This window comes from Panthera tigris, chromosome X, assembly GCF_018350195.1.
Source record: "Panthera tigris isolate Pti1 chromosome X, P.tigris_Pti1_mat1.1, whole genome shotgun sequence".
NCBI lineage: Eukaryota > Metazoa > Chordata > Mammalia > Carnivora > Felidae > Panthera > Panthera tigris.
This window is the reverse complement of record NC_056677.1, coordinates 46,930,203-47,002,291: the sequence shown is the minus strand read 5'-3', so window position 1 is coordinate 47,002,291 and position 72,089 is coordinate 46,930,203. Positions and strand designations below refer to the sequence as shown.

The 72,089-nt window shown below is 39.9% G+C and overlaps 1 protein-coding gene across 7 annotated transcripts; it reads right to left on the bottom strand.

Moving 5' to 3' along the window:
- Positions 1 to 25,179: 25,179 nt before the first annotated feature.
- GNL3L (G protein nucleolar 3 like) lies at positions 25,180 to 51,300 on the bottom strand. Of its 7 annotated transcripts, none has more exons than XM_042974586.1 (18): positions 51,248 to 51,299; positions 50,972 to 51,167; positions 48,671 to 48,736; positions 42,631 to 42,720; positions 42,038 to 42,078; positions 41,049 to 41,156; positions 40,173 to 40,289; positions 39,316 to 39,399; positions 39,013 to 39,148; positions 38,068 to 38,171; positions 36,182 to 36,326; positions 33,927 to 34,014; positions 33,343 to 33,421; positions 33,018 to 33,160; positions 32,576 to 32,712; positions 30,634 to 30,761; positions 27,062 to 27,281; positions 25,180 to 25,511 (listed from the first exon to the last, which is right to left on the bottom strand). In XM_042974586.1, exons 3-18 carry the CDS (start codon positions 48,687 to 48,689, stop codon positions 25,429 to 25,431), a joined length of 1,722 nt encoding a protein of 573 aa, XP_042830520.1. In that variant the 5' UTR covers positions 48,690 to 48,736; positions 50,972 to 51,167; positions 51,248 to 51,299; the 3' UTR covers positions 25,180 to 25,428. The 7 variants fall into 7 exon arrangements, with proteins under 7 accessions (XP_042830520.1, XP_042830519.1, XP_042830524.1 ...); XM_042974585.1 differs by having other exon boundaries at positions 33,247 to 33,421; positions 51,248 to 51,296; XM_042974590.1 differs by lacking the exon at positions 27,062 to 27,281 and having other exon boundaries at positions 33,247 to 33,421; positions 51,248 to 51,300.
- Between the last annotated feature and the right edge of the window lie 20,789 nt (positions 51,301 to 72,089).

The following is a 72,089-nucleotide window of genomic DNA, read 5'->3' as shown; positions in this document are numbered from 1 at the left end:
AAAAAATTAAAAAACACAAAACACGCTATAACAAAATTGCTCAAAAATAATAAAGAGAAAATCTAAAAATAACCAGATAAAAGCATTATGGTTAGAAGGAGGAAAATAAGGATGACATCAGATTTCTTATTGGAAACAATACACATCAGAAGGCAGTGAAACATTTTTATAGTACTGAAAGGCAAAACCTATTTACTTGAATTCTATACTGGGGAAAATTATCTTTCAAAGGCATAATAAAGAGTATTTGGACAAAGAAAAGCTGAATGAATTCACTTCCCAACAGACTTACAATATAAGAAATGTTAAAGGAAGTTCTTCAGACAGAAAGAAAATGATATCTTAAAAAAATATGTAGCTACAGAAATGAAAAACACTGAAAATGGTAACTGCATGAGTAAGTATATAATCATATTTTATTATTTAAATTTCTTTAAAAGAGAATTTAAAACATAAAAATAACAATATGTAGGGTTTATAACATCTGTAAGAGTAAAACATGAGAATAGCATAAAAGGCAGGAGTGGTGAAATGGAAGTATGCTGATTTTACATTTTGTATTACATGTAAAATGACAAGAAATCACTTGCAGATACATTGGGATGAATTAAAGATATATACTATAAACTCTATGGCAACCACTAAAATAACAAAATAATTCATTACAACTAATAAACCAAGGAAGAAGAACAAATGGAATCATAGAAATAGCAATCTAAAAGGAAGACGGGGGGGAAGTGGAACAAAGTATGCAAGGGACAAATAAAAAACAAATAGCTAGATGGTGGACTCAAACCTAAACATACCAACAACAATATTAAATGTAAATGGTCAAAACAATACCTAAAAGGTAGAAATCATCATATTGAATTTTAAAAACAAGAACCAATTATGTGCTGCCTATGAGAAGTGCACTTTTAATATAAACACACAAATAAGCAGAAAAGTAAAAGTATGAAAAAGATATACTATTCCAAAACTAGTCAAAAGAAGCTCAGTGGTTATATTTATATCAGACAAAATACATTTCAAGACAAAAAATATAAAGAAGTTTATTTCATAATGATAACGGGGTTAATTAGTCTAGAGGACATGACACTTTTAAATATTTATGCATTTAAAATAAGAGGTTCAACTGGGGCGCCTATATGGCTCAGTCAGTTGAGCATCCGACTTTGGCTCAGGTCATGATCTCATGGTTCATGGGTTCGAGCCCCACATCAGGCTCTGTGCTTTCAGCCTGCTTTAGATTCTGTGTCTCCTTCTCTCTCTGCCACTCGCTTGCTCACACTGTCTGTCTCTCTCTCTCAAAAATAAATAAACATTTAAAAAATTGTAATAAAATAACAGGTTCAAAATACATGAAGCAAAAACTGATTGAACTGCAAGGAGTAACAGACAAGATCATATTTATGGCTAGAGACTTAAATACTCCCCTGGTAATAACTGACAAAACAAGCAGGCATAAAATCAGCATGTACAGTAGACATAAGCAACACTATCAACCAACTTGACATGTTTTACATTTATAGAACACTCCATCCAACAGCAGAAAAATACATATTCTTCTTAAATACATACGAAACATTTTAGACATATAGACCATATTCTGGGACGTAAAACAACTTTTGACATGTTTTATAGTATTCAATCCATAGACTTTATGTTTCCTTATCATAATGAAATAAATTGAAATCAAGAACAGAAAGATCTCTGGAATCTGTCCAAATCTTTGGAAACTAAATAACATGCTTCTAAATAACTGAAAAATCATAAAAGAAATCAAAAGGGAAATTAGAGAGTATTTTTAGCTTAATGAAAATGAAAACAGAACATATCAGAATTTGTGGGATGCTGCTAAGGAAATATTTAGGAGAAAGTTTATAACACTAAATGTCTACATTAGAAAAGAATAAAGGTCTCAAATCGATAACCTCAGCTTCTTTCTTAATAAATTAGAAAACGAAGATCAAATTAAATCCAATGTAACCAAAACAAACAATACAGATTAAAGCAGAAACAAATGAACTAGAAAACAGAAAAACAATAAAGAAAATCAATTAAGCCAAAATATGGTTCTTTGAGATGATCAATAAAATTGATAAACTTTAGTCATCTGGGTGGCTCAGTCAGTTAAGCATCTAACTCTTGGTTTAGGCTCAGGTCATGATCTCAGGGTCATGAGATCAAGCCCTGCATCAGGATCTGCACTGGGCATGGAGCCTGTTTAAGATTCTCTCTCTCTCTCTACTTATCATGCTTTCTCTATCCCTCTCTCCCTAAAAAAAATTGATAAACTTTTAGCCAGCCTGATCCATAAAAAAAAGATACAAATTACCAATATCAGGAATGAGAAAGATGACATATTGTTAGTCCTTTGCTACTTTTTAGAATTGTTTTGGCAATATTCTAAGTTCCATTTCTGTATGAATTTTAGGATCAGCTTGACAATTTATATAAAAAGGATAATAAGAGACTGTTATTAACCAGGTCATGACAATAAATTTAACAAATAACATGAAATGAAGAAATTTCTTGAAAACAAGAAATTCAATCCTCATATAAGTATAACCAGAATAGCCTTATATCTATTTTTAAAATTTTAAATTGTATTCTTAAACATTCTACAAAGAAGACTCCAAGACCAGACAGCATCACTGATCACTTCTAACAAACATTTAAAGAAGGAACGAAACCAATTGTACAAAAAATATTCTCAAAAAATTAAGATGAGGAAACACTTTCCAATTCATTCTATGAGGCCAGCATTGTCCTGACACCAAAGACAAAGACATTAAGCAAAAGAACCCTTCAGACCAATATCTGTTATAAACATAGATACAAAAATTCTAACCAAAAATTTATCAAATTTCATCTGTGGCAGGCTGAATGATGCTCCCAACCCCCAAAGATATACAAGTACTAATTCCCAGAACCTTTGTACATGTTACTTTACATGGTGAGAAAGACTTCACATATGTCACAAAGTTAAGAATTTTGAGATGTGGAGATTATCCTAGGTTATCCTAATGCACTCAGTATAATCACAAGAGTGATTTATAAGTGGAAAACAAGAGGATCAGAGTCAGAGAGAGAAAATGTAAGGATGGAGGCAGAGGTCATAGAGGAGAGAAGGTACTATATTGCTGCTTTGAAGATGGGGGAAGGGGCAATGACCTGAGAATCTAAGAAGCCTTTAGAAGCTGGAAAGGCAAGAAAATGGATTTTCCACTAGAGTTAGGAGGGAGTGTGGCCCTACTCACATTTTCATTTTGGCCCAATCAAAGCCACTTGGGACTTCCAACATTCATAGTTGCAAGTCACTAAGTCTGTAGTCATTTGTTACAAGAGAATTAGGAAACTAATAAATCACCCAGAAATATATTAAAAGGATAATACATCATGATAAAGTGGAATTTACTCACAGGAATGCAGAGTTGGTTTCCCATTAGAAAATTAACCAATGTAACTCATTATAAAAAGAAAACGAAAAAAGAAAAAACATGTGATTATCTCAGTAGATGTAGAAACACAGTCTGATAAAATCCAACTTCCATTCCTGAAAAAAAAATTTGGCACCTCATGCTGCTAAAGGGTAATTTTAAAAAGCTACAGCTAACATACATAATGGTTAAGGGCAAAATGCTTCTCCTGTAATATTAGGAAAAATCCTGGGAAACCTACACTCACCCTTCTTATTCAACATAGAACTGGAAGTTCTACCCACCACAATAAGTCAAGAAAAGGAAACAGAGTTGTACAAATTAGAAATGAAGAAGTCAAATTGTCTTTATTCACAGTTGACATGATTGTTTATGTAGAAAGTCCAGGGGCACTGTGTGGCTCATTCGGTAGAGTGCATGACTCTTTTTTTTTTTTTTTTTTTTTTTTTTTTTTTTTTTAATTTATTTTTGGGACAGAGAGAGACAGAGCATGAACGGGGGAGGGGCAGAGAGAGAGGGAGACACAGAATCGGAAACAGGCTCCAGGCTCCGAGCCATCAGCCCAGAGCCTGACGCGGGGCTCGAACTCACGGACCGCGAGATCGTGACCTGGCTGAAGTCGGACGCTTAACCGACTGCGCCACCCAGGCGCCCCTACATGACTCTTGATTTCAGCTCAGGTCATGATCCCAGGGTGGTGGGATCAAGCCCTGTGCACAGCTCGGTCTTGAGCATGGACCTTGTGTGAGATCCTCTCTTCATCTCTCTAACTTTTATTTCTTTCTCTTTCTCTCTCTCTCCCTCTGCCCATCTCCCCTGCTCATGTGTTCACTCTTTCTATCTCTACAAAAAAATACTATGGGGTGCCCAGGTGGCTGAGTAAGTTGAGTGTCCAACTCTCGATTTCAGCTCAGGTCATGATTCCAGGGTGATAGGATTGAGCCCCACACTAGATTCCATGCTCAGCACAAAGTATGCTTAAGGTTCTCTCTCCCTCTCCCCCCTTCCACTCCTTCAATTGCTCTCTCTCTTTCTCTCTCTAAAAAATAAAAAATAAATTGAAAAAGAAAGTCCAATAAAATCTACAAAAAGTTACTAGAACTAAGATTAGCACTGTTTCAAGATATAATATCTATATACAGAAATTAATTGTATTTATATGTACTACCAGTAAATGACTGAAAATTGAAATTTTTAAAATACCATTTATAATAAGCTTCAAAAATATGAAATATATTCAACAAAAAAAATGTGATTAAAGTCTAGGCATTTTTGTGTCTTGCATCCACGAAATACAGCCAGATCAACACTAAACCTTCCTGCACACCTAGAAAACTGATTTGAGGATTAACACAACAATCTGCACAACCTGAACCACAGAACTCAACAAGTATGTGGCACAGAAAGGTGAACTGAGGGAGAGAAGCTGCAGAGGGCAGGGAGCTGTTTTTGTATTTGGAGAGATGGAGATGGGGGAGAATACAGGAAAAGCACTCCCCCAAAAGCAGCTTGAGAGAAAGTGGAAAAGTGGAAACATCCACAGGGACTGAACTAAAAAGGGAGAAAGGAAAAAGGAAAGGGTTTAAATTCCATTAAGACTCTATAAACAGGGGGAGCACAGAATCTGAAACTCCACAGTTCAATACCTGGTGGCACTCTGGTAGGAAGGGAGAAGCCCCAGGAGCAGAGTGAATTCCAGGGGTCTTCGGGCCACATGGGGAGAGGCGGTTCTGCTGCTGTGAGGACATCTGGTAGAGGCTGCATGGCTTCCCCAAAGGCAAAGGCCCCAATGGAAAACAACCACATTCCCTGGTGCTGGAACAAGGTCATTGGGGGTGGAGCCGGCTGCCAGATGCATGTTGAGATTTGCCATTATCCCTGAAACACTGCTTCTACACAATCGCATGAACATTTTCTGGGGCAGGTTGGCACCCAGCCACAGTCTCTGGGTATTGGCAGCAGCACGGTCACAAATGTTCCTGGGTGTGGCCAGCACCTGGCCATTGTACAGTGAGACCCTCCTGCAAAGGGGCAGAATGGGACAAAGCAGCAGTCCCTCAGAAGTAAGGGATCAGAAAACACAGCCACTTCTGAGATATCACTCAGGAGGGAGGTGCTGCCTGAGGTTTGGTCACAGACAGTGTAAAAGCAAGGACTGGACAGAAGCCAGAGACAAAGGACAGGTGCATGATTGCTGATCGGGGAGTACAGAGTTCCGATACTAGAGACTGGGTAGCTGGGTGATGCCATTTTCACCGCTCCTGCGCATGCGCATACACACCTACAAATGCCACAACAATCCACCCCAGTAACCTAAGCAGCTCCATCTAGTGGAGAACGGAGCCATTACACTAAGTCCCACCCAACTGGACCAACCTTGCTCTTCAGGAACATAAGTCTCTCCGCCTGCTTAGTTTACAGACTATAAAGCCCTTCATAGTTTGACTTCTAGGTGAAATAGAAGTAATTTCAATCATATTTCAGTCTGTTCGCTGGTCCATCAATTCAATTTTCTTTTTTTTTCTCACGTTTATGTTTCTTTCATTTTTATTGAATACAGAAAGAGAAAAAATTCACTTTTATTTTCAATTTATATTAAAAATATTTTTAATTTTTTTCTACTATATTTTTTACTTGTGTGTAAATTTTTTCAAATTCTATTTTACTTCCATCATTTCATTTTATTCTATTTCAGTGTATGCATTTTTTCAAATTTCAAATGATTCCTTTTTTTGTTCTTTCACCTTCTTTAATCTATGAAGCCCATTTCAACACCAAGAACAAAACACACCTAGGATCTACCATCATTTATTTGATTATTTTGTGTGTGTTTGTTGTTTTTAACTTTTTAACTTATTTTTTACTTTAATTTTTTAAATTTATTTTAACCTCATTAATCCCTTTTCTCCCTTCAAAATGATGAAACAAAGGTACTCAACCCAAAAGAAAAAGCAGGAAGAAGTGACAGCCAGGGACTTCAATAACACAGATACAAGCAAGATATCTGAACCAGAATTTAGAATCATGATAATAAAAATACTAGCTGGAGTCAAAAATAGATAAGAATCCCTTTCTGCAGAGATAAAAGAAGTAAGAGCTAGCCTGGATGAAATAAAAAATGCTATAACTGAGCTGCAATCTCTAATGGATGCCACAGTGGCAAGGATGGATGAGGCAGAACAGAGAATCCGCGATATAGAGGACTAAATTATGGAGCATTATGAAGCAGAAAAAATGAGGGGGACTAAGGCAAAAGAGCACAATTTAAGAATTAGAGAAATCAGTGACTCATTAAAAAGGAACATCAGAATCACGGGGGTCCCAAGATGAAGAGAGAGAAAAGTGGGTAGAAGTGTTATGTGAGCAAATCATAGCAGAACCCTTTCCTAAACAGGGTAAAGACAGACATTAAAATCCAGGAAGCACAGAGGACTCCCATTAGATTCAAAAAAACCGACCATCAACAAGGCATATCATAGTCAAATTCACAAAATACTGAGGCAAAGCAAGAATCCTGAAAGCAGCAAGGGAAAAAAGTCTTTAACCTACAAGGGTAGGTAGATAAGGTTTGCAGCGGACCTATCCACAGAAACTTGGCAGGCCAGAAAAGAGTGGCAGGATCTCTTCAACGTGCTTAATCGGAGAAATATGCAGCCAAGAATTCTTTACCCGGCAAGGCTGTCATTTAAAATAGAAGGAGAGATTAAAAGTTTCCCAGACAAAAATTAAAGGAGTTAGTGACCACTAAACTAGCCCTGCAAGAAATTTTAAGAGGGACTCTCTGAGGGGAAAAAAGTTGAATAAATAAATACCAAAAGCAGCAAAGACTAAAAAGGACCAAAGAATACCATCAGAAACTCCAACTCCACAAGCAACATAATGCCAATAAATTCATATCTTTCAGTACTCACTCTAAACGTCAATGGACTAATGCTAAACTCAAAAGACATAGGGTAACAGAGTGAATAAAAAACAAGATCCATCTATATGCTGTTTACACAAGACACACTATAGACCTAAAGACACCTTCAGACTGAAAGTAAGGGGATGGAGAACCATCTATCATGCTAATGGTCAACAAAAGAAAGCTGGAGTAGCCATACTTATATCAGACAATCTAGACTTTAAAATAAAGACTATAAGAAGACATGAAGGGACTTATATCATAATCAAGGGATCTATCCACGAAGACCTAACAATTATAAACATTTATGTTCCAAATGTGTAAGAACCCAAATATATAAATCAATTAATCACAAACATAAAGAAACTCATTGATAATAATACCATAATAGTAGAGGACTTCAACACCCCACTTACAACAATGAACAGATCATCTAATCAGAAAATCAACAAGGAAACAATGGCTTTGAATGACACACTGGACCAGATGGACTTAACAGATATATTCAGAACATTTCATCCTAAAGCAGCAGAATATACATTCTTCTCCAGTTCACATGGAACATTCTCCAGAATAGACCACATACTGGTACACAAGTCAACTCTCAACAAGTACAAAAAGATCGAGGTCATACTGTGCATATTTTCAGACCACAATGCTATGAAACTCGAAACCAACCACAAGAAAAAATTTGGAAAGGTAACAAATACTTGGAGACTAACTAACATACTAAGAATGAATGGGCTAACCAAGAAGTTAAAGAGTAAATTAAATTAAAAATACACGGAAGCCGATGAAAATGATAACACCACAACCCAAAACCTCTGGGATGCAGCAAAGGTGGTCATAAGAGGGAAGTATACAGCAATCCAGGCCTTCCTAAAGAAGGAAGAAAGGTCTCAGGCACACAACTTAACCTTACACCTTAAAGATCTGGAAAAAGAACAGCAAATAAAACCCAAAACCAGCAGAAGACAGGAAATGATAAAGATTATACCAGAAATTAATACTATTGAAACCAAAACCAGTAAAACAGATTAATGAAACCAGAAACCGGGTCTTTGAAAGAATTAACAAAATTAATAAACCTCTAACCAATGTGATCAAAAAGAAAAAGGAAAGTAACCAAATAAAATCAAGAATGAAATAGGAGAGATCACAACCAACACAACAGAAATACAAACAATAATAAAAGAATATTATGAGCAATTATACACCAATAAAGTGGGCAATCTGGAAGAAATGGACAAATTCCTAGAAACATATCCACTACCAAAAATGAAACAGGAAGAAATAGAAAATTTGAACAGACCCATAACCTGTAAAAAAATTGAATTAGTAATCAAAAATCTCCCAAAAAACAAGTCCAGGGCCAGATGGCTTTCCAAGGGAATTCTACCAAACATTTAAGGAAAAGTTAATACTTATTATCTTGAAGCTGTTCTGAAAAATAGAAATGGAACAAAACCTTCCAAACTCTTTCTATGAGGCCAGCATTACCTTGATTCCAAAACCAGACAGAGACCCCACTAAAAAGGAGAACTATAGACCAATTTCCCTGGTGAACATGGATGCAAAAATCCTCAACAAGATACTAGCCAACCGGCTCCATCAATACATTAAAAAAATTATTCACCACGACCAAGTGGGATTTATACCTGTAATGCAAGGCTGGTTCAGTATCCGCAAAGCAATCAATGTGATTCATTACATTAATAAAAGAAAGAACAAGAACCATATGATACTCTCAATAGAAGCAGAGAAAGCACTTGACAAAATAGAACATCGTTTCTTGATAAAAACCCTAAGAAAGTAGGGATAGAAGGATCATAACTCGAGATCATAAAAGCCATACACAAAAGACCCAATGCTAATATCATCCTCAATGGGGGAAAACTGAAATCTTTCTCCCCAAGGTCAGGAATAAGACAGGGAGGTCCACTCTTGCCACTGTTATTCAACATAGTATTGTAAGACTTAGCCTCAGCAATCAGACAACACAAAGAACTAAAAGGCATCCAAATCAGACAGGAGAATGTCAAATTTTCACTCTTCGCATATGACATGATACTCTATATGGAACACCCAAAAGATTCTACCAAAAAACTGCTAGAACTGATTCACAAATTCAGCAAAGTGGCAGGATATAAAATCAATGCACAAATTTGGTTGCATTCCTATACACCAACAATGAAGCAACAGAAAAAGAAATCAAGGAATCAATCCCATTTACAGTTGCACAAAAAAACCATAAAATACCTAGGAATAAATCTAACCAAAGAGGTGAAAAAAACTATAGAAAGCTAATGAAAGAAATTGAAGAAGACACACAAAAAAAAAAAAATGGAAAAAGATTGCATGCTCCTGGATAGGAAGAACAAATATTGTTAAAATGTCAATACCACCCAAAGCAATCTACATATTCAATGCAATCCCTATCAAAGTAACAACAGCATTCTTCACAGAGCTAGAACAAACAATCCTAAAATTTGTATGGAAACGGAAAAGACCCTGAATAGCCTAGTAATCTTCAAAAAGAAAACCAAAGCAGGAGGCATCACAGTCCTGGACTTCAAGCTGTATTACAAACTGTAATCACCAAGACACTATGGTACTAGCACAATAACAGACACTCAGATCAATGGAACAGATCTGAGAACCCATAAATGGACCCACAAATGTATGGCCAACTAATCTTTGACAAAGCAGGAAAGAATATTCAATGGAATAAAGACAAACTCTTCAGCAAATGGTGCTGGGAAAACTGGACAGCGACATGCAGAAAAATGAACCTGGACCACTTTCTTACACCATACACAAAAATAAACTCAAAATGGATGAAAGACCTCAATGTAAGACAGGAAGCCAGCAAAATCCTCGAGGAGAAAGCAGGCAAAAACCACTTTGACCTTGGACACAGCAACTTCTTACTCAACATATCTCCAGAGGCTAGGGAAACAAAAGCAAAAATAAACTATTGTGACCTTATCAAAATAAAAAACTTCTGCACAGCGAAGGAAACAATCAGCAAAACTAAAAGGCAACCAATGGAATGGGAGAAAATATTTGCAGACAACATATAAGATAAAGGGTTAGTATCCAAAATCTATAAAGAACTTCTCAAACTCAACACCCAAAAAACAAATAATCCAGTGAAGAAATGGGCAAAAGACATGAATAGACACTTCTCCAAAGGAAGACATCCAGATGGCCTACCGACACATGAAAAAATGCTCAACATCACTCATCACCAGGGAAATACAAATCAAAACCACAATGAAATACCACCTCATATCTGACAGAATGGCTAACATTAACAACTCAGGCAACAACAGATGTTGGCGACGATGTGGAGAAAGAGGATCTCTTTTGCACTGCTGGTGGGAATGCAAATCGGTGCAGCCATTCTGGAAAACAGTATGGGGGTTCCTCAAAAAATTAAAAATAGAACTACCCTACAACCCAGCAATTGCACTACTAGGTATTTATCCAAGGGATACAGGTATGCTGTTTTGAAGGGGCATATGCACACCAATGTTTATAGCAGCACTATCAATAATAGCCAAAGTATGGAAAGGACCCAAATGTCCATCGATGGATGAATGGATAAAGAAGTTGTGGTATATGTATACAATGGAGTATTACTCAGCAATCAAAAAGAATGAAATCTTGCCATTTGCAACTACATGAATGGAACTAGAAGGTATTATGCTAAGTGGATTAGTCATTCAGAGAAAGACAAATATCAAATGACTTCACTCATGAGGACTTTAAGACACAACAGATGAACACAAGGGAAGCAAAGCAAAAATAATATAAAAGCAGGGAGGGAGACAAAACATAAGAGACTCTTAAATACGGAAAACAAACAGAGGTTTACTAGAGGGGTTTTGGGAGAGGGGATAGGCTAAATGGGTAAGGGGCATGAAGGAATCTACCCCAGAAATCATTGTTCAACTATATTCTAACTAACTTGGATGTAAATTTTTAAAAAATAAAATTAATTACTTAATTGATTAATTAATTAATAATAAATAAAAAATTCTAGGCAGAGGATCTCAATAGACATTTCTCCAAAGAAGACATACAGATGGCCATAAATCACATGAAAAGATGCTCAACGTCACTAATCATCAGAGAAATGCAAATCAAAGACACTGAGATATCACATCTCACATCTGTCATAATGGCTAGTATCAAGACAAGAAATGACAATAAAGTTATTCAAGAAATGTGGAGAAAAGCCAAGAATGTAGAGAAAAGGAAATCCTCACACACTGTTAGTAGGTTTATAAATTGGTGCAACCACTGTGGAAAACAGTAAGGTGGTTCCACAAAAATCAAAAATAGAAATATCACCCAATGCTTCCCAGTTCTAAACATAGAGCAGCAAATTCCCAGGCACATTCTATGTATTGAGAATTTTGAGGTCTATTTGCCCAAGGCATTGGCCAACTTGATAAAATATCAAAAAACATGGCAGAGAATTAAGGGAATCCAAAGTTCCCTCTTCTGTCAAACAAAGAAATGTTGAAGCCAAAGGACTTTGAACCCCAAGAGTCCAGGAGGAAAAGAGACAGAGTCACTTCCAGGGACCCACCAGGACAACCAGATGGGCCATAGGTGAATGATTGCAATCTGGGAGAGATAAAACGAATGGAGAGGAAGGATCCCCTTTTGCAGAGGGGAGGGCTTGCCTTCTACAGAGAGACAAAGGGAAGAGAAAGAGAGACTGAGGAAGCATAGGATTGTATCTGGACAAGAGAAAAACCTCAGACTGGGACAGAGAAAGATCCAATCTCTGAGGGGCTTTCTCCAGACTGGGGGCAGCTGCCCTGATCATGCACCTGGGGAGGAAGGGAGCCAGCCCCGGGCTGGGTGAGTAGGAGAGGGGCACAGTCCACAGTAGGGGAAAGCATTCCCCTCCCTGGAGTTCTGTGGGACAGGACAAAGCCCACATGCATCCACCATCCAGAGACCACATATTGGGCTACGTGGAGTGGTGCTTACCCAGTACCGGGGTGTGCAGAGTGAGAGTTTGAATCCCAGCCAAGTACTAAGGCATGGGAGTCAGTGGAGTGGGAAAAACTGCCTCATTTGCACTCACGGCACAGTGAGGACAGCTCGAACAGTGTGGTTTGGGACACCAGGTCCGTAGAGGAGAGACTGGGGTGCTGCCATTTTCCTCCCCACCACCACCATGGTGGGGCCTTAGGGATCAGACAACGGGGCCCACAGTGAAGGCGGGACCCTCTTACCCCAAACCACACCCCTCCACGCCTGGTAACTGATATCTACTGGAGCGGGATTGAGGCTGAAGACCAAACGGCCCCTCCCTTAGACCAGTGCTGTTGCATTGCCTGGTTTAATTCTCAGACAATTCTTATTATATAGATATACTCTTCCTTCCTTTTCTCCTTCTTATCTCTTCCTTTCTCTAGTCTAGTTACTCTGGTTGTTGGCTGCTTAAGCAGACATATTTAATCCATGCTCTTTATACATGTTCTACACTTCCTTATTTATTTTCCTTTCTCTCTCTCTGGAATAATTAAGCTGTACAGTTTCTCTGTCTGGGCAACTTTGTCTTCTTTTCATTCCCCCCCCCCCACACACTCCTTCTTTATTTTCCTTTCTCACTCTCTAGATTGAGCTGTATAGTTTCTCTGCCTGGTCAATGTTTATTTTTTCCTTTTCCCCGCCCATGTCATTTCTGCCTTTGTATGGGATAAGGCCTGATCCATCAGCACCACCTCCACACTGTTGCTTACTTGTAGTTGGTGTTTCTGGTTTTTTGTTTTTGTTTTTAATTCGTGTGTTTGTGTGTTTTTGTTTTCTGTTTGTTTGTCTGTTTGTTTTCTTTTCCAGGACTACTTCAATGAACAAATCAAAGCATACCTGGTGCAGGGTACAAAACATCACTACAAGTAGGGAGATAAAATAACCAAAGTCACAACAGAGAGCAACTAACAGTCTCCAAAAAACACCTCCTGAAGAGCCATCCCTGGACAATGTATGACCCCTTTTTAATATAGGAGTGCTCGCAGGTTCAGGGCACATAACAAGCTTTTAAAACACATAAGGGACAGAAAACTAGCCAAAATGACAAAATGGAAGAATTCTCCTGAAAATAAATTCTAGGAAGAAATGACAGCTACAGAACTTATCAAAACAGATATAAACAATATAACTGAACAAGAATTCAGAATAATAGTCATAATATTAGTCACTGGGCTTGAAAAAAGCATAGAAGACAGCAGAGAATCTACTGCTACAGAGATCAAGGAACTAAAAAGTAGTCATGATGAATTGAAAAATGTTGTAAATGAGCTGCAAAACAAACTGGATGCAGTGACATCAAGGATTGAAGAGGCAGAGGGGAGAATAAGTGAAATACAAGATAAAATAATGGAAAAAGATAAAGTTGAGAAAAAGAGAGATAAAAAAATTCTGGAACATGAGGGGAGAATTAGAGAACTAAGTGATTAAATAAAATGTAATAATATCCATATCATAGGCATTCCTGAGGAAGAAGAGAGAGAGAACTGGGTGGAAGGTGTACTTGAACAAATCATAGCTGAGAACTTCCCCATTCTGGGGAATGAAACATACATTGAAATCCAGGAGGAACAGAGAAAACCCTTCAGACATAACAGGAATCAACCTTCTGCACAACATATCATAGGGAAACTGGCAAAATACGAAGAGAATTCTGAAAGCAGCTAGGGACAAATGGGTCTTAAGCTACAAGGGTAGACACATAAGAGTAGTAGCAGGCCTATCTACTGAAACTTGGCAGGCCAGAAAGGAGTGGCAGGAAATTTTCAATGAGCTGAATAGGAAAAAGATGCATCCAAGAATCCTTTATCCAGCAAGCCTGTCATTCAGAATAGAAGGAGAGATAAATGTTTTCCCAAACAAAAGTTGAAGGAGTTCATCACCACTAAACCAGCCCTACAAGAGACACTAAGGGGTAATCTGTGAGTGGAATGTTGCAAAGATTACGAAGGACCAGAGACATCATTACAAGCATGAAACCTACAGATAACACAATGACACTAAATCCATATCTTTCAATAATAACACTGAATGTAAATGGGCTAAATGCTACGATCAAAGACATAGGGTATCAGAATGGATAAAAAATAAGACCCATCTATATGCTGTCTACAAGAGACCCATTTTAGACCTGAGGACACCTTCAGATTGAAAGTGAGGGGATGGAGAATCATCTACCATGCTACTGGAAGTCAAAAGAAAGCTGGAGTAACCATTCTTATATCAGAAAAACTAGATTTTAAACTAAAGCCTGTAACAAGAGATGAAGAAGGGCATTATATCATAATTACGGGGTCTATTCATCTATTTTATTATACATTTTTTTAATTTTTAAACTTCTTTTTACCTTTTTTTCTGTTATTTCTATTCTTTCCCTTTTTTCTCTATTCTATAAAGCTTCTTTCAACAAGCAGACCAAAACACACCTAAGATCTAGCTCCCTTTATTTGATTTTTTTTTATTTTTTATTTTTTTATTTTATTAATTACTTTCTTCCTCCAAAACAACAAAATTAAGAAATTCACTCCAAATAACAGGAAGAAATGACAGCCAGGGCTTAATCAACTCAGATATAAGCAAGATGTCTGAACTAAAATTTAGAACCATGATAATAAGAATCCTAGGTGGGGTTGAAAACAGCATAGAATCCCTTGTTTTCGAGATAAAAGAAATAAAGTCTAGTCAGCACAAAATTAAAAATGCTCTAACCAAGACACAATCTTGAATGGCTGCCATGATGGCAACGATGGATGAAGGAGAGCAGAGAATCAGAGATATAAAGTCAAAATTATAGAGAATAATGAAGCAGAAAAAAAGAGGGAGACTAAGGCAAAAGAGCACAACACAAGACTTAGAGAACTCAGTGACTTATTAAAAACAAATATCATCTGAATCATAGGAGTCCCAGAAGATGAAGAGAGAGAAAAGGGAGTAGAAGATTTATGTGAGCAAATTATAGTGGTAAACTTTCCTAATCTGGGGAAGAACATGAACATCAAAATCCAAGAAACACAGACAACTCCCATTAGATTCAACAAAAACTGACCATCACCAAAACATATCATAGACAAATTCACAAAATACACAGACAAGGAAAGAATTATGAAAGCAGCAAGGGAAAAAAAATCCCTAAATTATAAGGGAAGACACATCAGGTTTGCAGTAGACCTATCCGCAAAAACTTGGCAGGCCAGAAAGGAGTGGCAGGATATACCCAACGTGCTGAATCAGAGAAATATGCAGCCAAGAATTCTTTATCCTGCAAGGCTGTCAGTCATAATAGAAGGAAGGATAAAGAGTTTCCCAGGCAAACAAAAACTAAAGGAGTTCACAACCACGAAACCAGCCTTACAAGAAATTTTAAGGGGGACTCCTTGAGTGGAGAAAAGACAAAACAAAACAAAAAAGACCAAAAACAACAAAGACTAGAAAGGACTAGAGAACTCCACCAGAAATACGAACTCTACAGACGACACAATGGCAATAAATTCATATCTTTCAGTAATCACTCTAAATGTCAACGGACTAAATGCTCCAATCAAAAGACATAGGGTGGGGCGCCTGGGATACTGAGTCAGTTGAGCATCCAACTTCGGCTCAGGTCATGATCCCACGGTTTGTGGGCTCAAGCCCCACGTTGGGCTCTATTCTGACAGCTCAGAGCCTGGAGCCTGTTTCAGGTTCTGTGTCTCCCTCTCTCTCTGCCCCTCCCCCACTCACACTCTCTCTCTGTCTCGAAAGCAAATAAACATTAAAAAAACAAGACATAGGGTATCAGAATGGGTAAGAAAACAAGACCCATCCATATGCTACTTACAAAGGACTCATTTTGGACCTAGAGACACCTTCAGATTGAAAGTAAGAGAACCATCTATCATGCAAATGGCCGTCAAAAGAAAGCTGGAGTAGCCATACTTATATCAGACAAATAAGATTTTCAAATAAACACTGTAACAAGAGGGGCACCTGGACGACTCAGTCAGTTAAGCATCCAACATCAGCCCAGTTCATGATCTTACAATTCGTGAGTTTGAGCCCTGCATCGGGCTACATGCTGTTAGCACAGAGCCTACTTAGGATCCTCTGTCCCCCTCTCTCTCTGCCCCTCACCCATTTGTGCGCTCTGTCTCAAAAATGAAGAAACATTAAATAAGAAAATACATACATACATATATACATAAATGTAATTCCTTTAAAAAAGACTGTAAAAAGAGATGAATAAGGATTATATCACAATGAAGGGGTGTATCCACCAAAAAGATCAAACAATTATAAATATTTATGCCCCCAACATGAAATAACCAAATATATAAGTCAGTGAATCACAAACTAAAAGACAACCATTGATAATAATACCATAATAGTAGGGGACTTCAACACCCAACTTAGAGCAACTGACAGATTATCTAAGCAGGAAATCAATAAGGAAACAATGGCTTTGAATGACACACTTGACTAGATGAACTTAACAGAAATATTCAGAACAGTTCATCCTAAAGCATCAGAATACATATTCTTCTCAAGTGTAGATGGAACATTCTCCAGAATAGATCACATACTGGGACACAAATCAGCCCTCAACAAGTACAAAATGATCAAGATCATACCTTGCATATTTTCAGATCACAATGCTATGAAACTCAATATCAACCACAAGAAAAATTTTGGAAAGACCATTAATCTTGGAGATTAAAGAACATCCTACCAAAGAATGAACGGGTAACCAAGAAATTAAAGAGGAAATTAAAAAGTACATGGAAGCCAATTAAAATGAAAACACGACAGCCCAAAACCTCTGGGATGCAAAGAGGCAGTCATAAGAGGGAAGTATATAGCAATCCAAGCCTTCCTAAAAAAGGAAGAAAGGTCTCAAGTACACAACCTAACCTTACACCTTAAAGAGGTGGGAAAAGAACAGCAAATAAAACCCCAAGCCAGCAGAAGAAGGGAAGTAATAAAGTTTAGAGCAGAAATCAATGACATTGAGATTTAAGAAAAAAAAAGTAGAAAAAAATCAAGGAAACCAGGAGCTAGCTGGTTCTTCGAAAGAATTAACAAAATTGATAAACCCCTAACCAGTTTGATCAAAAAGGAAAAGGAAAGGACCAAATAAATGAAATCACAAATGAAAGAGGAGAGATCACAACCAACACCATAGAAATACAAACAATAATAACAGAATATTATGAGCAATTATATGCCAATAAAGTGGGCAATCTGGAAGAAATGAAAAAAATCCCTAGAAACATATAAACTACCAAAACTGAAACAAGGAGAAATAGAAAATTTGAACAGATCCATAGCCAGTAAGTAAATTGAATCAATAATCAAAAATGTCCCAACAAGAGTCCTGGGCTGGATGGTTTTCTAGGAGAATTCTACCAAACATTTAAAGAAGGGTTACCACCTATTCTTTTGAAGCTGTTGAAAAGACAGGAATGAAAGGAAAACTTCCAAACTCATTCTATGAGGCCAGCATTATTTTGATTCCAACACCAGAGAAAGGCCCAACTTAAAAAGGAGAACTACAGACTAATTTCCCTGATGAATGAACATGGATGAAAAAATTCTCAACAAGATACTAGCCACCAGGATCCAAAAATACATTAAAAGAATTATTCACCACGATCAAATGAGATTTATTCCTGGGATGCAGGGCTGGTTCAATATCCACAAACCAATCAATGAGATACATCACATTAATAAAAGAAAGAATAAGAACCACATGATCCTCTCAATAGATGCAGAAAAAGCATTTGACGATATAAAGCATCTCTTCTTGATAAACACCCTCAAGAAAGTAGGGATAGAGGGATCATACCTCAAGATCTTAAAAGCCATATACAAAAGACCCACCACTAATATCATCCCCAATGCAGAAAAACTGAAAGCTTTCCCTCTAAGGTAAGGAACACAATAGGTATGTCCACTCTCACCACTGTTATTCAATATACTGTTGGAAGTCCTTGCCTCAGCAATCAGACAACACAAAGAACTAAAAGGCATCCAAATCGGCAAGGGGGAAGTCAAATTTTTCTCTTCGCAGATGACATGATACTCTATGTGGGAAACCCAAAAGACTCCACCAAAAAACTGCTCCAACTGATCCATGAAGTCAGCAATGTGGCAGGATATAAAATCAATGTACAGAAATTGGTTGCATTTCTATACACCAATAATGAAGCAACAGAAAGAAAAATCAAGGAATTGATCCCATTTACAACTGCACCAAGAAAACATAAAATACCTAAGAATAAACCTAACCAAAGAGGTGAAAAATCTATACACTGACAACTATAGAAAGCTTATGAAAGAAATTGAAGAAGACACAAAAAATGGAAAAACATTCCATGTTCATGGATTGGAAGAACAAATATTGTTAAAATGTCAATATTACCCAAGCAATCTACATATTCAATGCAATCCCTGTCAAAATAACACCAGCATTCTTCACAGAGCTAGAAAAATCAATCCTAAAATTTCTATGGAGCCATAAAAGACCCTGAATAGCCAAAGCAATCCTGAAAAAGAAAACCAAAGCTAAGGCGTCACAATCCTGGAATTGAAGCTGCATTACAAAGTTGTAATCAGCAAGACAGTATGGTACTGGCACAAGAACAGACACTCAGATGAATGGAACAGAACAGAGAACCCAGAATGGACCCACAAACATATGGCCAACTCATCTTTGACAAAGCAGGAAAGAGTATCTAAAGGAATAAAGACAGTCTCTTCAGCAAATGGCGCAGGGAAAACTGGACAGTGGCATGCAGAAAAATGAACCTGGACCACTTTCCTACACCATACCCAAAAATGAACTCAAAATGAATGAAAGACCTAAATATAAGGCAGGAAGCCATCAAATTCCTAGAGGAGAAAACAGGCAACAACCTCTTTGACCTTGGACACAGCAACTTCTTACCTGACATGTCTCCAGGGCAAGAGACACAAAAGCAAAAAGGAACTATTGGGACCTCACCAAAATAAAAAGCTTCTGCACAGCATAGGATACAACCAGCAAAACTAAAAGGCAACCAACAGAATGGGAGAAGATATTTGCAAATGACACATCAAATAAAGGGTTAGTATCCAAAATCTACAAAGAACTTATCAAACTCAGCACCCAAAAAACAAATAATCCAGTGAAGAAATGGGGAAAAGACATGAATACACACTTCTCCAAAGAAGACATCCAGATGGCTAACAGACACATGAAAAAAAGCTCAACATCACTCATCATCAGGGAAATACAAATCAAAACCACAATGAGAAACCACCTCACATCTGTCAGAATGGCTAACATTAACAACGCAGGAAACAAAAGATGTTGACGAGGCTGCGGATAAAGAGAAACCCTTTTGCACTGCTGGTGGGAATGCAAATTGGTGCAGCCACTCTGGAGAACAGTATGGAGGTTCCTCAAAAAATTAAAAATAGAACTTACCCTACAACCCAACAATTGCACTATTAGGTATTTATCCAATACAAAAATGCTGATTCGAAGGGGCACATGAACCCCAATGTTTGTAGCAGCACTATCAATAATAGCCTAAGTATGAGACAGCCCAAATGTCCATTGACTGATGAATGGATAAAGAAATGGTATATATATATATACAATGGAATATTACTCGACAATCAAAAAGAATGAAATCATGCCATTTGTAACAACGTGGATGAAACTAGAATGTATTATGCTAAGCGAAATAAGTCAGTCAGGGAAAGACAAATATCATATGATTTCACTCATATGTGGAATTTAAGATACAAAACAATGAACATAAGGGAAGGGAAACAAAAATAAGATAAAAACAGGAAAAAAAACCAAAACAGACTCTTAAATCAGAGAACAAACTGAGGGTTGCTGGAGGGATGTTGGGTTGGGGGGATGAGCTAAGTGGGCAAGGGGCATTAAGGAGGACAATTGTTGGGATGAGCACTGGATTCATATGTAAATGATGAGTCACTAAATTCTATTCCCGAAATTATTATTACACTATATGTTAACTAGCTTGGATTTAAATTTAAAAAGAAGAAAGAAAGAAAGAAAGAAAGAAAGAAAGAAAGAAAGAAAGAAAGAAAGAAAGAAAGAAAGAAAGAAAGAAAGAAAGAGGGAGGAAGGAAGGAAGGAAGGAAGGAAGGAAGGAAGGAAGGAAGGGGACAACATAGAGGGTTTCTAAGGAATTGCTGTAATCATTTGTGAATGCTCAATAAATCTTTGTGGTTTTCTATATTTCTGTTAAACTCAGCTATAGTTAAATGCCTGAATCTCCTCAGCAAATTTATGGATTAAATCTAGTGAAAAAAAAAATGTATGTCCTGGGGAGACTGGGAGATGGGAAGAGTGATAGATGATTCACTTAACTTATTGAAAATATGTACAGTGTTGTAAATATTAGCAAATAGTAGTTGAGGTCATTTACATGGTTTGATTATTCAGCTTAAATTTGAACTGTGGCTTATTTATACATGTTGTTGATGTACATTGTTTCATATGGTTTAAAAATTCTTCCTTTAAAAGAATTTCAGAGGGGAGCCTGAGTGGCTCAGTTGGTTCAACATCTGACATTGGCTTAGGTCATGATCTCAGTTTGTGAGTTCAAGCCCCACATTAGGCTTGCTGCTGTCAGTGTAGAGCCCGCTTCAGATCTTCTGTTGCCCTCTCTCTGTCCCTCCCCTGCTCACACTGTCACTCTCAAAAATAAATAAAACAGTAAAAAAAAAATTAAAAAGAAGAAATTCAGAAAATTTGCTTGACATATATCTTGACCTCCTGAGAAATTCATATTTGTATCAGTATTGAATTTTGTGCTCCAACATAAGGAAGTTACTGTTTTTAAATAAAGCAAACTTATTTCATTGGAAAAAAGTGGCTAAGGTGGTAAATTTTATGTTACATGTATTTTACCACAATTTTTAAAAATAAAAAAAAATCTGTTAAAAGAGTTTTGGGGGGCGCCTGGGTGGCTCAGTCAGTTGGGTGTCCAACTTCGGCTCAGGTCATGATCTCAGGTCCATGAGTTCAAGCCCCGCGTCTGGCTCTGTGCTGTCAGTTCGGAGCCTGGAGCCTGCTTCTGATTCTGTGTCTCCCTCTCTCTCTGCCCCTCTCCCACTCACACTCTGTCTCTCTCTCTCTATCAAAAAATGAACAAACGTTTAGAAAAAATTTTTTAAGAGTTTTGGAATGGAAAAAATTTTTGGAGAATGAAAAGCAGAACCACAAGCTGGGTAAAAATGTTACAAAGCATATATGATAAAGAAATAGCACTATATATATATATATATATATATATATATATATATATATATGCAAGAGGTTTGAACACTTTGCCAAAGAACATATATGGATGACAAATAAGCACATGAAAATATTCTCAACTCACTAGTCAGTAAAGAAATGCAAATCAAAATCATTAGATACCACTACATCCTACTACAATAACTAACGTCAAAAAACTGACAATGCCAAGTGCTGGAAAGGATGTAAAACAACTTAAACTTTCACACACTAATGGGAATGAAAAATGGTACAGCTACTTTGAGAAACAGAGTAGCAGTTTCTGAGAATGTTAAACACATACTTCCCACATATGCCAGCAATCCAGCTCTTAAGTATTCTCTCAAGAAATGAAAACACAAAAAATTGCATACAAATGTTTATGGCAACTTTATTTGTGATCACCCAAAACTGGAAACCCAATATCCCTTCAACTTGGGAATAAACAAATCGTGGTACATCCATACAATGGAGTATGACTCAGACATAAGGAACTACTGATAAACCCTACAACATGGATGAATCTCGAGTGTATTGTGCTTATTGAAAGAAACCAGTCTCAAAAGGTTACATACTATAGGAGCACCTGGATGACACAGTTGGTTAAGCATTGGATTCTTGGTTTCAGCTCAGGTCATGATCTCACAGCTTCATGGTTTTGAGACCCGCATCAGTCTCTGTGCCGACAGCATGGAGCCTACTTGAGATTCTCTCTCACTCTCCTACCCCTCCCCCACTCGTGCTGTCTCTCTCAAAACTAAACTTTAAGAAAGGCTACATATAGTATAATTCAACTTGTATGACATTCTCCGAAGGATAAAACTATAAGGATAAACAAATCAAGGTTGCCAGGAGTTAGGGGTAGAGAGGTTTTTACTATAAGTAGCAGGAATGACTTTGTTGGTGGAGGGCAGGAAATAATGGAACTGTTCTGTACCTTGATTGTGTTGTTTACACAACTCTGCGTTTGTCAAAGCTTATAGAAATGTACACCAAGAGGAATTTTATTCTATCTTTTTTTTAATGTTTATTTATTTTTGAGACAGAGAGAGACAGAGCATGAACGAGGGAGGGTCAGCGAGAGGGAGACACAGAATCTGAAGCAGGCTCCAGGCTCTGAGCTGTCAGCACAGAGCCCGACGCGGGGCTCGAACTCACGGACTGTGAGATCATGACCTGAGCCAAAGTCGGCCACTCAACCGACTGAGCCACCCAGGCGCCCCTCTATGTAACTTTTTAAATACAATTTAAAAAATCTATAGGCATAAAATAAGCCTACATGTTGTAGGATTCTTTTCACATGACATTCACATGAAAGCAAAACTATAGAGACAGAAAACATTATCAGTGGTTCCCAGAAACTGAAGGTAGGAATAAAAGGGTTAACTACAAAAGGCCCTAGTGTTTCAGGGATGATAGAACTATTCCATGTCATGATTGTATTAGTAGTTCACTACTGTATACATTTGTCCAAAGTGAAATAACTTACACTATAAAGGGTGAACTTTATTGTATATACATCAAATCTTAATATTTTTTTAAATGAGGTAAATGACTCAAGAAAGAACTTTTTTAAGTTGTGATACATTGTAGAGAATCTGGAGTCCCAAATTCTTATCCCGACATGACTACTTTAGTTCTTCTGTTTGATTTAGGCCAAATCACATCCCCATGCTTTTTTTTTAATTAAGCTCTGCACCCAACATGGGGCTTGAACTCCCCAAGATCAAGTCGCATGCCTTACCAACTGAGGCAGCCAGGTGCTCCTCCCATGCTCCTTCTTACTCATTGAGATACCTCGTATGTCCAATGCTTAGTTTCCAGTATCTTAGGAGTACTAGAAAACATTTTCATTTTTTTTTAATTTTAGAAAGAGACTGTGAATGGGAGAGAGGGGTGAATAGGAGAAGGGAGAGAATCTCAAGCAGGCTCCACGCTCAGTGCAGAGCCTGACACAGCTCAATCCCATGACCCTGGGATCATGACCTGAGCCAAAATCAAGAGTCAGATGCTCAACCAACTGAGCCACCCAGACACCTCTAGAAAACACAAAGTTCAATGAAATGCCATATAAGTTTTAAAATGGCCTTAGCTATCCTGGGATCCAATTTTTCATTGTAACATTATTTACCTGCCAGGAGAGTTTGATAAGATACTGTGAAATAAGTTGTACTCCATGCAAAGGGACTTGGAAGTAGAATTTTAGTAAGACTCTTATTTTACTGAAAAAAGCATGTATCTAAAGCTGGCACACGCATAAGCATTTAATCAATGTTAAGGAGGCAGCACAATGCAGAGGAAAGAACCTACATGCGTTTTTTATCATATCTGGTTTCCAATCCTGGCACTGTCTTGGGTACATCCTAACAACTCCCTTAGCCTATCTTTCATATGGGGAGACTAACCCCTTACTGGAATAGCTGTACTGAGGATTAAAGGAGTTAAGAGGTTTCCAGGGTTTGGTGCAGTGTGTGCTCAAGTAGTATTTAATTCTCTTTTTTGGCTGCCCCAGAATGCAGGAGTGGTCTGCACTTCCCCACCAATCAGCCTGCAGCCAAGGGCTCGCCAGTCTATCATGTGATTCTGCTCTTAGGATTTGAATAGGCAAATTAGGGGTGACAGCATGAGGCAAGACTAAGATGTGGCTGTGGGTCCAAAGATGATGTGGAAGTTTGGAGTGGAGGACAAAGACTGAAGTGATATAACAGCCAATCCTTTCAAATCTGTTCCCAGTAGATTGCTGGGACAGAGGTCATGTACACAGCCCAAACTCTGGTAAAGTAAGATTGTTTTATCTGCTGCCATCTACTCCAGTCCCTTTCTGAGGGCCCCTTGACACTATCTTTGTCTGATGGGGTAGGCTCTCCCAGAGCAGGTGGCTAATTATATTTTAATGGGGTATAGTGACTTCAACCAATGAACCCCTAAAACAGCAGCTAATGGCACCAGATCCCTTTGAATGACGGAATTCGGAATTCAAAGCTGGTGCCGGATGAGAAATGATCATGCAAGGGTTGGGCCCAGCCAGAGTGTCTCACTTCAAGGGATTCCTCCAACCCAATCTGCCTAGAAATGCCCGAATGTGTGACTTGCCCCCCACCCCCCTGCCATGTAGCCATGCTACCAACAAGCATCCTATATTTTCCCTTCATGTAAACAAGGTAGTGTTTACCACAGCCAGGCTTGTGTTCTCTTCTTCTCTCTATCCTATCCCCAGACCCTTCCACAGACAAGGATCATCACTTCTCCCCCTACTGTCACTGCCACACAGAAGAGGATCTGCAGACTTGGTGGGAGGAAGATGCATAGCCCACCACAGGAATGGCTTGCCACTGAAATATGTTGCCGACTGATAAAGAAATCATCACCTTCCCAGGGACCACCAGGTTACCAAAAGCCTCACCTCTAGTTGCACATTTAGCTATTCAAGAGGGTTTTGTGAGGGCCAGTCTTCTAACCATCCTAACCTACAGGGTGGGGATAAACTGTTAGTATCAGGGATCTGCTGATAATTTTATTTCCCTTGAAAAACAGAGTAGGGGTTAAATAAAGAGTATTAGGTTTGCCAGCTCCAGCAACTTGGGACTCTTTTGTCTTGAAAAATGGAGGGAACAGTGAGAAGGGGACATGGTGGGGGAGGAGTTCTTTTAATATGCAGGTGCTTCAGGGAGAAGCACACCATTTCATCTGTATTCCATCAACCCACTGGAACTGGTGCTTGGAGGGGAAAGGGTGGTGAGATTAGTCGATCAGTCACCAGCACTGTCATCAGCGTTGCCAGAGAGGTCGAGGACAGACATCATGGAATCAGACAACTTGCTGGCGAGTTTATCTGCAGAAGGGAGAAATACAAGCAGTCACTTAATGGGTGGCTTGCCAGCAGGAGGGCCTGCCAGAGCTGGCCTATATCTATCTTGATCTATATCAAACTCCCAAACTGGCTCACTTACCCCCACCACTATACAAAACAACTGGGCGGTGGGGGGGGGGGTGGTGGCAGTCAATGCACAAGCTCACAGGTAGACTCATTTATCTTCTTGTGAAATGGATCACCCCAACATAGGGTCTATCTCAGAGTGTCAGACTCACTGGGCTCCAGGTATTTTTTTTTCCTTTCTAGTATCAAAACAGCAATTTTCTTTTACTGTGTTGAGCTTAGCACTCTGCTACTACCGTTAAAGCTCTCACAGCAAAGGGGTAGCATAAAGTAGGGTCTTTGAGCCTGAATGCTCACCTCCCATCCTCCAGCCTGTTCTTCAAGATTCCCCTCAGATAACATCTCCTCCAGGAAGCCTTCTCTGATCATCCCTACCCCACCACCATCTGGGTTAGGTTCACCAGGCTGGGTTAGGTTTCCCCACTCTTCTTTCTCTGTCTGTGACCAATGTCTGTTTTCTTATCTCTTCCTCACTCCCTTATAATAAGACCAGGAGTTCAAGGGTATTTCATCTCCAGATTCCCAGGACTCAGTGTGAAACCAGGCCAAGAGCAAAGAACTGGGCTTATGGGGTCAATAAATCCTAGGTTTACATCTTGGCTCCATCAAATGCTAGTTGTTTTACGTTGAGTATATCATTTAATGTCTCTGGGCCTGTTTCCTCACTTACCAAATCGGGATAAGGTTTGCAATGAGTTAGTGAAGATTAGTACAGCATGAAGACCTAAATTGGCCAACCACACAACAGACCACCATTAAAATGGAGGAAGTTCTTTTATGAATTTACATTACATATTAAATGGAAACATGATATGGCAAAACTGTGTGATCAGTTGACTAGCATCTGCATAGAAAAAGAGAATAAAAAATATATAGCTATTTGCCTGTGTACCTATCTCAGGAATGAGAAGAAATTAACTGGTCACCTCTGTGAGAAGCCCTAGATGACTAGGAGATTGGGAGGAGAGAAACATTTCACTGTATATCCTTTTGTACCTTTCAGATTTTGAGTACATTGCCTACTGATACAGTAAACATTATATATAATCTCTAAGTTCCGTAGAAAGCAACTAATACATAAATGGTAGCTATTTGATACACAGACTAGGTTCTCCAAGTGTGGTTCCCAGAGGCACAACATCAGCATCCACCAGGAACCAGTTAGCAACACAAATTCTCAAGTGCTATGGCCAATATACTCAATCAGAAACTCTGGGGGTGGGTTCCAGTAATCTGTGTTTTAACAAGCCTTCCAGGTGATTCTAATAATAAGCTATAAAGTTTGAGAACCACTGTGCTAATAGGTGAGCCTCCAAACCTATGCCCCCTAACCAGGGTTAGCCTTGCGCTGGACACATGTAAATGTTCGCTCAAGAGCCCCTAATCAAGGCCTAAGTGGGCATTTTTGGAGCATGGGTAAGAGGGGTATGGTCAGGTGCCCCCACCAGTACGCTTCTGCATCTTCTTCTTATTCTTCAGGGCAAATGCCAGAGCCTGGCCCTGCTGCAGGGGGTCTGTCTCCATGATCCTCTGCAGCATTGGACGGCGGTCCACAGGGCAGATGTCCACAGTGCTATTATTCCTGAGGCGGTGGTCCACATTGCGTTTAGCCCACCCCATCTGATGACGGTTTGGATTGGTGCAATACCCAGTAAGATCTCCAATCTGGAGAGAGAGAGGGACAACAGTGAGGTCTGGGTCCTCCAAAGACTTCTGCAGAGGAGGCAGGGACAGATTTGCTTAAGAATAGGAATCCTGGGGTACCTGGGTGGCTCAGCGGGTTAAACATCTGACTCTTGATTTCGGTTCAGGTCAAGATCTCACGGTTTGTGAGTTTGGGCCCCATGTTGGGTTCTGCACTGAGAGTGCAGAGCCTGCTTAGGATTCTCTCTCTCCCTCTCTCTCTGTTCCTTCCTGCTTGTGTTCTCTCTCTCAAAATACATAAACTTAAAAAAGAACAGGTAGAACTAAGCTCCAAGTCTGGCTCTATCACAAACTAGAAGGTGCTTCAGTTAATCTCTCAGCTGCAGTTTGATCATCTGTCAAATGGGATAGACAATGGGTAGCTTGCATGGCTTTTACAAGAATAAAATTTAAAAAATGAGTTACTTGATTAATGACAATTGGTATTATGATGATTCCTTTTTTTTTAACTCAAGTTAATTAACATACAGTGTAGTCGTGGTTTAAGGAATAGAATCCAGCGGTTCATCTTATATGACACCCAGTGCTCATCTCCACAAGTGCCCTCCTTAATGCCCATCACCCCTTTAACCTATCCCCCACCCACCTCCCTTCCAGCAATCCTCAGTTTGTTCACTCTGTATTTGAGTCACCTGTGGTTTGCCTCCCTCTGCTTTTATCTTTTCTTCTCTTTCCCTATGTTCACCTGTTGTTTCTTAAATTCCACATGACTGAAATCATATTTGTCTTTCTCTGATTGACTTATTTTGCTTAACATAATACCCTCTAGTTCCATCCATGTTGTTGCAAATGGCAAGATTTCATTCTTTTCCTTTGCCAAGTAGTACTTCATTGTATCGGCTTTATCTATTCACCAGTTGATGAAAATTTGGGTTCTTTCCATAATTTGGCTATTGTCAATAGTGCTGCTATAAACATTAGGGTACATGTGTCCCTTCAAATCAGCATTTTTGTATCCTTTGGATAAATACCTAGCAGTGCAATTGCTGGGTCATAGGGTAGTTCTATTGTTAATTTTTTGAGGAATCTCCATACTGTTTTCCAGAGTGGCTGCACCAGTTTGCATTCGCACCTGTAGTGCAAAAGGGTTCCCCCTTTTTCCACATCCTTGCCAACATCTGTTGTTCCCTGAGTTGTTAATTTTAGCCACTCTGCCAGATGTGAGGTGGTATCTCATTATGGTTTTTATTTGTACTTCCCTATGATGAGTGATATTGAACATCTTTTCATGTGTGTAGATATATACACACACATATACGTATTAACTCATTTAATCCTTGTAACAATGCTATGACAAACAAGGCACCTAAGGTCACACAACTAGTAAATAGTGGAATAAATACGAACCCTAGCAGTCACGCTTATATGTATGTATGACTACCCACCACCCTATAGTGGAGAAAAGGCAAGACTACCAAACTACACAATTCTGGGGTTGCAGCCGGGGGCACCATTCACAATATAGCACATCTAAATGGTATCTCCCAGAGTTGTACAATGAAGTGGTCCTACTCAGGTTCCCTGAACCTGAGTCTGAAACCTGTAGCATAGAGTGGGGAACTACTATAGGTCCCTGAGGAAAAATGGTATGTCCTGGGGCTTATGGGCTCATTAAGAAGTATTACCAGAGGATGGCCTTAAACATACAACTTTACACTGGTTTTCCTGTAAGCACCAGGGGAATGTTTAAAATTGTGTGAGGATGAGAATGGCGTGATTCCTGCCACTACCTCAGTGCAGGCCTCATCATCTCTTATAGAATACAGATGACAGTTTCCTTCCTTGAACCCCTGCCTCCACCCTGCTCCCTCTCTTTCTAACCTGATTTTTACTCCGGCCACCAGAGTGATACCTATAGTACACAAACCTAACCACGTCACTTCTTTGCTTAAGAAACCCTTCCAAATGGTATGTAGCCATCAAAAAGAAAGGACAGCTCTTTAAGTAATCACGTGAAACAATCTACAAGATGATTTTGTAAGTGACATAAGCAAAATACGGAATAATATAAATACTATGCTATTATTTGAACTAAAACAGATCTCTGTATCTCCTTACACATATATATGTGTGTGCATAAAGATGGAATAGCTATGAAAGGACATTCAAGTCTGTCACCAAGGAGGGGACAAGGTGGCTGGGAGACAGATGCCAGAGAAACTTTTCATTGCATACCCTTTAGTACCTTTTAAATTTTATGCCATGTACACATATTACCTAGTCGAAATATAAATGTAAAGATATTTTAAATAAAATCAGAAAAAAAGGAAAATGCTTTGACAGAAAAAAATAACCAACTTTCAGTGTTTTCCTAATACCCATGGCTTAAAGTCAAACTCAAGGACTGCTGTAATCTGATTCCAGATTCATCTTTCCTTGCCTCCATTCTCATTCCAACTACTCTGCACCACAAACGATTTCCCTAAAACACCACACTATCTCCTTTTTGGGCCTCGGCATAAGCACTGGCTGAGCTCCTAGCCATCGGCTGCTGCCCCCCACCCCCTGCAACTTGCCCAGAGAATTCCTCAGCCTCCAAGAGGTGACGCAAGCATCAAGGCCTCCAGCAAGACTTCCTTGATTCACAAGTAGCATAGTTACAGCCCTCAGATCCATGCTTTCCCAACCTCTGCTCCCACCTCTAGTCTGTGTGTCTCCCATAACAGTACAGATGTCTGTATCTAAAACCCATTAAACTGCAACCTCTCAAAGGGCAGAGATAGGAGGACTAGCAGAAGAAGCTGAAAAGAGCCTCCAGGAATCATAGCATGGCATATTGAGTTGATCATGTAGGTGCTGGGGAGCCGTAACAGGGGAGGTGACATGGTCAGACTGGGCCATTAGAAACCATGGGACATATGTCCAAGTGAGAAAAGGTTAGAAGCTTAGACTAGGGTTATAGAAAGGGTAGGGATCAAAAGAAGCGGATAGTTTCTCAAGAGACTTAGGAGAGAGAGGCCATAGGACTTACTGACTGACTGTATGGGACACTGGATGCTAGTTGGAAAGAAGAGTCAAGGATAACCAGGTTTTCAACTTGAACAACTGGGTGGCCAAATGGGGATACTTATTCTCTAGGCTGGAGCCAGGCAGGCAAAGCTCCTTGAGAGAGTATGCCTCTTCCTTGGACCTGCCATTGCCTGGCAAAGGATACACACCACCTGACACCCAGGGAGCCCACAGAAAGTGAATGAATGACCTACATCTCCCCACCATTATAGGCAAACCTTGTGGTAGCCAGGCAGAAGGGACCAACCACTTCCCAGAGCCCTGGGTAGAGGAGAGGGTTGCTATGAATAAAGAGGATGGGTACCTTATACACGGTGGTTTTATTTTCCATGGCATCTGCTATTTTCATCATCGGAGAATGGAGCCACTTGATCTCCATTTCAAGCGGGTCCACATCACCCAACAGTTCATCTGATTCTCCAGTGGCCAAGCCTTTAACACAACCAAAACCACTGTCAGGGCCCTAGCTCCTTCCTGTGGCCAGGCCCCTGATCCCCACTCATCAGGCCTCAGTGGAAAGGATATGTGGACACTGCCCAAGGGAGCTGGAAAGGAAGACTCTTTCATTCCTGCTGGGAGGACACATGTCAAAGGATTAAAGGCATGTGAGGATTAAATTCACCTGCTGGGAGCTGTTCTTGGAGCCTTACCTTCCTCATCTGGAAAATGAGAATACCACAAGTCTATGACATAAGGCTGCCGTCACAGCAGAGGATGCCTGAAATGCACTGGTCTGAGACACTGCTCAGTAAATGGCAGCCACTGGGTTTCCCTCCCTAAGACCAGGCCTCTCTCCCCCTCGCTCTGGCCCCTTGCCTGGAGTTGGTCTCCACTGCAAACCATTAATGTAACCCATTGCCCTGGGCCCACATTATCCCACCTACTTCTAAACTTTGTCCCTATCCCTTTCCTCTAATCCCTACTCACTCTTCAAGATACAACACTAGGACCAACTCTTCTAGGAAACTCTCACCATTAATTTCTCCCTCTCCTCAATTTCCCAGACCTCAATATTTTGCCAAAGCACATTCTCAGTGATGGAGCCCCTTTTGCCCTCACATGCAGCCAGGGTCAAGCATCATCATAAGAACGTGAGCTCTAATTCTCCCCAACTGCCCACTTGGTAGAAGAGGGAAGTAAAGTTCTGAAAGGCAATGGACATGCCTAAAGCCACATGGAGAATAAACTCTAGAGAAAGCAAGTCTCCTTGCCCTCATCTAAACTCCAAGGCCTTTTAGGCCCAGAGAAGGAAAGCAAGTGGCCCTCAAGAGAAACAAAGAAACCAGAAGGCAGGCCAGCTAGGGCTTTTTCCACTACCCCAGACAGGTCCAGAGAACACTGGGCACCTTTCCTAGGTGAGATAGAGATGGGGGGGGAGGAGCCATAAGCCAAGTTTGCAGATAGTAGTATCTGAAAAGAACAAACTTCCTACAGAAATTTCTGAAAGCCACACCTCTGAACCCCAGCAAATGATCATCTTAATAACACCTAATACTCACCAAGCATGTACTATAAGCCAGGCACTGCTCCAAGTGTTTTTACATATTAAGTAAGTCTTCACGAACAACTTATCGGGTGAGTGCCACTGTCCCCATTTTATAGATGATGTCATTGAGACATGGAAAAATTAAGTAACTTATGCAGCATCACACAGCTAGCAAGAAACAAAACTTGGATTTGAATCCAGGCAATCCATTTTTTAACCACTTAGCTACACTGGGCTAGGACTGTCTTAGACCACAGGGCAGAAGAGCTACTTTAAATGCCACCTCTGCCTGCCACTGACCAGGCACCATTCAGCAAGTATCACCTTTCTGTGACTCAGATGTCTCCCTGCCAATGGGGGTAAGAATGAAAATCTAGGAATGGACATGCAATGGTTGAGGCAAAGCCTAGGGCAACAAGAGAGAAGGGGTTTTGCATAGGAGTGTCTTAGTCCATTCCAGGTCCCAAGAGATGGGGAAAGGACCCTCATATTTCCTGAGCACCCCACTGTGTACATAGTACTTTGATGACTTTTTTCCTATCTACCAAAAGACCACAACCACCCCCATGGTCCAGATTAGAATTCTCCACCTTGTGGGAGAAAACATTAAGCTTAGAGTTGGTTAAACAATTTTCTCAAAGCCAGAGTAGGGCCAGGGCAGGGGCGGGGATCAAACATGGGATTTGTTGTTGGGTCTGTGTGGCTCCCACCCAGGGCAAGACAAAGTGCTGGGCAGGCCATTCCACTTGCCCCCACTTACATTCCATGGTATCTTCATTGGCCTGCTCGGTATCCTCAATGTCAAAGACTTCAGTCATCTCCTTAATGATCTCAGCACTGAGATGAGCAGGCAAAGTGTGGGTGGCAGGTGGGAGTGTATAGAAGCTGATCTTCCCACTGCATTGGGAGGTGGGAGGAAATTGGTGATATCATTAAGAGAACAAATGACCAAAGAGAGGATGAGTTCCCAAGTCAGAAACAATGAGGAACAACAAGAAAACCCACAGTAGCTTCAGAACAACAAGTTGAGTTTCTGGATAACCACTGGCCATAAATTCCTGATCAGAACATGACCTGGTGCCTCAGCCTTCCCCTGCCCTAGGACCCAGGATGTCAGGCTGTCCATCACTAAACACAGATGCACCCCTTTGTGGAGCATGACTCTCAGCAGGTCTCACCCTGACTCCTAGCCCCGTCCTCACCTCACCCAGTCAGCCAAAACAGCTTTGGCTGCCTGTTCCTGACTGTATACGCCTCCCTTCTTCTTCTTCCCCAGGCGGTGAGCCACCGCAGTCAGAAAGTGCTCAGTGGTCTGGAACCCAGAGATCCCATAATAGCTGGAAATCTGGTGAAGAAAGAAGGAAGAGAAACAATGAGGAAAATTGAGGGGCCCTTGGAGTGAGGCAGGATATGAGCTAGAGCCTTCTGTACCTCCTCCATGTTACAGCGCTGCAGGATGGTCTCTACTGGGGTCACAGGGTCTGCCAACTTCTGTACATGGATACAGTTGCGCAGGATGGTGCCCACCTCTGAGTTTGGTCCTGGGACAATGCCTGGGGCATCCAGCAGCCTGATGAACTTGTCCAGATAGACCTCCTGCATGAACCTAGGACAGAAAAGAGGAGATAAGAGAGAACACAAGACACTGATGAGCCGGGATGTGTCTGGTATCCTCTAGGCCCCAGGCACACAGCTGGGAGAGGGGTGAGGGGAAGATAGCATACAGATTAAGATGAAGAGATGTGGGGCTGGGGCTCTGCGGCCTACAAACCTGGGACTAATTCTAGTCTAGTCCCTGGCAGTGAGGACTAAGCTGTAAGACCATGGACAAGCTTCTGACTCTCTGAGTCTCTGCTGCTTCATCAAAGAAATAGAGTTGCTTATCTGTAGCCCAATCTTGCATGGCTGCTAAGAGACCTCAAGGAGCTAAGGGGGAAAGCACCCAGCTCAGTACCTGGCCCACACCAAGGGCTGTTAGTGAGACTCCCATGCCCAGAGGAAGAATCAGAGACTGGGCCAAGATAAGGAAAGGGGCAGGGGCTGAAGTCATGGGAGATGGAGGAATGGTAGGGTAAAGGAGCTGTGGAGTCAGGGAACAGGCAGGTGCTTACTTGGTGACCCCAGGAACAGCTCCCACACTGCATGCACGGCTGCGTTTCAGGCTATTGATCAGGCTGCTCTTCCCAACATTGGGAAGGCCTATAAAGGAACAACAGATGGCTCAGGGCAGGAAAGGCCCTCAGGAACACTTGGGCCAGCCTGTGTCCAGGCAGGAACAATGACCAAGCCATGGGGAAGCCAAAAACAGGGCGTGGCCTCCTACCTTCCCATCCCAGGCCCTGGCCAAGCCCCAACATGGCCTTCCTAACCCTTTCCTCCATTTGTGACCATACTGGGTAAACATGTCACTCTCTAGATGTGACACTCACCTCCCACCTACAACCAGCTTGGGAAAGGTGCTCAATGCAAGGCCTCCATAACATGATCCAACAGAAGGTAGATATCAGGACGTGTCCGTGAAACAAAGAACCATCCGTCCTGGTGTAAAATTCACCTGGTGGGGAATGGGAGGGCCCTCTCCAGATGTCAGTCTCTCAGTGCAACTGTCTGCCTGTGGTGCATGTTTTTCTGTTCAAGCATCTGTGAGCACCTTTAGGCCTGTGGATGTCTTTGTGTGCTACTCCCTCACCAGGTCTCTCATTCTCACCATTATCTTTCTCTGTGTGCTAGAATTTATACACAGACCACTCTCTCACGGATGTGCCTATGTGTATGTACTCCTCATACGTAGAAGTCTGTACGTCAATGTGTGTGTGTGCGCGCGCGCATCACAGGCGTGCGCGCGCGCGCGCACACACACACACACACACACACACACACACATGCATATCTCGGTTGTCCTCATTCTAAATGTTACTATTTACTTTTCCATTTTTACTTTCTCCCACTCAGTCTTTTTCTCTATCATATATGTCTTTCTTTGTGTATCTCTATCTAAACACCTATTTCTCTGCTGATTTGTCTCCTTATCTCTCATTCTAGCCATTGTCCTTTCTGGTTGTCCTCACCCCACCAATTCTGCCTCTTTTTAATTCCCTCTATGCCAACTTCTCCCAGTCTCTTTTGGTGTTCCTTCTCTCCATGGGCTTGTCTCTGTGTATGCCTCTGTACGTGTTTCACTATGTCTTCTTCTGTCTCCCTGTCTACATCCCTAACCCCTCTCTCTATCTTTATTTCTCTATGAATATACATCTATCTCATCATAGACACGTTTGTATATTTGTCTCCTTCTATGACTGGGTATGTGACTGTGTCTGAGGGTTAAGCGTACCTGGGCACGTGTCTCTCTGTGCCTCTATTTGTTTTGCAGGGAGCAAAGTTGGGATGAGTGTGTAGGAAGAACTTGGTTTGCATATATTTTGCCTCTGGGTCTGGATATGTTTGCACAAGTATAGATCTGTACATGTATTTGTGGACCTGCATGTGTTCACAGGTGTGTGTGTGTGTGTGTGTGTGTGTGTGTGTCCACTTCTTTGTTCCTGGCTCTTTCCATGTGTACCTCCCTCTCAATCTCTATCCCTGTGTCTGACTTTCTCATTCTTTCTTTGGTATGGAGTTCTGTCTCTCTAGATGCATGGAGTGTCTAGCCCTCTTATGTGTCTTTCTGCAGGTCTCTGTGCACATGTCTGTCTCTATGTTGCTTCTGGTATCTTTTTGTTTTCATTATCTCCCTCTCTCTACATGCCTCTGTCATTTAAATCCATCTTTCCTTTCTACTCCCCACCAATCCCACCATTTCCCAGTTCTTTTTCTAGGTCTATTCAGGTGTGTATATCTATACCTTTTTCTCAGTGTCCAACTCTCTCCAATGTCTTTCTCTCTTGGCTTTACTTCCTCTCCCTGACAGTCTATCTCTTTTTCTCTCAATTTCCCTATTCTCTCCCCATCATCCTTCCTTTAGTGCCCTGGGTTCCATACAGGCCCAAGTTTGAGCATCAGCTCTACCTTGCCTCACACAGCGTTGATCCCCCCACAAGTCCCTTTCCCTTATCTGGGCCTCAGTGTTCTTATCTGTAAAAGAGATATGTTCACCCCTCCCTCCCCCAACAGTTCTGGTAGGATGAGATGGCACCAACACCAAGCATAGCCCTGTGTATTTGGTCCATAGCTCTAATACTCAATGCATGGTGGTGATTCTGAGTATGCCTTCCTACATTCACCAATACATATCACAAATCACAAAACCCTTCCTGAACTGCTCCTCTCTTCCCCAGAAGGGTAACGTGAAGCTCCCAGAGTCCTTCACCCAGCAAAACCCCTGCCCAAGGAAGGAGCCTGAGACCCATGACCTCCCTCTAGGCCTTACCCACAACACCCACACGAATATGGGTGCGCACTTCACCAAGGCGGCAATAATTCCCCAAAACCCTCATGAGGTTTTCAGCTCCAAAGCAGGCTTTGCTTTTCAGCAGTGACTCAGAGGCTTGATCCACTGGCACAGTGCAACGATTCTGGAAAATGAGGGGTTATTACAGAAGAGGCATCAGGTGGGAAATGTGGTCTGAGTCCAGATTTCCAGCTTCAGTGAAACTTTCAGGGCCACCTCCCTGTGATCACCAAGATCCCCAAGGCTGAAACTGAGGGCTTCTCACACAGGTCCTGAATACCTGCCATTTCCCTGCTTGCACAAGGCCTCTTTCTCCACTGTCACTGCATCTTCAGTCTTCTCTGTCCTTCCCTCTCTCTAGACACACAGATCTCTTGCCTCCTTCAGCAGGGGAAAGACAGCATCCTGGCCTCTAGTCAAGCCACGTTTGAATTCCAGCTCTGCCTCTCACAGGTGTGTGTGCATCAAATCCTGTTCCCCTTCTCTGGGCCTCAGTGCCCTCATCCGCAAAACAGGTACACTACCTTCCCTGCCTGTGTTGGCAATATAGTGCCTGGCCCATAGCCTACTTTCCCTTGATCCCTCACATAGGACAAAGCCACTCCAGCCTCCAACTCCTTACTCCTGATGCCCTTCCATCTCTTCCTCTTTCCTTACTCACCCAACACAGCAATGCAAAATAGGAATTAAGCTAAATATCCATCAGTAAGAAATAGGTTAAGGAAATATATCCTTAAAGTGGAATACAAATGAAAGAGAGATGTCAGAAGAGGATGCTCACCACGTTTTTTTTGCCATAAAGAAGGCCAAAAATTATAAATGAGATATCAGGTTTCTCCCAAATGAGTAAAGATTAAAAGCTTTAATGATATCAAATGTTGGAAAGGATGTAGGGAAATAAGCCCTCACACATTCATCTACCCCAGTGGTAGGTAGATAAATTGGTATAGCCACTAGAAGAGAGGCAATTTGTCAGTGTCTGGGAAACTGTAAAATACATAAAGTATATGACCTAGCCATTCCACCTCTTAGTACCCAACCTATACAAACACTCACCCACCAGCCAAGATAACATGTGCAAGGGTGTGTGTTAAAGTACTGCTTAGAATGATTAAAAATTAGAAACTAACTTTATTTAGCATAAGAAAAGTACACCTCTACAAAAAATTTGCCACAAAAAAAAGCAAGCCCCAGGATGACACATATGAATGACACTTCCAAACACTTCCTTCTCTATTTCTCTCTATATATACATCTACATACATATAAAACAAAGAAAAACATCTGAAAAAACAGCCACCAAGCTAACAATGGTGGTTACCTGTGGGTATGGATAAAGGAAATTGGAATTAAGGATACTGGTGAAAAGTCACTTAAGCTGTCTATAATTGCTTTTATTTTTTCTACTTTAGGAAATTCTACACCTTAGTGCAAAACTGAAAACATGTCCTGCGACACTCAGTTTCTCTCCTCAGAAGCAACCATGTTACTATAATACTTTAACATTTTACAACAAAACTGTGTTTCTGTGTTAATGATATAATTAGAAAGTAGTGTGATTTGTGTTAAACAGAAAAATGGAGACATTTTTTTAAAAGTTAACAAATAGCTATATTTTCCAAATTTTCTAGGGACAGTATGTATTATCCTTATATATAGGGGAAAAAAAGATTTTCCAAAAATCTAAAATATAGAAAGGAGTAAAGTGAAACAAATATTAAAAAGTCATCTAGTAAAGCAAAAAGCTCAAAGTTGAGGCCCAGTTCAATTACCAAAGGGCTGGAGGCCATAGTCCAAGTTATGACCCTCCAACCCTGGCCCTAGGGTACCCTGAAAGAGGCTAAATGCCCCTAGCTCCAGCTTACCAGGTTTTTGACCTGATGCTGTGTGCTGGCCTTGAAAGCCACCGTTGGCAGCTCATTCCGAAGGTAATCAAGCCACTTCTCCACAACCTCTTTGGGGACCAAGTCTGGGTAAAATAGAAAAACATAAGACTTAGTAAGGAGAACATCACTTTGATGGCTCACTCCAAATATACATCCACCCACACCAAGGCTAGGCCCACCTCCTGCCAACAGATGTCTCTCCCTCACCCTACCAGTACCTGTCCAGTTCCCAGGTTATAATTAGAAAGGACAATTTACTCTAGGGGACCAGTTGGCCCTCCGTGAGGGGACCTCTGTCCCTTACGGAATTAATTGTTTGGTCCCAGATGCCTTCCTTCCAAGCAAGGCTTCCTGAAGATTTGTTTCCCATCCTCTCTGTGGATCATTCTAGGTTGGGCCAAATGTCAAGAATAACTCTGAAGAGAAGATGGCTACCATTTGTGGAGTACTAACCATGCATATACCAAGCATTTTATCATGAATTCTCACAGCAACCCTATGAGGCTGGAACAATCACAGCCCACTATACAGCTGGAGAAATGGAAGCTCTGAGGTGACATGACTTGTCCAAGATCCTAGTGAAAATGACAGTACAACTGAGATATGACTCAGATCTCAGTGACTCAAGCCCATGTGATCTTGTGCCCTAGTCTTTGGGTTCCAGCTTAGGGTAGACAGGAACTCTCCCAACTTCTGTTATACGGTGTGTGTGTGTGTGTGTGTGTGTGTGTGTGTGTGTGTGTGTGTATCTTTCAACAATTAACTTTACCTCTCAGATTCCCGGCTTTAAAAACTGGATAAGAATTCCTACTTTGCAAAACTGTTATAACTACCCTTGAGTTGCTGAGTCTCAGGGTCTGGTTGGAGCTAGTCTTTCAAGGTTTGGTCCCTGCCCTGCCTTATCCAATTCTGCCCAACACCTACCAATCTTGTTCAAGACCAGGACCAGCTTCTTGTTGCCTTCTGCCTGCAGGACAGCCTCCTCCATTTGGAAACAGCGACAGCCCAATGGGTCTCTGGCATCCAGGACTTCCAGAATCACATCAGAGTATTCCACCACCTTCAGAGCAGAGGACAGAGGATGAAGGCAAGGAAAGCACTAGGTATCAATCACAAAGGCCCAGGAAAGAAAAGGTCTCCGTCTCAGTCAGGAAAAACAGAAATGGAGAAGAGATGGGACAGGATTGGTGCCCTCCCTAAAGAGCCTTAAGAAATGGGTCCCAATACCTTACGGAACTCCTTGTAATAAGCCTTCCTTGTAGCCTCATCATCCAATTGAGGAAACATATTTAATTCCTGCAAAACTTCCTCCTAAAGGGAAAAAAACAGAGAGAGAATGGTCCAGGGAAGAAAGAGGGAGTGAAAGTCAGGTCTTTGGAAACCATGACAGGCTGAGGGAGCCATGGGAATCCCAGCCCACCAAAGAGTAACTCTGACCAGCCAATAAAGCTGGGAACTGGAAGAATGGATAGAGCCACATGGTGCATGTATGCATGGTGCAGGCACATGTGTGTGCCTGTGTGTAAGTACGTGCTCAAGTACTAGCTAGAGACCTGAGTATGCATCTGTGTATGTAAGGAAAGAATGTGAGAGGGAGGTATAAGTGAGAAAAACAACCTGTGGGGGGAACATGGGATGGAAGAGGCAAAATATGCACTTTATGTTAGAAAAGGAACTTTGAATTGGAAAGTGCATATTCTGTGAGATGAGAATATGTGCCAGAAGGGCAGTAAGAAGTCCAAGAAGGAAGATGGCACCCCCCTCACACGCACTTTTCTGTTAACACTTCCCTCACACTTATACCTTCTCTCCCCCACTGTCCCCTGGTCTTAGGTCTCCCTTCTCCTACTCCCAACCCCATCTTTGGGTTCCAGCTTAGGGGTTTTCCAGTCACAGATAAGGCTCGAAATGGCCATCTGCCTCCCTCTCATCCCTCCCTTCTTCCCTTTCCACAGTTTCCAATCTTCACTGCACTAATTCCCTACTTCCCCTCCAACAATCTCACATCCTCCTTCTTTCCCTTTCAAGATGCTTCTGAGCAAACCCAAACCAGTCTGACCCAGAAGCAAAGGCTGCTCTCTTACCTTGTGCTCAAACTCCTCCTGGCGTTGCAGGGCATCCTGACAATAGCTCTCGATGGTCCTACGTCTGTGTCTCTCTTGCTCCCGTGCAGCCTGTTGCTTCTCCCTCATCTCCTCAACCTAAGAAGTGAACACACACCAGGACTACAGCTGACTAGATCTGTAGCCTAAGGGAGGGATAGGAGACCTTGAATAACAGGGAGCAGGTGACAGAGGGAAAAAACAGTGTTGATATGGCAGAGGTAGGAGGAACAGGGATACAGGGAGAAAACAGATATAACAGCAGGGGATAAGGGGCTTGAGAGAAAGCAAACAAGAGATGAAGGAAGGGAAAGTGTGGCAGAGAACAAAAGAAAGAGGGCATGTGAAGCTGAGAATGTGTTCTAGGAAAAGGGAACCAATTAAGACCAGAGGGAGAAAAGAGCACAAGCTCCTGGGATGCTCCATCATTTAAAGAGCAAGAAAATGAAGCAGCAGCCAAGGAGACTGGAAGAGAAGAAGGAAGACATCTAGGAGAGTGAAATGACAAGAAAGTCAAAGGGAGGGTGTTTCAAAGAAAGCATGGTCTCAAATCCTGAGAATTCAGATGAGATGACAGAAGGAAACTATCCATGAGTGTGACTATCCATGAGTGTGATGTCAGAGAATGAGCGGACAGTGAGGCTGACAGGATTCAGCGGAGCAGCAGGGCAGCAATGGACTGGGAGGTGAGCAAATGGAGACACTTAAATCAAGTATCAAAGTGACTACCTTCTCTTCTTTATTCTGCAAACAGCCTCAACAACCCTAACGACTCTGGTCTTTGCCCTTCCCTTCACCACTTCTGTGGACCTGGCAGTCAGGACAGGCCCTCTCTCTCCCCCAAGGTCAAGGGCTTACCCTCTTCTTCTTTAATTCAGCCTCCCGACTGGCATGATCATTGGAGTGAACAAACTGGGGAGCAGAGGCTACTTTGGAAGCTGCTTTCTTTCCATTCTGCTTTGTAGGCTGGTCACCGCACAAGAGGAAACAATCAAACAGAGCTAATGAATCCATAGAAATCACCCATCCTGGAGGGTTGCTCAAAAGTAAGCAAAAAGAAAGGCTCCTTTCCCACAGGTCTGCCCATCTGGCTCGAGAGAGACCCTCCCTCTCCTAGACAGGGGTTGACTGAGGAACCCCAGGAAAGGTGGAGACAAATGGAAAAGTTTCCCAATTAAAGGCCAAGAGAAATGCTAAGTAGCTCTCAAAGTGTGGTTCTTGGACCACAGCAGTGACATAACCTGGGAACTTGTTATAAATGTAAATTATGGACGGCCATGACAGACCTACTGAATCAGAAACTCAAGGCTGGAGGCTAGCAATCTGTGTTTTAACCAGCCCTCCAGTTAATTACCCAAAACTAAAAAAGTGTGAGAACTTTAACACACTAAAATTTAAGAACACTGCTCTGGACCATCTTACTTGCTACACCTTTCCTAGCAGGACCAGGATCTGGAGCCAAAGATTATATTTTGGCCTCCCTCCTCAACAAGAGCAATTGGGATTTGGGAACCAGACATACTCAAGTTCCAGCTGTGCTACCTTGAACCTAGGAACTTTCTCACTAAGGCTGTTTCCTCATCTTAAAAATGGGACAATCGCAATCCCTACACCAGGGTAACTCAAGCACAAAGCAGTACATGGCTTGTGGTGGAAACTTAATAAACGCTGACTCTGTACTGCAGCCAACCAGAGAGGGGGGAAAAGCCAGATCCTCTAATTCCAATGTGGTGCTCTATCTGGAATGATCCAACATCTACTGGCATTTGTAGGCCTCTTCCAGGGCAGGCAGTCCTGAACTACCCACAACAATGGGTATAGCTTACCTGAGGGTGGAGCCAACTTACCTTCTTGCAGCCTTTGGAACCTTTACCTGGTTTTTTATTTTCTACAAAAGAAAAAAAAAGCCATTATCCACCTACCCAACATCTGTTTATACCTTAATCAAAGTCAAGTCACACTGGGAACCTAAGGAGGATTCAGATACCATGTCTGTCCAGGCTCAGAACAAGAAAGACATGAAGATGGCAGCAACAGGGTCAGAGGAAGTAATGGATAAAATATTTGAGGCATTATTTTAATGCAAACTGAAATAATGCTTATGGGAATTCTGTGAAAAGTGACCTGAGTGCATGCTTGTGACTCCTCTCTCTCCCCTAAGTTTTGGCTGGGGGCAACTCACCAATTGCCACACCAAGCTGAAGTTGGGTGCTGACAGCATGGGAAGGTAATCTGAGGAGTCCCAGGTGGCTAAGCCAAGGCAGATACCCTCAGCACACAGGGAGAGAACGGCTCCTTCCTGCTGATCCTGCTCTGGCCATCACCTCCAAAAGGACTTGCCCTATTTAGCCAAACTGAGGCCTCCATTGGATATAAGGAAGCGAGAGCTCACCTTCTTCAATCACATCTAAACAAAGCCCAAAAACTTAAGAGGCCTCACCCTCTTCATGAGAAGTCCCATCTGTCATCCTCATCACAGCTGGCCTCTTGAGAAACAATGGCTTCCTAATTCTTACCACCTGCAAGGAAGCTAAAGGAATTACTAAAGGGGGAAGTTCTGGAAGGTCAGGATATATACAAACAAATATAGGGGCAGCTTGGGATTACCAGAGAGAGGCTCCCCAATCACATAAGGTGGTTCACACCAAAGCAGAGTTAACAAAGGAAACAGAGAATTTAAATACTATTGTAAATTCTTAAGGAGATTCAAGAAGATACTTCAAAAGAACTGTAAGAAAAAAAAATTCCCAAAATTTGATATTAAATAAAAATTCAATAGATGTAGTGAAAAACAGCACAGACATCATTAACAACCAAACTAACAAGCTGGAAGATCAAGGGAAGAGCCTGCTTAAAACAAAACTCTAAAGAAATAGAAATTCTGGGTAAAAATATAAAATGGAGAATAGACTCAGGAGAGCTAATATCTAAATAACAGGAGTTTCAGAATGAGAAAAAGGTATAAATGAGAGGCATTTGTTTTTTTTAAATGATAGATGAAAGTTCCTTAAATTGAAAATAGGCTTGAGGTTTCAGATTAGAAAGACTCATGGAGCAGCAAGATTAACAAAAAAAGACACATCATAGGCATACTCTGATGAAATTTCTCAACTCCAAGGATAAAGAGAAAATCTTATAAACTTCGAAACAGGAGTTTCCAAAGAAGTGAAGAGAAGCAGACAGCCTTCTCAAATCTACAACTCTGAACATTTAAGACAGAAAAACAATTACAAAGTTCTGAAACAAGACACAAGCTGAATTCCTATACCTAACCTTCTTTTACATAAAGGTGAAAGACATTTTCAGATGTGCAAAGATTATTAGCACCTGAATTCGTGTAAAACTATAGCTGACCCCTGAACAACACAAGTTTGAACTCCATGGATCCACTTATACAGATTTTTTATATAAATACAGTGCAGTACTGTAAATGTGTTTTCTCTTCCTTATAATTTTCTTAACATTTTCTTTCCTCTAGCTTCCTTTACTGGAAGAATACAGTATATAACACATTCAACAAAATACATGTTAATCGACTGTTACGTTACTGGTAAGGCTTCTGGTCAACAGTAGGCTATTAGTAGTGAAGTTTTGGGGGAATCAAAAGTTATGTGTGGATTTTTGACTGCATAGAGGCTTGAGGCCACTAACCCCCAAGTTGTTCAAGGGTAAACTATACTTGAGGAAGTAAACCAGTAAAAATAAAAATTAACTCAGATAAAGGTCTCAAGCTAAAGGAAACAAATAATAATAGGCAGAAAATCTATTAAAGCTTTAAGTTGAAAAAATAACAGAAAAACCATTAAATCTTTTAAAATGCTACTAATGTAGCTAAGAACTGTAACACATATTTAGAAAAGATTTTTAAAGTCCAGGAAGCATATCATAAGGAAATAGCTCAGCATCAAAGTATCAAATCACTTCAACAAAATCCTGGAATCAAGCAATAGGGGTTGGAAAAGCAAAATCACGCAAGCATGCTTAATGTCTTACTTTGGAAGGGCAGGATAAAAATAGTTATTATTTAATTTTGGTAAAGTGACAGAGATATTCAAGTTTAATTATGTTTGATATAAACATGAATGCAATTACTACCATAACCTTAATTACTGGTGGAGGATTTTTTTGAGCTTGAAAAGTAAATAAATAAGGGACTAAGAGGAAACAAACAAAAAATATAAAATAATATGGCAGAAATTAGACCAAACATATGATGAATGTTAATGGATCAAATTTCTCTGTAATAACAACAACAACAACAACAGACCTCAAGTCTCCTTTTCTTTCAAAGTACTCATGTTGCAATGAAAAGAATGTGAGGTTGGGAATGAACCAGGACTGGCCATTTTACTCAACAATTTCCATCTGCCTAACTTCCCTAGAAACTGGGGCCCTGTGCTGGATACAGGCACACAATAAAAGAAAATATATCACTTAGTGAAGGGGAAAACATCTGCTTCAGAAGGGAGAAGGAAGGCAGGAAGAGAGAATGCAAAGTGAAGAAGAGAGGAAGGACACAGTCATCACTCACAGCACCGCAGCACTCAAGGAGCCATGGTTAACCTGTCTTGTAACAGCTTCACAGAGAAAACAACTATCACTTTGTAGACAGCCAGAACCAGACCTAGGTTTCCATTCTGGCTCAACAGCTACCTAGCTACATGACCCTGAAGAATTTTCTTAAGTCTCTGTAAGCCTCAACTTTTCCACCCACCACTACTTAAAGGCAGATCTCTCACCCTAATTCTTCCATCTCTCCTTGGAAACAATTCCCCAACCTTCTGCCTTAATGGAGACTCAGCTCTCCTGCTTCACCTTCCTACCTCTGGAAAGGTGGCTGTTGTTTCCTCAGGTACACGAATACTTTGTGGGCCAACAGGTGGAGGAGGTGTCCTCTGGACTCACCATTGCCAAACTAAAACTACTTCTCCTTCTTGTTAAAACAAAGAAATGAAAAAAAAGAGGGGGAAAACCCTGCTCTTTTTGAGACTGCTACTATCCCTGTCACCTGAGTCACTTTTCCTCATTTATTGACACACCTGGTGCATAGCTTTACTTTCAATCTGACTCCTGCCATCATCAACCTGGGTAACTTTGGTGACCCCAGGGCCCCTGCCAATATGGGTTTCACACTTCCTCAACATCCCCACTCCATGAAGTCACCTGCCTACCCACTGCAGTGGTGATGCCTATGATCATCATCTGTAACTGACTGGACTTCACAAAGCAGTCTCAAACATCCCTCTCAGTCATCTTCAAGCTCATTTGTTCACCCCCTAGAGTCTTCCAAAGTGAAGTCTCCACTCTGTTCCTTATTCATCAGCCATACCCCTACCCTCCCTGCGCAGCACACATTCGTCTGTCATTACAATGGATTACATACCTGTGCCACCAGCCACAGGCAGCTATAAATCTTTTAATGTTTATTTATTTTTGAGAGAGACAGAGACATAATGCGAGTGGGTTAGGGGCAGAGAGAGAAGGAGACACAGAATCCGAAGCAGGCTCCAGGCTCTGAGCTGTCAGCACAGAGGCCAACACGGGGCTCAAACTCACAAGCTGTGAGATCATGACCTTAGCCAAAGTCAGACACTCAACTGACTGAGCCACCCAGGTGCCCTGGCAGCTATAAATCTTTTAAATGAAAAACACATCCTCCTTTTTAATAACCATTCAAAAATGTACAATTAAAATTGTATTTGACCACTCCTTGTAGGGCTCCTCAATAACCTCCCCAGATTTAATCATTATCATTACCATTTGGGTCCAAGGTATGACTGAGAGCGAGGGTGGCTGCACCATGAGGCACCTCCCCTATCTTCCATTGCAGTCATTCCAGTTAGTATGATCATTACTTTAGCTGCAATTTACCAAAGTCTGTGTTTTGTGAATACATGTAAAGGTTTTGTTTAATATTCACCATTTTTCCCACTCAGGTAGAACAATATGATTGTTCTGTAACAGGTAATAAGTCATATGGTTCCAAACTAAAAAGGTGTATTTTGAAAGGTCTTCCACACTTGTCCCTAACCACCGCACTCTCCTCACTGCAACAAGAAACCACTTTATCAGTGCAAATGCAAATACATATAATCTTATTTCCCCCCATTTGCTCCCACTGACAATAACATAGTATGTCCTCCTGTTGACAACTTGCTTTTTTCATTTAACAAATAAATATTGGAGATCTTTTCATCTAATATTTTTTCCATACAATATTCTCTATATATAATCTTTCCATATAATACTTCATTTATTTTTTATTATAATACTTAATTTCTTTTAAACTGCTAGGGTTCTTTTGTATGCATACACTCCACTTCATTTAACCAGCTAATTATTGTCTTTTCCATCAGTATCAATAATTTTATTATCATCTGGTATTTGATATTCTTAAAAGTATAATTAATTTTGTTCATTTTTCTTGTGTTGAAAAAAATGATTATTTACTTTTGGTATTCACATAACCACAGTCTGGTTCTTGTTGAAATTTTTGTGTGATATATAAAGTAAATGTACTGAATTTTTTTTTCACCAAGCCCACATAGGCAGGGCCACCATTCACACAGAATATGGGGTCACTGGGTTGCATAATTCTTGTCCAGTCTATAATGTCATTTTCTATGTGGACTACAGCAAGATAAAGGCAGGAAGCACAGAACCAAACCTGCCTTAATGCTCTTGCCTTCCCTCTTATAAGGGAGAGTCCATGCATCACATTTGTCTTCTCTCTCTAGGCTATAAAAGAATAGTGGTAGGAGGAAGAACTGAGTTAGCACACTGAGACATTCTAGTGCCTGGCACACAGTAAGTACCAAACAGCTATGCCTGGTCATGCTGGGTCCTTGGGACACAAAGATAAACGAAATGTGGGTGAGAAGTTAACAGCACAGTGTAGGAGACAGACTCAATCACACAGTGTCAATAGTTCCAGTTCCTGTGGGTGCAGATGGTAGAAACCAAGGGAGGAGCTTAATGGGAGAGATTCCTAGAGGAAGTGATGTGTAAGTTGAAATCTGAAAAACAAGCAAGGGTTATCCAGTTGAAGAATGAGGAAAAAGGGAGGAAAAGAGTCTCAAAGGCAGAAAGAACAACAATTTGTCTCCACTGTCTGGTATATACTACTATTCACCTCAGATCAAGTCACTTAACCTTGTTGAGCCTGTTTCCTCAACTGTAAAATGGGAATGGGGGATAAGGGGAACACTACCTCCAAGAAGTTAGTAAGACAACAATGATACCATACATAAAAGACAAGACTAAACAATTTGGTATATTTGACACATAATGTTACACTAGTTTCAGGTGTACAACATAGTGATTCCACAAAACAAGTCTATGTCTATGCATTATGCTATGCTCAACACAAGCATAGCCACCATCTGTCACCATACAATGGTACTACAGTACCACTGACTATATTCCCTATACTGTACCTTTTAATTCCATGACTTATTTATTCCATAACTGAAAGCCTGTATCTCTCACTCCCCTCACCCATTTTTCTCATCCCCTCATGCCATACTAAGCATTTTTTAAAAACAGAACTACCCTATGATCCAATAATCACATTTCAGAGTATTTACCCAAAAAATACAAAAACACTAATTCGAAAGGATACTTGCACCCCAATGTTTATAGCAGCATTATCTACAATACACTAGCCAAATTGTGGAAACAGCCCAAGTGTCCATCAACTGATGAATGGGTAAAGATGTAATGTATATATACAATGGAATATTACTCAGCCATAAAAAAGAATGGAATCTTGCCATTTGTAAAAACATGGATGGAACTAGAGTATAATGCTAAGCAAAATAAGTCAGAGAAAGACAAATACCATATGATTTCACTCCTATGTAGAATTTCAGAAACAAAACAAATAAGCAAAGTTAAAAAAAAAGAGACAAACCAAGAAATAGACTCTTGGGGCATCTGGGTGGCTCAGTTGGTTGAACGTCTGACATCAGCTCAGGTCATGATCTCACAGTTCATGAGTTTGAGCCCTGCACTGGGCTCTGCACTGACAACACAGAGCCTGCTTCAGATCCTCTGTCTCCCTCTCTCTCTGCCCCTCCCCTCTGTCTCCCTCTCTCTCTCTGCCCCTCCCCTGCTCTTTCTCTCTCTCAAAAATAAACACTAAAAAAAAAAAAAGAAACAGACTCCTAACTAAGAGAATAAACTGATAAATAAGAGAATAAATAAGAGAATAAATAAGAGAATAAACCAAAGGGGAGGTGGGTTGGGGGCATGGGTGAAATAGGTGATGGGGATTAAGGAGTGTACTTGTCCTGGTAAGCACTGGGTGATGTATGGAATTGTTAAATCACTATATTGTACACCTGAAACTAATATAACCCTCTGTGTTAACTCTACTGGAATTAAAATTTTTAAAAGATAATAATTTTTTAAGTTGCCATGAAATACTACAAATATTCATTAAAGCTTAGCATTGAGAGGGGGTAGTAAAAGAAACTCACTGTGTCTATGTTTCATCATGATGACTGACTTGAAAGCAGGTAGGTTCAAATCTGCAGGCTTTCGTCCTGTCAGAATGGAAGAAGAAGCAATGTGAAGACAGAGAGGGGAACCACAATGCCACAAGCTCCCTTCTGAGCCCCCTGTAGGCAAAATGAAATGTTAAAGAACATGATAACAAAGTCCTAACAACTAGAGGAACCAGAAGGGGCTATAATGGAGTTGGGGCCTGGTATAGCTGAATCTACACAGGGAAGGCAGCATCATACTACCCAAAAGGAGGCTATACCTAAACGCCTCTTCCTGGGTGGAGTCACTGCCTTGATGTATCAGATGGGGTCCTTGGCCCTCAATCCTCCATCCTGTAATATTATATACCCTAGTACTAAACTTCTCTATGCTGAGGGGAGAGGGTATACAAGGACGACCTGTTTCTGTATATGATATTAATAGTATCTCTTTTCCCAAGTAGAGGGTTCTATGTCTGATCTACCCTGGAAGTGGGGGAAAGACAGATACCAGAAGTCTACCCTAGGGGAAAGGGACCTCAGAACAATACTTTTAATCTGTGTTTATGTTATACTGAGGCCAAGAGGTCAGTGAAAAATCTTGGGGGCAGGGAATCTATACCTGCATGTATGGGTTGGGATCAGTTCCTTAGTGAATGGGGGTGAGGAGATGCCTTCTGTTGTTCTACTATGGGGTGCAGAGCAACTGGGAAAACCAGCACAGTGGTTGTGTGCATCTCTGGTGCATGGGAGAGAAGTGAAGGTCTGTATATTTGTAAGTGGTCAGGGAGGAGTCCTGGGTCTCTTTGCCCTGCGGAGGGCTGGGGTGAGGGGGAAATGATGTGCCTGTTTCCACTACAAGGTGACATTAGTTGCCACACTAATGAAGGGGGGGAATCATGCAGCTTTGCATGAATGGGGTCTGCACTTTGCCTGTAGTGGGCTATTCCGGACCCTTCCATGGGAGGTGGGATGGGGGACGATGTGTTTATCTTTTAAATGGGTTGAAGTCAGCATTGTGCTAACACTGAAGGGAATAGGACCTCTAGTTCTCCATACGGGAGTGGCGGGTAGGGACACAGCTATAAGTTCAGTGGATCAGCCCTTACACTTTGGGCAGGCAGGGGTGTCTGTGTTTTTATCCTGGATGGAGAAAGAGATCTGAGCTCCTCCACCTTGGGTAAGGGGGGAGCCCATCTGGATCAAAGGTAGGATGATCGGTGATGTCATTGCCTCTCAACACTGCGGGGAGGGGGGACCTCCACCTCTCTGCTCCCTTGGGGGTCTCTCCTTGCTACATTTGGTGATTCTAAATCCTTGAGGGAAGAGTAGGAGAGGGATGATCTCTCAAATCTGAGCCCCTCTACCAGGGGATGGGGGAAGGCGGGCACCAGGGGCAGATCTGACAGCATTCCTGGGTTATGGTCTGTTTCTCTTTGCGGCGGGGCATTTGGGGAGCTGGGCCATTACAAATTCGGTAAACCAGTGCCTCCTTATGGGGTGGGGGGAGGAGTCAAGTCTTATTTTCCACAATGGGGTCTCATTCTAGCCAAGGTGAGGAAGATCTGCGTGTTCTCTAAGGGCTGAGAGGTATGCCTCAAACCACTGAAGAGGGGTGATCTAACATCTCCGCAGTAGCGGGGGCGGGGCTTCTGCAACTGGTTACAAGGGGGCTAGGCATGGAAGTCCCCTAGCTCTTCTACCTCGGTATATTAAACGTTTCTGAGCTCCCCTGTACTGGTGGTCCAGCCAGGGTAGGCGGGAGTGGACGTGTGCAGAGGGAGTAATACACCAAAGCCTCTGTCCAAAGGGAACTGTTGCATCAAGGCGGATCTGTGCGCCTTAGCGCCGGTAAAGGCCTGAGTCGCTCAGCTTTTGGGGGAGGGAGGTATGTCTCTATAACCGTGGGATCGATGTCTCCACACGGAGACGCCTGTCTACCCTGAAGGGGTGCAGAATGGGGCCTCGCAATCCTGAAGAGAGGAGGACACTCGATGCTTCTCCACACAAGTGAGGTCTGTGACTTTCTACACAGTATGTCCAGGGCTCTACATCTGCCTAGATGGGGTGAGGCCGTGCCCCTCTACCCAGCAAGAGTGCATTTGGGCACATGCCCATGTGCGGAGCGATCCCTGTCCCTCACCTGGGCCCTTCTACCCTGGATGAGAGCTGGTTCTCTACCTCTCTATTTCAGAGTGGAGGACTCCTCTAGTTTCCACCTCAAATACACGAGCCTTAACGCGCGGCTGGCTGGGAGAGTGCTCACAACGAGAAAAGAGGAGAGTCGTCCCTTACCTCCACTTCCGGCGGGGATCAAAGAGGAGAGAATGGCACTACGATGCGGTTGGTTGGCAGGCTGAGCTAACGCGGATAGGCTCCAACTTCCGGATCCCAGCCTTACGGCGCCGGTCCGCCCGCCTTGCTTCGGATTGACAGCTCGCGCCCGCCCATCCCTATTCCGCAGGCGCGCTGGTCCCGCCTCCCAGCTTCCCTGTGCGGTGAGAAAAGAGCCGAGAAGGGGTAGGCGGGGGACCGAGCGGCCGGGTCGACTAGTGTGGCCATATAACTTACTTGTAAGCCAAGAGCTTGTCCGGTGACCTCTGCCTGGGTCCAAATATGCGTGTTCCCGAATTTTAGTAACCAAGCAATCACCATGACCGCATCATACAAGGGTGGGGGTCAGTCCCTTTGTCTACAAAGGAAGATGGCGATGGGCTGGGTGTGAGAAAATGGCCGCCTAGGTCACATGTTTTGCCGAGTGCTCCCCACCTAAAAGTGACTTGGTTAGCCGTTCCCAACTTCTTCCTGGCTTGTAGGGTCCCAGACAAACCCTGAGGCAGCCGCTCCCAGCGCTTTCTGCCGAAGGTCAAATGCATTGTCAGGCCCAGGAGCTGGACAACTGGAAGCCTCTCCCACCCGTTTGCCCTCTTCTCCTCCTCCTCTCTCCTTATCTTTGGCGCCAGAGCGGCAAATGAAGAAGGGAATGAATGTATATCTCTGAAGTGGGTACAAATAAGGATTTCTTTAGAAACTATCTTGAGAAGCTCCTGACCTGGCTAGAGAATGAGGTCTCCCCTTAAAAATAGTAAATATTAGTCTGACAATGACTTCTTTGTGATAATTTAATTGCAGCCCCTTCTTTTCCTCAAACCTAAACTTTGGGGGTGGGGCCAAGCCCCCAGTACCTCGGGTGTGTGTTCCTCCACCTCAAAAGTATCCAAGCAGAAACTGATTCCCTCTGTCTACTCCTACCCCTTACATATGCACTACTCACTGTGCCTACACTAATGGAAGTCTTCTAACCTCTCACCCTGGAGACACACAAAACTCTGCACCCCAAACCAGCCCTCACCACCTTGACCCTTTCCCCTGCATTAGCAAATTCTTCCTGTTTAAGACCTAACTCTGGTCACTTCTGTGACCTTTCACAGCTGAGTTAGAAACTCAGAACACCTTTCTGCACTTATCTCTTAATACTGTAATCATTTATATGGCTGCATCTCCACACAAATGGAAATGCAGTCTCACTTCCTGAGACTAGGGGCCATATAGATAGGACTGGGAAATTTGGCTCACCATAAAGAGAGAAATAAAACTGGATCCTGACTTGTTTCCACATAAGATAGTGAAGAGTATCTTTGTCACCCACAACTGGGGAAACACTTTTTCAACAAAGTCCCAAATGTGCAAACTATAAGGGGAAAATGCAATGAAATCTTTGATAAGAATGAAAATTGGTGTTACTACTTCGGAAAACAATTATCAAGTTATCCGGAATAAAGATGGGCCCTGGGACCCAGGAATTCTACTGGTAATGATGTATATAACCTCTAGACTCTTAGAGAAATTCTTTTTTTTTAATGTTTATTTTTGAGAGAGAGAGACAGAGACAGGTGAGAGTGGGGGAAGGGCAGAGAGAGACACACACAGAATCCAAAGCACCCTCCAGGCACTGAGCTGTCAGCACAGAGCCCTACTCTGGGCTCAAACTCATGAACTACAAGATCATGACCTGAGCTAAAGTCAGACACTTAACCGACTGAGCCACCCAGGTGCCCCTGTCCTAGAGAAATTCTTAAGCATATGCACAAGGAGGCATGTGCAAGAAAATTCATTGCATAACTTTGTAATAGAGAAGAAATATCAATCTAAAAGTTCACCAACAGAATGAATAAATTGTAGTACAGCTATACAGCAGCAAAAAAATGAAACAGAGTTGCATATATCAACCCAGATAAATTTCAAAAACACAGTGCTGAGATAAAATACAAATTGTAGAAGGATATGTAGATTTTTAAATAAATTTTTAACTAATCTCTACACCCACCGTGGGGCTTGAACTTTTGACCGCAAGAGATCAAGAATCAGATGCTTTACCGGCTAAGCCAGCCAGGTGACCATATATAGTTGTTTTTTTTTTTAATCTAGAAAACAATGCACTGTGTTATTTATAGATTATATAAATATATAACCAATATTTTTAAGACAAGGGAATTAAATACCAAATGCAGAATTGTGATTAGGTCCAGAGAAGAAAACAAAGGAACAGAATGAGAGAGAGATACACAGAGAATTTCAATTGTTTATCCAATATTTTATCCAGGTAGTAAGTACATGGGTGTGTGTTATGTTATTCTCTATACCTATTTGTATAGGTATATTACATACTCTTTTTAGAAAGACTACAAGTATCTATAACAAATTTAATGATGGTTAAATCTAGAAGGGCTTGTCAGAACACTGATTGCTGGGCCCTACGTCCAGGTTTTGTTTCAGTAAGCCTGGTAGGGCCCAGGAATTTGAATTTCTAACAAGTTTCCAAGTGATGATGATGATGATGATGAAGAAGGAGGGGGAGGAAGAGGAGAATCATCTGCAGCTGCTGCTTGTCCAAGTACCATATTTTGAGAACTACTGACAGAGAAAATGAGATTATTGGTGAATTTTGTTGTCTTCATTGTGCTTTTCTGTGTTTTCTATGTAGTCAATGAATATGAACTACTTTACAGAGAGGTTTTTGTTGTTTTGTTTTTATTTAATTCACCTTAATCTCTACTTCAAACTCTTATTTCCCGCCTGTAGGCATCCATTCTATGGTATTTTATGCAGATTTTTTCTTTATATGTGTTCTTGCAAAATATGTATTGCTGTTTTATGTGCATGTAATTCCCCCAAATTTTTATGTTTCACATTTTAAAAATTCAGAACACTTGAAAGAATAGTACAGTGAAAACCCATATACCCTTAATATTTTGCCAGACTTGCTCTACTTCTCTTTTTATTGTATGTATACATTTTCTTTTTTGATGAGCCATTTAAAAGTGGCGGGCAATGTAACACTTCACCCCTAAATACTTTGGCAACATCTACAAGAATAAGGACATTCTCCTATTCAACTACAATACCCTTATTATACTTAAGAAAATTTAACAACAATTCAATAATACTATCAAAGGTACCTTATATTCAAATTTTCAAATTGTGGCCAAAATATTTTTAGATCTAATCATTTTTTGATCCCAGGATCTAACCAAATTTTATGCATTATGTTTGGTTGTTGTATTGCTTTAACTTCTTTTCATATAGAATAGTACTCCTATATTTTGTGTGTTTTGTATTACACTAATGTTTTTGAAGAGTCCAGGCAGTTTCTTGCAGAATGTCCCACATTCTAAATTCATCTGCTCTTTTGACATGATTAGATTCAGGTTAAATATTTCCAGCAATAATCATTTGTTTCATATGGTATCACCTCAAGAGGAACATAACATCAGGTTTTGCCACTATGGAGGAAGCTTTATGTGTGCATTTTTATTTTATATAAATGGTATCTCGTTTCTTATTTTTTTCATTTGGCTTTGTGTTTTTAAAGTCTATCCATATGACTGTGTACACATCCAATCCATTGCTCTACTTGCTCATGCTAACTACAGTGTGCCTTCATATTTTCCCTGAATATTCCCCCAGTGATGGACAGCAAGATTGCCTCCAGCTCCCTGATACCACAAATAATAGTGTGATGAACACTCTTGTGCATGTCCCCTTATTGGCCTGTATGAGAATTTCTTTTAGAACATACACTCAGAACCAGGATGATTGCATCATAAAGTGTGCATGTACTTAGTTTGACTAAGAACACCAATACTGCTAGATGGTTCTCTGAGAGAGCTACACCAGTCCACAGTTTTACCATCAATGTACAAGGATTCCTGTGTCCCTACATGCTTACTAACACTTGACATTTTCCAGATTTCTAGTTTTTGCCAGTATAACAAGTATAAAGTAATATCTTTAGTTTGCATTTCTCTGATTACTAATGAATTTTTTAGCATCTCTTTATATGTGTGTTAAATGCCTCTTCTGTAAATTGCCTGCTTGTATAGTTGGCCCATTTTTTCCATTGAGATTCCTATCTTTCCTGTCTATTTGCTAGAGTTCCTTATATAGTCTAGCTATTAGTATCCTATCAGTTTCAGACACTGCAAATATTCTCTCCCTATTTTAACTTTGTCCATGTTAACCTTTTTTTTTAAACAGAAATGGTTATATAATCAAATCCATCAAATTTTTGCTCTATGGTTTTTGGTTTGGAGGTTTGATTTAAAAAGTATTTCCCTCCTCCCAGATCACAAAGATATTCTCCTACTTCTTTTCCCATTAACTTTATGGTTTTACCTTTCACCCTTAGGTTTTAATCTATCTAGAATCCACTATCATATGAAGTGAGAAGTAAGGATGCAATTTTATTTTTTCTGCACAATGAGCCATGTTTCCCACTATCAAATACTAAACAATTCTTACTTTTTCACTGATTTTCTGTGCCACCTTTGTCACATATTATGAAACATACACAAATCTGTTTCTGTTCTTCTACTAATACTACCTTATTTTTGATATTTTGTAATATATCATAACATCTAATAGGGCAAGTACCTCCATTGTAGTCTTCTTTTAGTATTGTCTTAGCTATATCTCCACATAATTTTTAGAAAGTGTTTATCAAGCTCTTCAGAAATGCAACTGGAATTTTTATTAGAATCACACTAAATTTATAGATTAAATTGAGGGAGTTGACATCATCAAAATATTAACTCACCTTATCCAAGAACATGAAATATCTCATTTGTTCAATTCACCTTCTATCTGGGTTCTTTATTAAGAATTTCAAGTTTTCTCTTTAGAATTTTGTGTTTTTACTAATTTAATTCCAAATTGCTTTGCAATTCTTCCTATTATTGTGAATATTTTAAATTTATTTCTTTTTGAATAAATAATACACATAAATTTAAAAATCAAAACCATATAAAAATTATACTTTAAGAAGTGTCATTCTTGTCCATTCCAACTGGTTGCCACCATACACACCTCAGCAGTTACCAGGGTTTTTTTTTTTTCATTTGTTTTTTATTGAAGTATAATTAACATGCAGTGTTATATTAGTTTCAGGTGTACAATGTAATTATTCAACAATTGTATACATTACTCAGTGCTTATTGGGATAAGTGTACTCTTAATCCCCTTTATCTATTTCACCCTTCCCCTCAGCCACCTCCCCTCTGGCAACCTCCAGTTTGTTCTTTGTATTTAAGAGTCTGGAGTTTTTGTTTGTTTGTTTGTCTCTTTTGTTTGTTCAATTGTTTTGTTTCTTAAATTCCACAGGTGAGTGAAATATAGTATTTGTATTTCCCTGAATGACTTATTTCACTTAGCATTATACCCTCTAGGTCTATCCATGTTGTTGCAAATGACAAGATCTCATTCTTTTTATGGCTACATAGTATTCCATTGTGTGTGTGTGTGTGTGTGTGTGTGTGTGTGTATAAATAAGATGTTATATGTATATATATATATATATATATATATAAAGATATATATAAAGAAGATGTGAGATATATGTACATATATACATATATACATGCAAATATATATATATATGTAACATGCAAATATATATACATACTGTGTATATATATATATTTTTATATACTTGTATTTACGCAGTAAAACCTTGGTTTGCAAGCATAATTTTTTCCAGAAGCATGCTTGTAATCCAAAGCACTTGTATATCAAGGTGAATTTCCCCATAAGAAATAATGGAAACTCAGATGATTTATTCCACAACCCCAAAATATTCATATAAAAATAATTACAATACTATAATATAATATAATATAATAAAGAAAATACAAAATATAAAGAAAAATAAACAAATTAACCTGCACTTACCTTTGAAAACCTTAATTGCTGGTGTGAGAGAGACAAGAGAGAGAAGGGTTATTGCGTAAGACAGCTTTCACTATCACTAATGGAATCACTGCTGTCTATTGGCTCAATGAAATCTTTTTCTGCACGGGAGCCATTGTATATGCTTGCATGGACGTTGACTACAGTCCAGTATTAATAAATTCTTTTCATATACTGTATTTAATGTAACTGGCAATAAGGCAGCAGAGGAAAGAGTCTATATCTGCAGGCAGCCTGACCTAGAATAAAGCAAAACATTCCTAAGCTTACTCATGTGGAAAAGCAAAGGACTGTCCATAGGTGCTTCAAAGTGACAAAAAATACACTAGTGCCGGTTGTGGGCACCTTCCAACTTTCTGAAAAATCGCTGATTTCTGCCAAACACCATGGCCTGAAACTGAGCTGAGCATCCAAGCATGGGAGATGATCACCCACAACCCCGCAGTGAGCACACGCGAGAAAGACAGACCATTAGCTCAGTTGTGATCATATGACATTTTGCGTCACATACTACTCATATTGCAAGACATCACTCATTTATCAAGTTAAAATTTATTATAAATGTTTCCTCCTCTTGCAGAACACTCACAGATGTGGTATGTATATAAAGAAGATGTGAGGGGTGCCTGGATAGCTCAGTCAGCTGAGCGTCCAACTTTGGCTCGGGTCATGATCTCGTGGTTCAGGAGTCGGAGCCCTATATCGGGCTCACTGCTGTCAGCACAGAGCCCACTTTGGATCCTCTGCCCCCCCCCTCTCTCTGCCCCTCCCCCTCTCATGCTCTCTCTCTCTCTCTCTCTAAAAAATAAATAGAAAACATTAAAAGAAAAAGATGTGAGCAGTGCCTGGGTGACTCAGTCAGTTAAGCATACAACTTCAACTCAGGTTATGATCCCACAGTTTGTGAGTTCAGGCTCTGTGCTGACAGCGTGGAGCCTGGAGCCTTCTTCAGATTTTGTGTCTCCCTCTCTCTCTGCCCCTCCCCCACTCACACTCTGTCTCTCTCTCTCTCAAAAATAAACATTAAAATTTTTTAATAAAATAAAAAAGATGTGAGAATATATATCTCCATTCATCTATTGATGGACACTTGGGTTGCTTCCACATCTTGGCTATTGTAAATAATGCTGCAATAAGCATAGGGGTACAGGTATCTTTTTGAATTAGTGTTTTCATTTTCTTTGGGTAAATACCCACTAGTAGAATTACTGGATCATATAATTCTATTTTTAATTTTTTGAAGAATTTCTATACTGTTTTCCACAGTGGCTGCACCAATTTGCATTCCCACCAATAGTGCACAAGAATTCCCTTTTTCTCCACATCCTCCTCTCCAACACTTGTTTTTTCTTGTCTTTTTGATACTAGCTATTCTGACAGGTATGAGGTGATATCTCATTGAAGTTTTGATTTACATTGCCCTGATAATTAGTGATGTTGAGCATCTTTTCATAGGTCTGTTGGCCACCTGTATGTCTTCTTTGGAAAGTGTCTATTCAGGTCCTCTGCCCATTTTTTAATCATATTGGTTTTTTTCTTGGTGTTGAGTTGTGTAAGTTCTTTTTTTTAATATTTATTTATTTATTTTTGAGAGAGAGAGAGAGATCTGGAGCAGGGGAAGGGCAGAGAGAGGATCCCTAGTAGGCTCTGTTCAGAGCCCAACACAGGGCTCAATCTCACAAACCTCGAGATAATGACCTGAGCTGAAATCAAGAGTCAGACACTTAACAAACTGAGCCAAACAAGTGCTCCTATATTTCTTAAATGTTTATTTATTTATTTTGAGGGGGGTAGAGGCAGAGAGAGATGGAGAGAGAGGAATTGTGTAAGTTTTTACATATTTTGGATATTAACCCCTTATCAGATATATCATTTGCAAATATCTTCTACCATTCAATAGGTCGCCTTTTCACTTTATTGATGATTTCCTTTGCCATGCAAAAGCTTTTTATTTTGGTATAGTCCCAATAGTTTAATTTACTTTTGTTTCCCTTGCTTGAGGAAACTTATCTAGAAAAATGTTTCTATAGCTGGCATCCAAGAAATTACTGCCTATGTTGTCTTCTAGGAGTTTTATGGTTACAGGTCTCACATTTAGGTCTTTATTCCATTTTTAATTTGTTTTGTGTATGGTATAAGAAAAATGGTCCAATTTTATTCTTTTGCATATAGCCATCCAGTTTTCCCAGCACTATTTATTGAAGAGACTGTCTTTTCCCCCTTATATATTCTTGCTTCTTTTGTCATAGATTAATTGACTATACAATCATGGGTTTATTTCTGGGCTCTCTATTATGTTCCATTGATCTATGTGCCTATTTTTATGACCATACTGTTTTGATTCACAGTTACCAGTTTTATTAATTAGTTTTCTATTCTTCCAGTATTTCTTTAGGCAGATACAAGCATAAATGTCTCTTTTTTTATATTTTTAATGTTCATTTTTGAGAGAGAGAGAGTGCATGTGTGTGCACATGAGTGGGGGAGGGGCAGAGAGAGGGAGACAGAGGATCCAAAATGGGCTCCACGCTGACAGCAGAGAGCCCAGTGTGGGACTTGAACTCACAAACTGCGAGATCGTGACTTGAGCTGAAGTGGGATGTTTAATTGACTAAACCACCCAGACACCCCAAACAGAAGTATATCTTAGTCCATCTCCCCGTTTCTTACACAAAAGGTGACATACTGTATATTCTGTTAAACATGTTGATTATTTCTCCTAATAATACATCCTGGAGGTCTTTCTATATCACAGCATTAGACGTTCCTGTACATAGAAAGTCACTGTATGGAAGCATATAGAGTACTTATTCAAAGTATTACATTATGTGTATATACAGTAGTTCTGTTTTGTTTTTCATTTGTACAAAAGATTTATTCACAAACATTCAGATTCAGCACTGCCAAGAAAGTAGCCATCTAATTTTCTAAGGCTTTAATAACATGAATTTCCTGAACATGAAGTAATTTATAAAAACATTGTAGAATCAAAATAAATAATATTAATTTATTCACCAATTTTGTAAGTGCTGTAACTAAAATTTTTAAAATACAAGTTTTCTATGACACATGTTCCTGAGATTGTGGTTCTTAAAATATTTAAAAATCTGTAATGGTCATTATAAAATCATTATATCAGAAAGAGAGAGAAAAGTAGAGATAGTAAGAGAGAACTTATTTATTAAAAATGTTTTCTTGATCACAAGTCATCTTTATTGCTAGTTAAGTTGGATTTAAGAACATGGCTTGACCTGTGGCTTAATAAAACAGAATTTAAATTCTTACAATAGTTTTTTTTTTAAATGACTGCAGTCCCCTACTGATGTATGCTTGGAATGTATTTAGTCCTTTGGTGTTACAAACAGTGCCGTAATGAATAGACATTTTATACATATGCAGATAGTTATGTAGGATAAATTCTGATAATTATATTTGTAACTGGTAGATATTGCCAAAATTTCCCACCATAGGTATACCATTTTGCACTTACCACCCATGTATGAGTTTATCAGTTTTACTGCAGCCTCACCAACAAAGTGCATTATTAAAGACTTAGATTTTTTACAATGTGATAGGTAAGAAATGGTATCTTATGGTAGTTTTAATTTACATTTCTCTTCTTATAAGTGAGATTGAGTATCTTTTCATATGTTTAAGTGTAAATTTTATGTCTTTTTCTGTGAGGTGTCTATTTATATCCTATATTTTTCTGTTGGATTATTGGCCTTTCCTTGATTTCTAGAATGTTATTATATATAACTAGAGAGATTAGACCTTTGTGAATTATATCATTTTGTCAGTGGTTTTCCCCAATATGTTATACTTTGACTTTGCTAATGGATTTTTTTCTAGGGAAGTTTTTTTTTTTTAATTTTATGTAAACAAATTTATCTATGTTTTCTTTTATGGATTCTAGATTTTGAGTCATTGTTGGTGGTAGATTGCATTAATGACCCCCAATTTTTCATGGTCTCTATGTATCCACATCCTTTGATAGGGCCCTTTCATATTGACTCTGAATGTGGCCATATAATTTGCTTTAACCAACAGGATACTCGCAAACTTGATATAAGAAGAGACTTGAAAAAGTTCTTGCCTATTCTGTTTCCTCCCTTGGACCCAAGCCACTGCTACAAGAACATACCTAAGCTAGCCTTGGAAGGATGTGAGAGAAGTAGAAATGAGCCTGGTCCTCCCAGTCAAGGCATCCTATAGTAGCCAATCTCTAGACAAGCCATAAACTTCGTACAGACACAGGAGCTAGCCTAGTTGAGATCAACAGAGGCTGATGCAGATTGTAGAACTTCTCAAATGACCCACAGACTTTAAATTTGGTACATAAATGTTCATTTTGTCTTTTTACAGAGCATTATTGTGGCAATAGTCCCACATCATTGTTCTTCCTTTTCAGAGATATCCTGGCTATGCTTGCTTGTTATTTTTCCATTTGAACTTTAATTCAGTTGTCTAGTATCAGGAAAAGAGGAAAAATGGTATTTTAATGTTTATACTAACATCATAAATTAATTTGACATCTTAATAATTTTGAATCTTCCTGTTTAAGAACATGAATTACCTTTCCATTTGTTCCTTCATAGTGTTATAAATATTTTCTAATAAAGGTTTTGGACATTTCTTATTAAGTTTGTTTCTAGGTATTTGCTATAGACTAAATGTTTGTGTGCCTCAAAATTCAGATGTTGAAACCAAGTCCTCACTGTGATGGTATTTGGAGGTAGGGCTTTTGGAAATCAATTAGGTCATGAGGGTGGAGACCTCATGAGTGGGATGAGTGCCCTTATAAAAGGGGCCCCGGTGGACACAGCTAGAACCAGGAAGCAGCTCTAAATAGACATCAAATCTGTCTGCCTCCATCTTGGGCTTTTCAGCCTCTAGAACTGTGAGAAATACATTTCTGTTGTTTATAAGCCACCCAGTCTATGGCATTCTGTTATAGCACCCACAACGTACTAAGGCAATATTTTACCTTTTCTGTCACTACGCTATCTTCTTCTTTTTTTAATGTTTTTAATGTTTATCTATTTTTGAGAGAGGGAGAGAGAGCACATGAGAGTGGGAGAAGGGCAGAGAGAGGGAAACAGAGGATGTAAAGTGGACTCCAGGCTGACAGCAGAGAGCCCAATGTGGGGCTCCGACTCACAAACTGTGAGATCATGACCTGAGCTGAAGTCGAAGCTTAACAAACTGAGCCACCCAGATGCCCCTCTTATTTTTTTTAAAGATTTTGTTTTTAAGTAATCTCTACACCCAATGTGGACCTGAAACTTACAACCAGGCACCCCTGTTCCATATATCTTCTAACCAAATGATTTAAATATATTAATTTTATATCCTGCTACCTTATCTTGTTTGTAGTGGTTGATTTGTTTGGGTTTTCTGGCTATACAAATTTATCTATAAATAATGATAGCTTTACCTCCTCAATTCCAATTTTATACTTTTAATTTCTCTTTTTAATTACAATGCTTGCTACCTCCAATACAATGTTAACTTGTAGTGGAGAGAGTAAGTATCCTTACCTGGTTTCTGATTTTAGCATATAAATGCTGCTAGTGTTTCCTGGTTAAGTGAAAGGCTGCATTGCTGGATTTGGAGGTACACACATACACGCGCACACACACACACACACAATTAAATTATATCAAGGAAGAAACCCTATATTTCTCTTACTGAATATTTTTATAAGGAATGGGTGTTGGAGCATCTGGGTGGCTCAGTCAATTAAGCTTCCAACTTCAGCTCAGTCATGATCTCAAGGTTTGTGAGTTCAAGCCCCGCATGGGGCTCTGTGCTGACAGCTCAGAACCTGGAGCCTGCTTTGGATTCTGTGCCTCCTTCTCTCTGCCCCTCCCCCCTGGCACTCTGTCTCTCTGTCTCTCTCTCAAAAATAAACAAACATTAAAAAAAGAATGGGTATTGAATTCTGCTGAATGATTCTTTGGCATCTCTGAAAATGATGATATGATTTTTTCCTTAGATTTAATAATATTTTAGATTATATTAATGGACTTTGTAATAGTGAATGATTCTTGCTTTCTTGGAATAAACCCTAAACAGTCATGGATTCTATTTGCTAATATTTTATTTAAAATTTTGCATTGCTAAAAAAAGAATTTTGCATTGCTATTCATAAGTGAATATTGGTCTATATCATTTTCTTTTTCTTGTAGAATCTTTGTCAGATCTTGGTATCAATATTATACTTACTTTATAAAAGAATTGGGAAGTGTTCCTTCTTTATCTAGACTCAGGAAAATAAAAATAGCATTCAAATTATCTGCTTTTTAGTATTAGACTTCCCCTATGAAAGCATGATGGTCTGGTAACCTTTGGGGAAATGTAGCTCTTTTATAGCTTTCTCTATTTCTTCCATGAAAATGGACCTATATGGGTTTTTCTCTTTTAGAATCAAATTAAAGTAAATTATATTTTCCTAGGATGTTTTCCATTTCTTCCAGGTATTTAAAACAATTTGCATAGAATTGGAAAAGGAAGTTTCTTATGTTTAAAATGTCCTCTTACTATGGTTATGTCCAACTTTTCATTTCCTAATTTGTATATTGTGCTTTCTCCTTCTTGATTATGTTATTTAATGACATATATTTCTATCTAACAAAATCAGCTCATCTATTTATTTATTAGTTCTACTGTTATCTTTCTAACTCCTTTATTTGAACTTATCTCTTTTTTAATTTTTTCCTTCCATTTTCCTTAACTTTATTATTTTTTTCCTTCTATAACTTTCTGAGTTGGATGCTTATTCATTTAATATTTTCCCTCGTTTTTAATACAAGTATTTTAAGGCTACAAAGTAGCTTTATCTGTATCCATTAATTCTGATATTTAGTGTTTTCATTATTATTTTCTAAAAATTCAGAAGTTTTGGTTTGAGTTTCCTTTCAGACCCCAGAGTTGTTTGACAAAGAGATTTTACATATTCAGATGGAAGATCCATTTTATGTTGATTTCCAATTTTATCCAGTGTGATCAGAGAACATTGTTATTAGTTCTACTTTTTAGAATTTGTTAAGATTTTCTTCTTGGCCCAATATTGATTTTGTTATTTAGGTTTTTTATATTCTTACTGGGTTTTTTTTTGTTGTTGATGATGATTTGATCTGTCCTGGAATGAGAAAGGTGAGTTAAATTTCTCCTGTTTTTAGTGTGTTTTAATCTATTATTTATTTTTCCTTGTATCCCTTAACATCTCAGATTTATGAAGCTGCTATGTTATTTGGTACAAAAATAGTCATAACTTTATATGTCCATTGTGAATTGTGGCCTTTTTGCCTCCATTAATGCATTTTTTGCAACAAGCTTTCTATTTTGGAATAATTTTAGATTTACAAAACAGTTGAAAAGTTAGTGCAAAGTTTCCATATACTCTTCACCTAGTTGCCCCTCATGTTAATATCTTGTATGACTACATTTGTCAAAACTAAATATTACTACATTGCTATTAACGAAAGTCCAGACTTTATTTTGATTTCACCAATTTTTCCACTGATGTCTCTTTTCTGTTCCAGACTCCCACCCAGAATCCCATATTGCATTTAGTCATCATATCTCCAATCTGTGACACTTCCTCAGTTTATCCTTGTTTTTCATGACCTTGATAATCAGTTAATGCCTTTTGTTCTGAGTTCCTGACTTTGTCTGATAACTAAGATTGCAATCTATATTTTCTTTATTTACATTTAACTGGTATACCTTTGTCTTTTCTTGTATTTTTAACCTTTCTGAATCAATTTGTTTTCATTGATTTTCTTGAACACAGCATTTAGATTTTACTCAGTGATACAATGGAAAAATATTTCTCTTTAAACAAATAAGTTAAAACCATTTATATTTATTGATACAAAAGATGTTTGGTGTCAACATTGTCATATTATTTTAAATTTTATTTACTTTTTTAGCTATGTGTTTATATATTTAAAGTATTTTAGGGGCACCTGGGTGGCTTAGTCAGTTAAGCGTCTGACTTGATTTTGGCTCGGGTCATGGTCTCACAGTCGTGAGATCGAGCCCCACATCTGGCTCTGCACTGAGTGTAGAGCCTGCTTGGGATTCTCTCTCTTTCTCTCCACCCCTCTCCTGCTCATGTGCACGTGTGCACACATGTACTTTCTCTCTCTTTCTCTTTCTCTCTCAAAATAAATTAACATTTTTAAAAATCTATTTTACTATGTAGTCTGTTTTGTTTGGTATTTTTGTAGTTATTCTGATGTTTAGAAAAGTTTGTATTTTGGCCTAGTGACTAATTTGGGGTATCTTATTTTTAATTACTTTTTTTTCTACTTGTGTATTGCTAATGTAAAGAAACCCATTCCTAAAAGAGAACACAGGCAGTAATTTCTCTGACATCAACCTTAGCAACATTTTTCTAGATGTGTCTCCTAAGGGAAGGGAAACAAAAGCAAAATGGAACTATTGAAACTATACCAAAATAAAAGGCTTTTGTACAGCAAAGGAAACCATCAACAAAACAAAAAGAAGACCTACTGAATGGGAGAAGACATTTACAAATGATATACCCAATAAGGGGTTAATATTAAAAATATATAAAGAACTTGTATCATACCTGTGAAAAGCTGCTCAACATCACTAATCATTAGGGAAATGCAAATCAAAACCACAATGAGTTATCACCTCATACCTGTCAGAATGGCTAGTATCAAAAAGACAAGAAAAAAACAAGTGTTGGAGAGGATGTGGAGAAAAAGGAATCCTTGGGCACTATTGATAGGATGTAAATCGGTACAGCTATTGTGGAAAACAGTATAGGGTTTCCTCAAAAAATTAAAATACAACTACATATGATGTAGTAATTCCATTACTGGATATTTAACCAAAGAAAATGAAAACAGTAATTCAAAAATATATATACACCCCTATGTTTATCACAGCATCATATACAGTAGCCAAGATATGGAAGCACCCTAAGTGTCTATCAATAGATGAATACATAAAGAAGAAGTGGTATACACCTCACACCTGTCAGAATAGCTAAAATGAACAACACGGGAAACAACAAATGTTGGTAGGGATGCAGGGAAAGGGGAACCTTCTTACACTGTTGGTGGGAAAGCAAACTGGTGCAGCCACTCTGGAAAACAGGATGGAGGTTCCTCAAAAAATTAAAAATAGAACTACCCTACAGTCCAGCAATTGCACTACTAGGTATTTACCCAAAGGATACTAAAATATAGATTTGAAGGAGTACATGCACCCCAATGCTTATAGCAGCATTATCAAAAATAGCCAAACTATGGAAGGAGCCCAAGTGTCCACTGATTGATGAATGGATAAAGTATATGTGGTATATGTATACAATGAAATATTACTCAGTCTTCATAAGGAATGAAATCTTGCCATTTACAACAATGTGGATGAAGCTAGAGTGATTTATGCTAAGCAAAATAAGTCAGAGAAAGACAAATACCATATGATTTTACTCACATGTGGAATTTAGGAAGCAAAAGAGATGAACATATGGGAAGGGAAAAAAAGAGAGATAGAAGCAAACCATAAGAGACTCTTAACAATAAAGAACAAACTGAGTGTTGATGGAGGGAGGTGGGTGGGGGATGGGCTAAATGAGTGATGGGTATTAAGGAAGGCACTTGTTATGATGAGCACTGGGTGTTATATGAAAGTGATGAAATTCTACTCCTGAAACCAATATTACAATATATGTTAATAAAAAAAAAAGAGAAGAAGTGATGATAGATAGACAAATATAGATATAGATATAGACATAGAGATATAAAATATTACACAGCCATAAAAAGGATGAGATTATAGTATTTGAGACAACATGGATGGACCTAGAGGGTATTATGCTAAGTAAAATAAATCAGACAAAGACAAATACCATATGATTCCACTCATAAGTGGACTCTAAAAAAATGAATAAACAAAAAGCAGAATCAGGCCTAGTTGCCAGAGGGAAAGAAGATGGGTGGGGCAAAATGAGTGAAAGGGAGAGGGATATACAGGGATATATATTCTATACATAGAATGAATAAGTCACAGGAATAAAAGGCATAACATAATAAATACAGTCAATGATATTGTTATAGTGATGTAATGGGACAGAGGTTAGCTATATATACTTGTGGTAAACATAGCATAATGTATAAACTTGTCAAATTACTAAGTTGTGTACCTGAAACTAATGTAATATTGTGTGTCAACTGTATTCAAATAAGAAAATGGAAAACAAAAAAAAAATACTATGGAGTTTTATGAGTTGGTTTTGTGCCTGGCCTACTCACTGAACTGTTTTTTAATTCTAATAGTATATCTGTTGAATCAGTTGGTTTTATTTCTTCTCTTCCAATCCTTATACATCTTATTTATTTTTCTCCCATTATAGTATTGACCAAGGCTTCCAGTTCTATGTTGAACAGTAATTGGTGAGAGTATCTAGTCTTATCCTCAATCTTCAAGGAAATGTATCTTAAGTTTCTCCATTTAGTATAAAATATGTTGTAAGGCCTTGGTATGTAACCTTCACCAAGTTAAATTTGCCTTCTGGGATGCCTGGCTGGCTTAGTCAGTAGAGCATGCAACTCTTAATCTCAGGGTCATGAGTTCAAGCCCCATGTTGGGCATAGAGCTTATTTATGAAAAAAAAAAAAATTTCCTTCTATTCCTAGTTTGCTAAGAGTTTCATCATAAGTGGGAATGTAACATACTTATTCTACATTAATTGAGATAATCCTATAAGTATTCTCCTTTATTAGTGTGGTAAATTACATCCATAGATTTTTCTGAGGTTGAACGAATTCTCTTTGCATTCTTGGAATAAACTCCATTTGATTGTGATGTACTTTTTGACGTACTACTGTTGGATGCAGTTAGCTAATATTTTATTTGGGATCTGTGCATTCATAATTGAAATGAGCCTATAATTTTCTTTTCTTTTTTTGTCCTTATCTAGTTTTAGAATCAAGGTTTGAAGATTGTCCTAGACTAATAAAATGAGCTAAGCAGCTTTCTCTCCTTTTCTATTTTCTGGAATAACTTGTATAAGAAGGGAAGTAAGTATTCCTTGTGAGTCTGGCACAATACACCTGTAAACTTATCTGGTCCTGGATTGGGCGGGGGGGGGGGGAAGGGATGTCCTTGCATACCATTTCAATTTCATTAATACTTAATGGTCTATTCAAGTTCTTTACTTCTTGCTATTCCATTTTTGTCATTTTATATTTTTCTAGGAATAAAGTTTTACCTAGATTTTCCAATTATTTCTATCTAGTTCCTAATAGGTTTCTGGCTTGACTACCTAGTACCTTCATGGACAGGGGAGCACTGAAGGAGCATCATGTCTGCCATTTGGGACCAGAGGGAGATTGGCTACCTTTGCACTTCCAGCAAAGCAATGGCTATGTGTAATTTTTTGTTGCTTTGGATATTTGTGATTGTATATGAATGTGTGCACTTTTATAAATGTGTGTGTTTATACATGATGTTCTAATGTGTTTCTATTTATATGAAAATAAACTAAAAGAGAACAATTTTTCAAAGGGAAATTAGCTGGATGATCCTCTGTGTAGCTATTTTTCTGTCTATATGTGTCCCTGAGCTGTAAGAGGGTAATTCCCTGGGTCTCTCAGTGTCTCTGTGTATGTCTGCCTCTCCACCAGTGTTGATTCATTCTGTGTGTTTTTCCATGTCTCGGAGTATCTGCAACTATAAGGGTTCATGATTCTGTGTGTATCTTTATGTCTCTGCACCCGTCTGTGTTTCTAAGGGTGGGGAGAATTCTGTATGCATCTCTGTGTTTCACTGTAGAAATATATGCATGGAGTGCACATGCTACGTGGCAAGTTCAGACTCTCCAAGTCTGGAAGAAACATTACAACAGGAAATGCTCTGGATTCCAGCTTCCGGATGGAATTTCACTCAGAAAAATACCCCTTCCTGGTCCTCCCAATAACGGCAGCATTCTTTGTCTTTTTTCAAGAGGCTGAGTTGAAGGGGTTTATGCTAACCTTGACCTCAGAGGCCTTGTCTTTCAGGAGGACTTGGCAGAGCCATGAAATTCCACACCCTGCCACTTGCCTCCTGCCAGACCTACTTCTTCCTCCTAAACCCTTTTATAGCTCCACATTATCTACCAGACCAATTCTGATCCAAATTGTCCAGAGAGGCCCGGGGAAGACACAGGGAGATGAGGACAAAGAAACAGAATAAGATTTTTAAAAGTAAATAGATAAATAAAGATTAGATTTTGGAAGAGATGAACAGATACAGAAATGATAACAGGAGATAAAGACAAAGAGACAGAGACAAAGAAACAGGGCCTGAAAGCTGGGAGCAAATACTCAGAAATGGGGATAAATAAATGATGATGGGGACAGACAGATATACAGAGAGATGGAGTGGGAAGGGTGGAGAAAGAGGGACTGACAGGAATGAGGCATGAATGTAGGGAGAGAGAGAGAGAGAGACATGAGGTTAGAGAGGCAGCTATATAAAAGAGGAGGACAGATGGGGTGCCTGGGTGGCTCAGTCGGTTGAGCGTCTGACTTCAGCTCAGGTCATGATCTCACAGCTTGTGAGTTCAAGTCCCCTGTCGGGCTCTGTGCTGACCACTCAGAGCCTGGAGCCTGCTTCGGATTCTGTGTCTCCCTCTCTCTCTGCCCCTAAGCCACTTGCATTCTGTCTCTGTCTCTCTCAAAAATAAATAAACATTAAAAAAATTGTTTTAAGATGAGGACAGAGAGGGACACAGAGATGATAACAGCCAGGTATATAGGAAGGGGGTGACTGGATGAGATAAACGAAGATAGAAACAGATAGTGTTAAAGATGAGGAGACAGGCTGATGATGTAGAAGCTGAAATTTTTGATCATTTGTTATGTCTGAAGCATGGCCCTTTGAACTGTATATGTGTTAGTTCATTTAATGCTCACAGTAATGCTGTGCATGTACTGTTATCAACCCTATTTTGCAGATGAGGACACTGAGGCACAGCAAGTCAGCAGTACAACTAAGATTTGAATTCAAACAATCTAGCACCAGTGACTGTACTCTTGGCTACTCTATCAGTGACAAAGAGAGACAGAGGAACGGGGAGCTGGGGACAAGATAGTAAACAGAGGAAACCCATGTAGGGACTGAGAGATGAAGACGAGAGACAGGCACATGAGGAGAGTAACCCAATAAGAGAGATGCTAAGAGAGAGAAAAGGAAAAGATTAGGAGAGAATAAAATAGGGAAACAAGGGCAAAAAGACCAACAAAGAGAGAAACAAAGGGTATAAATGTTGTAGGGAAAAAATGGAACGGAAAAGTGAGAATAGAGAAAGATAGGTTGGGAAGAGAGACAGATGAGTGCAGCAATATAAACAGAATGATGAGGACTGGGAAACATCCAGAGAGAAGTAGGGACAGAGCAGTGGAGACAGAAAGGCAGACAGTAAAGAGGCCAAGGAGCCAAAGGAAACTGAAAGAGAAATAGAAAAGACAGACATTCTGGAACACACAGAAATTCAGAAACAGATGATGTATGGCAATGTGGTAGTATATGTATGAGGACAGAGACTCAGACCAAGATGAATTAGATAGGAACAGGATGGAAACAAGGCAACCCCCAACATACACAATATAGAGAGAGTGGAGCAAGGAGAGGAGAGAGATGGAGTGAGACTAGGTGAGACAGGAAAAAGAAACCACCAGAGAGATGTAACCAGAAAAACAAGAGAAAGCAAAATGTAGACAGAGATGGGGGTGGGGGTGTCTGAGAGGTGGTTAACAGTGATGGTGAACTTGAGGAGGGGGAGACAGTAAAAAATAAGAAAGACAAAGACAAAATAAACTCATCTTGATCCAACAACTTGCAAGTCTCTTGGATATATCAGGGCTGGCACTGGGCTGTGTGGTGCTAACTAGACTATGAGCTTAAGAAGGCAAGGCCTTGGCCTTCATTATTCACTACTGTATCCTTTATCTACAATATATTCCCAATCATGTGGAGGACTACTCTTTGTTAAATATTAGGTCCTGGGAACTGTGTATGCATTGCATGGATTTTGCCATTGAATCTTTACAACTCTGATGTGGTAGGTATTATTATCATCATTCCCAGTTTACAGATGGAGAAACTGAGACTCAGAGTGATGAGTAACTTGCCCAAGGTCACACAGAGGAACTAGGAGTGAAGCCCCAGCTTGTACCAATGGCAAAAGTATTTCTTGAACCAAGGATTAAGGTGAATCTTTTCCTGACCATGAACTTGAGGTGCAAACAAATTCTAGTCTGTCTGGCTCCAAGGTCTACACATTTGACCACTATGCCACACTGCTTCAGTGAAGACTTACTGACACTGATGGAAGCCTGCTGAGCCAAGGTTAGCATGTCCGACTTCTTACCCTCTCGAGCTCCCTCCATCCGGTGAAAAAGGTTGGCCTGGCTAGCTCAGAGAGACTGGAAAAAAGTCCTATGAGTGGCACTAATAAACTGTGGCAGACCCCAGTCTGAGATAATCAGAGAATGCTTCCTGGAGGATGGGGGTAGTTCAAAGAGGCCAGAGGCAGATTTATACAGAAGTCAGTAAAGGTTCAGGATCCCTTATTTGCACAGGTCCCTTCTAAGGCTCTGTTTAACCATGAGTGAAAAATCAAAGAGTAATGAGGATTTGTTACTTTGCAAGAAAATTGAAATGCCCTGACATCTTACAGCTTATATATGAAAGAAACTAAACAGAAGGTTTCCCAAACTTGACAAGTCCTAAAAATGTACATTATTGTGAAGCTGAAACTTTTCTAAAACACAAATTTCTATCAACCATGCTATTAAGAAAGCCTAATATTTTTATTATTTCTGTAAGAAATGACCCTACCTCATGCTTCAGTGACAAAATAGAAGCCATCACACATCAGGAATGGTTACTGGGCCCTCATCTTCTCACCACCGAATCTCTAAACCTCCCATTAACTGTGTTCAGCTCTGTCTCATTCCTACCAGTTATAATGAGGGGCCTGAAGACCCTCCTCTTCTTGGAGGTTCAGTGCCCCAGATCCCAATTCCTCCTTTCTCTTTCTTTTCTGCATCTTTGTCCTCTCCCCCTCTACTGGATCATTCCCAGCAACAAAAGAGCACAGTCTAGTATCTCCCATCTTTAAAAAAATCATGTTTTC

Excerpts from the sequence above, each read along its gene's own strand:
- GNL3L (XM_042974585.1), bottom strand. Across the intron at positions 33,161-33,246 it reads AGCGCTGTAACATGGAGGAG|ATTTCCAGCTATTATGGGAT; the intron begins GTACAGAAGGCT and ends TTTCTTCACCAG. Across the intron at positions 30,762-32,575 it reads CAATGAAGATACCATGGAAT|GCTTGGCCACTGGAGAATCA; the intron begins GTAAGTGGGGGC and ends GTTGTGTTAAAG.